The sequence below is a fragment of the Oreochromis aureus genome, linkage group 3 (assembly GCF_013358895.1).
Source record: "Oreochromis aureus strain Israel breed Guangdong linkage group 3, ZZ_aureus, whole genome shotgun sequence".
NCBI lineage: Eukaryota > Metazoa > Chordata > Actinopteri > Cichliformes > Cichlidae > Oreochromis > Oreochromis aureus.
In genome coordinates, this window is record NC_052944.1 from 49,511,473 (window position 1) to 49,569,017 (window position 57,545).

At 40.7% G+C, this 57,545-nt stretch overlaps 5 protein-coding genes across 9 annotated transcripts; 1 reads left to right on the top strand and 4 right to left on the bottom strand.

Moving 5' to 3' along the window:
- Positions 1-16,805: 16,805 nt before the first annotated feature.
- LOC120433888 (butyrophilin-like protein 2) lies at positions 16,806-20,875 on the bottom strand. Its single transcript, XM_039600865.1, has 5 exons — positions 20,776-20,875; positions 19,552-19,890; positions 17,695-17,976; positions 17,190-17,528; positions 16,806-17,095 (listed from the first exon to the last, which is right to left on the bottom strand). Exons 1-5 carry the CDS (start codon positions 20,834-20,836, stop codon positions 16,806-16,808), a joined length of 1,311 nt encoding a protein of 436 aa, XP_039456799.1. The 5' UTR covers positions 20,837-20,875.
- A 2,183-nt stretch (positions 20,876-23,058) lies between these two features.
- Positions 23,059-35,400, top strand: LOC116319409 (butyrophilin-like protein 2). 2 transcript variants are annotated; one of them, XM_039610477.1, is made up of 13 exons: positions 23,059-23,102; positions 23,702-23,873; positions 23,995-24,094; positions 24,423-24,761; positions 25,002-25,283; positions 25,457-25,795; positions 25,890-26,171; positions 26,290-26,403; positions 26,810-28,601; positions 31,216-31,308; positions 33,050-33,331; positions 33,450-33,563; positions 34,069-35,400. In XM_039610477.1, the coding sequence occupies exons 3-9, from the start codon at positions 24,004-24,006 to the stop codon at positions 27,037-27,039; spliced, it is 1,677 nt and encodes a 558-aa protein (XP_039466411.1). In that variant the 5' UTR covers positions 23,059-23,102; positions 23,702-23,873; positions 23,995-24,003; the 3' UTR covers positions 27,040-28,601; positions 31,216-31,308; positions 33,050-33,331; positions 33,450-33,563; positions 34,069-35,400. The 2 variants fall into 2 exon arrangements, with proteins under 2 accessions (XP_039466411.1, XP_039466412.1); XM_039610478.1 differs by having other exon boundaries at positions 31,221-31,308.
- A 3,655-nt stretch (positions 35,401-39,055) lies between these two features.
- Positions 39,056-42,526, bottom strand: LOC116319411 (myelin-oligodendrocyte glycoprotein-like). The gene is made up of 5 exons (XM_039610518.1): positions 42,383-42,526; positions 40,703-41,080; positions 40,524-40,616; positions 40,332-40,421; positions 39,056-40,249 (listed from the first exon to the last, which is right to left on the bottom strand). Coding segments are annotated over exons 1-5 (663 nt in total). The 5' UTR covers positions 42,483-42,526; the 3' UTR covers positions 39,056-40,247.
- A 1,718-nt stretch (positions 42,527-44,244) lies between these two features.
- On the bottom strand, positions 44,245-52,302 carry LOC120439474 (myelin-oligodendrocyte glycoprotein-like). 2 transcript variants are annotated; one of them, XM_039610514.1, is made up of 5 exons: positions 52,087-52,302; positions 47,339-47,716; positions 47,121-47,204; positions 46,919-47,025; positions 44,245-46,840 (listed from the first exon to the last, which is right to left on the bottom strand). In XM_039610514.1, the coding sequence occupies exons 1-5, from the start codon at positions 52,175-52,177 to the stop codon at positions 46,802-46,804; spliced, it is 699 nt and encodes a 232-aa protein (XP_039466448.1). In that variant the 5' UTR covers positions 52,178-52,302; the 3' UTR covers positions 44,245-46,801. The 2 variants fall into 2 exon arrangements, with proteins under 2 accessions (XP_039466448.1, XP_039466447.1); XM_039610513.1 differs by having other exon boundaries at positions 46,919-47,028.
- A 2,269-nt stretch (positions 52,303-54,571) lies between these two features.
- Positions 54,572-57,281, bottom strand: LOC116333560 (myelin-oligodendrocyte glycoprotein-like). Of its 3 annotated transcripts, none has more exons than XM_031756810.2 (5): positions 57,169-57,281; positions 55,301-55,678; positions 55,116-55,208; positions 54,903-55,000; positions 54,572-54,681 (listed from the first exon to the last, which is right to left on the bottom strand). In XM_031756810.2, the coding sequence occupies exons 1-5, from the start codon at positions 57,248-57,250 to the stop codon at positions 54,634-54,636; spliced, it is 699 nt and encodes a 232-aa protein (XP_031612670.2). In that variant the 5' UTR covers positions 57,251-57,281; the 3' UTR covers positions 54,572-54,633. The 3 variants fall into 3 exon arrangements, with proteins under 3 accessions (XP_031612670.2, XP_039466449.1, XP_039466450.1); XM_039610515.1 differs by having other exon boundaries at positions 54,903-55,003; XM_039610516.1 differs by having other exon boundaries at positions 54,576-54,828; positions 54,903-55,003.
- Between the last annotated feature and the right edge of the window lie 264 nt (positions 57,282-57,545).

Sequence of the window (57,545 nt, forward strand, 5' to 3'; positions counted from 1 at the left end):
AACAGTAACAAGTGCTGCTGTCACCATTTGATTTTAAACTTTTGTTTTCAATTCAGTTTAGATTCTGGTAATTTACAGGGTGGGTTTACTCATTTATGCTATTGTTTGAAAATGTTGCGATTTCTTTTCCCATAGTATTTTTACTTTTAACTTTAACAGCCTTGATTCAACCATGAAGCTTTTTAAAATTAAAAAGAAGCAAAAGAGGAAGAAGAGCTTGTTCATGTGATTCTTGGAGAGTTTGGCGGAGGAGCTGGGAGGAGTGTGAGAAGATTACTCTGCAGTTGTGTTAAGAAGGTGATGAAGCAGTTTTCCATCATGAGGCAGTGTTTTCACTTTGCACTGTGCTTCCCAGCAGAGGGTTGATCATATCCTGGTTGTTCTCTTCTTCATCCCTCGCTGCTTCACTCCTTACATTTATTTCCACATCTATGTTCCTCTGCTGCATTGGTGCTGTGTGTAAAATCAGAGTTAAGGAATGAGACTTTGCTATTAAATAAAAAGTAATGTCAGTAACCTGTAGATGGATACTGTATGGGTGTAACACACAAACCAATATCTACCAAACATTTCTAAATAACAAAATTATAAATATTAGAATTTCAGTCATCAAAACAAAAGTACAGCCTTTCTCATCAACACAACAGAACATGTTGTTTGTAAGATAATTCCAGTAAATGTTTCAAAGTTCACCAACAGAACAAACATAGTGGAGAAAACTCACATAGTTTTGTGAAAGGGCCTAAACACAAAATGTTCAAGGCTGTGAACATTTTTATTTTAGTTTTTACATCAAAATCTATGAGGACTGTTTCATTTTTAGGTCAGGTTACCATTATAAGAACTGCAGTTTTTGATATTTCTGCACTTGCTGTATTTGCAGTACTGGAGGTGCCCGTGCATTTAGCAAACACAATAGAAATGATAACGGGTTTTGAATCAGATATACCTAAAGTGACTTACTTGCTTCCTTTTCTTATTTCTAAGAAGAAATGAAAACAAGAACAAATAGGATTGCAAAAACATTTCCAGTTATGGTTCCAGTGATGCTACCTGAAAGAAAAAAATAGATGATTAAGGCTAAACAACAAGATTTTAGTACAAGGAAAATCAATAATTCAATCAGTAGTTCAATCTTTTCCCATTCTCAGAACACAAAATAATGTTGTTTGGTCAAAGCCACCTGCTTTATTTGCACAGGAAGTTTCTATTGGATTCTGTGCTGTAACAAATGGGGTTAATACAGTACAGAAAGGCATCTGTCACTCTCAATTCAAAACATGGATTGTTGCAAAGGACCACTTGAGATCAAATTTAAATAAATTGTTTTAACACTGAGTTAAATTTGCTAAAACTAGATTTTAATAGAGTGATAAATAAAGAATAAAAAAAATAGCCTAATGGCTTATACCAGCACCACCCTCTCATTGGCCCCCATAGGCCTGAACCACTGTTAGGTTTAATGTATGTGTTGTAGGTTGCCATTTAAAAAGCTAGAATGCTTCTGTTTGCTCTCTATGTAACCCATGCATATGAGTACGTGCATGACCTCGATAAGGGGAACAAGCAGCCTTGAGAAGAACAGATTCTATTCAATGAAGGAAGCCACCCGGCTGGGACAAGATACCGAGAACATCCTGGGAAAGCTGCACTCACATCGTATAACCATGCATTGTATAACCATGCTTGCACAATTACACTTTGTAACCAGATATAGTGATTTCTCATAGGTAATACAGCAACAAGCTTTATGAATATTCATGTGTGTAACCAATAAAAACAACCTGCAGGGGGAAAGCAAGTTGAAGTGGGTTAAAGACAACTGCTTCCCTCTCGCGAGTGAAAACTTGAGCTCTGTGTGACCTCGTTCCTGAGGAAGTTTCTGTTTATGCAGCAGTATCAGGGGTAGAACTCTGACTACCACACTGATGCTGCTGAAATGAAGCAGAGCAAAGTTACAGAGGTTTTATTGGAGACAGGGGTAAGTATTTTGCAATTTGGTATAATTTTGGTGGTTGCTGAAATAGTTTTGTTAGCTTTAATCTGAGATTCTGGCAAAATACATTTATATTTAAAATCAATTCAGGATTTAATGACTTGATATTGCTTTATTCAAGCTAAAATGGATTTTAATCAGAAAATCAATTTTTTGAACCCACCTGTACAGCTAACTGGCAAAATGATTAATAAAAGTAATATGATACTATTGATACTTTCATTCATAACATTTACAGATATAGTTAAAGTATAGTTAAGCTGTCGTTATCAGGAGGTGCAGTTTAGGAAAGTGGACCCAAATAAAGATTGGTTGAATGATTCGCTGCTCTCTCTCTCACTTACAGAAGTATCACCACTCCTGATCTCAAACATTTGGACCCCAGGCAGACATTTGCATAATTTGAATATGTTTTCACAAAACCATCAAACTTAACAGCTGGTTCACCTCCAATAAGAATTCCCCCTCTTAATACAAATACAACGCTGACAGTCTAAACCATTCTGTGGTCAAAAAAGAAATATGATGGGACATACAGCTCCTAATAATAATTTTAAGGAACAACTGATTCTCCGTGAATCGCTACCTTATCGTGGTGGAGGGGTTTGTGTGTCACAGGGATCCCAGGGGCTATGTTGTCTGGGGGCTTTTGCCCCCTGGTAGGGTCTCCCATGGCAAATTGGTCCTGGGTGAGGGACCAGACAAAGAGCGATTCAGAAGACCCGTATGAAAAGAACATCGAGGGAACAGTTTACCCTGCCCGGGATAGGGTTACGGGGCCCCGCCCTGGAGCCAGGCCCGGGAGGGTGCCCGAGGGCGGCGTCTGGTGGCCGGGCCTTAGTCCATGGGGCCCGGCGGGCACAGCCCCCGAAGAGGAGACATGGGCCCATCCTCCCGCAGGCCCTCCACCCGCAGGAGGCGCCATAGGGGTCGGGTGCAATGTGTGTCGGGCGGCGGCCAGGAGCGGAGGCCCTGGCGGACCGATCCGGCTGCCAAGACTGGCAATAGGGACATGGAATGTCACCTCTCTGGTGGGGAAGGAGCCTGAGTTAGTGCGTGAGGTTGAGAAGTACCGGCTAGATATAGTCGGGCTCACCTCACGCATGGCTTGGGCTCTGGAACTAGTCTCCTGGAGAGGGGCTGGACTCTGTCTCAGTCTGGAGTTGCCCCTGGTGAGAGGCGGCGGGCTGGGGTGGGTATTCTAATATCCCCCGGCTTGCTGCCGGTACGCTGGGGTTTTTCCCGGTGGATGAGAGGGTTTGTTCCCTGCGCCTCAGGGTCAGGGAACGGGTCCTGACTGTCATCTGCGCTTATGCGCCGAGTGGCAGTTCAGAGTACCCAGCCTTCTTAGAGTCCCTGGGGGTGCTGGAAGGTGCCCCACCTGGAGACTCTGTTGTCCTACTGGGAGACTTCAATGCTCACGTGGGTAACGACAGCGAGACCTGGAGGGGCGTGATTGGGAGGAACGGCCTCCCTGATCTGAACCCAGTGGTGTTTTGTTATTGGACTTCTGTGCAAATCACAGTTTGGCCATAACGAACACCTTGTTCAAACATAAGAGTGTCCATAAGTGCACGTGGCACCAGGATGCTCTAGGCCGCAGGTCGATGATCGATTTTGTAATCGTATCACCAGACCTGCGACCATATGTTCTGGACACTCGGGTAAAGAGAGGGGCTGAGCTGTCAACTGATCACCACCTGGTGGTGAGTTGGATCAGGTGGCGGGAGGACGCTGGACAGACCCGGTGCACCTAAACGCGTAGTGAGGGTGTGCTGGGAACGTCTAGCAGAGGCCCCAGTCCGCGAGATCTTCAACGCACACCTCCGGCAGAGCTTCAACAACATTCCGAGGGAGACTGGGGACATTGAGTCCGAATGGACCATGTTCAGCGTCTCCATTGCCAAGCTGCTGCATTGAGCTGCGGCCGCAAGGTGGTTGGTGCCTGCCGTGGTGGTAATCCCCGAACCAAATGGTGGACACCAGAGGTGAAGGGAGCCACCAGGCTGAAGAAGGAGTCCTATCGGGCTTGGTTAGCCTGTGGGACTCCAGAGGCAGCTGACAGGTATCGACAGGCCAAGCGGAATGCGGCTCAGGCAGTGGCTGAAGCAAAAACTCGGTGTGGGAGGAGTTCGGAGAGGCCATGGAAAAAGACTTTCGGACTGCCTCGAAGAGATTCTGGCAAACCGTCAGGCGTCTCAGGAGGGGAAAGCGGTGCTCTACCTGCACTGTGTATAGTGCTGGCGGTGCGCTGCTGACGTCGACTGAGAAAATTGTCAGACGGTGGAAGGAATACTGAGGACCTCCTTAATCCCACTGACACGTCTTCCGAGGAGGAAGCAGAGTCTGGGGATGAGGGAATGACCCGCCAGTTTCTGGGGTCGAGGTCACTGAGGCAGTTAAACAACTCCTCGGTGGCAGAGCCCCTGGTGTTGATGAGGTCCGCCCCGAGTTCCTGAAGGCTCTGGACGTTGTAGGGCTGTCCTGGTTGACACGCCTCTGCAATGTTGCGTGGAGATCAGGGGCAGTACCCCTGGACTGGCAGACCGGGGTGGTGGTCCCCATCTTTAAGAAGGGAGACCGGAGGGTGTGTTCCAACTATAGGGGATCACACTCCTCAGCCTCCCGGGAAAGTCTATGCCAGGGTGCTGGAAAGGAGAGTTCGTCCGTTAGTCGAACCTCGGATACAGGAGGAACAATGCGGTTTTCGTCCTGGTCGCGGAACACTGGACCAGCTCTTTATCCTCTCGAGGATACTTGAGGGTGCATGGGAGTTTGCCCAACCAGTCTACATGTGTTTTGTGGACTTGGAGAAGGCATTCGACCGTGTCCCTCGGGTGTCCTGTGGGAGGTGTTGCGGGAGTATGGGGTGTCTGGCCCACTGTTACGGGCCATTCGATCCCTATACAACCCGTTGCAAGAGTTTGGTTCGCATTGCCGGCAATAAGTCGGACTTGTTTCCGGTGGGTGATGGGCTCCGCCAGGGCTGCCCTTTGTCACCGATTCTGTTCATAATTTTTATGGACAGGATTTCTAGGCGCAGCCAAGTGGCGGAGGGCTTTCACTTGGTGGCCTCAGAATCTCATCTCTGCTTTTTGCGGATGATGTGGTTCTGATGGCTTCATCGGTGGGGGCCTCCAGCTCGCACTGGAACGGTTCGCAGCCAGTGTGAAGCAGCGGGAATGAGGATCAGCACCTCCAAATCTGAGGCCATGGTTCTCAGCCGGAAAAGGGTGGAGTGCCCACTCCGGGTCGGGGATGAGTTCCTGCCCCAAGTGGAGGAGTTCAAGTATCTTGGGGTCTTGTTCGCGAGTGATGGGAGAAGGGAGCCGGAGATCGACAGACGGATTGGTGCTGCGGCTGCAGTGATGCGGACGCTGCACCGGTCCGTCGTGGTGAAGAGGGAGCTGAGTGTAAAAGCGAAGCTCTCAATTTACCGGTCGATCTACGTCCCGACCTCACCTATGGCCACGAGCTGTGGGTAGTGACCGAAAGAACGAGATCGCGGGTACAAGCGGCAGAAATGAGCTTCCTCCGAAGGGTGGCTGGCCTCTCCCTTAGAGATAGGGTGAGAAGTTCGGCCATCCGGGAGGGGCTCAGAGTAGAGCCGCTGCTCCTCCACATCGAAAAGGAGCCAGTTGAGGTGGTTCGGGCATCTGACAAGGATGCCCCTGGGCGCCTCCTGGGTGAGGTGTTCGGGCATGTCCCACCGGGAGGAGGCCCAGGGGCAGACCCAGGACGCGCTGGAGAGATTATATCTCTCGGCTGGCCTGGGAACGCCTTGGTGTTCCCCGGATGAGCTGGAGGAGGTGGCTGGGGAGAGGGAGGTCTGGGCTTCTCTGCTTAGGCTGCTGCCCCCGCGACCCGACTTCGGATAAAGCGGATGAGGATGGATGGATGGATGGATGGAACTGAGAATTTACTTACTGTTGTTTCCAGACTTACTTGAGTCTGTAGGTATATGAATCTCTTGGACATTTTGCCCTCCTGAAAAATTTGAAGAAAGTTTATATTAGGGAATAAAAAAGGACCATTAAAAGATAATATGAAGACCACAGCATGATGTTGCCACCTCCATGCTTCACTGTAGGGATGGTATTGGCCGGGTGATGAGCAGTGTGTGGTTGCCTCCAGACGTGATGCTTGGCATTCAAGCCAAAGAGTTTATTTATTTATTTATTTTCATCAGAACAGAGAATTTTGTTTCTCACAGTCTGAGAGACCTTCAGGCGCTTTTTGACACACTGCAGACGGGCTGTTGTGTGACTTTTATTAAGGAGTGACTTCTGTTTGGCCACTTTACCATAGTGGCCTGATTTGTGGAGTGCTACAGAAATGGTTGTCCTTCTTGAAGGTTCTCCTCTCTCCAGAGAGCAACACTGGAGCTTTGTCAGAGCAATCATCAATTTCTTGGTCACCTCCCTGACTGAGGCCCTTCTACCCTGACTGCTCTAGGAAGAGTCCTGGTGGTTACAAGCTCTTTGGGACCATCAGTGCTCTAGAAATCTTTTTGCCCCCTTCCCACATCTGTGCCTCAATATGATCCTATCTCAGAGGTCTACAGATAATTCCTTGGATTTAATGGCTTGGTTTGTGCTCTGACATGCACCGTCAACTATGGGATCTTATAGAGACAGGTGTGTGTCTTTCCAAATCACATCCAATCTACTGCATTTAACACAGGTGGACTCCAATCAAATTGTAGAAAAATCTGACAAATGATCCGTGGAAAGAGGATGCACCTGAGCTTATTTTTTCCTGATGCGCTATACTGTCTTATTCTACTAGCAGTGACTAAGACGCTGGCAAAAATCTAAACAGGAGAGGCCTTTTTGGAGTTGGTTTTGTTGTTTCCTCTCTGGTGCATTTTTTGTCACTTTAATTTACACCAAAGCAGGTGAAACGGATTCACCATGATTTATTGCTTCCTAACCAGACTGATATCCCTGACATTTAACTGACTTAGTGTTACACCGTGAGGATCCAGTGTTGCCTTATTTTTTTAGAGTAGTATAGACTTTACTAGCACTTTATTCAGAGTGTGGACTTCAAAGCTTTTTTTTATAGTAATTTCTAAGCCCATTCCCTATTCAAGTGTGTTTAATTAGATTGTTAAAGTCAGGAAGTAACATCCTGTTTCAAAGTAGTGTTAGAGCCTAAAAATCATAGGGAAAGGCTTAATATTTCAAATAGGAATTTAAAATGAGTCAGATTACGCAAACCTCTATTGCTACAACTTTTTAGCAGCTACTAACAAACAAAATCCTCTTGTAACTGTTAGCCCTTAAAATTGCATGGTCTGTTAATTTAAAAAGATGTAACACAGGGACAGTATGTCAAGAAAGGTGTCCTGAAGATATTTACCTGCTGCTTCGTCACAACTTTTTCCATCTGGTCTCATGACTAGAAAACCAAAACAGAGAGAAAGATGTGAAGTCACAAGTATTTTTTCCTTCATTATTCCTCTGAGATATCTATCTATCTATCTATCTATCTATCTATCTATCTATCGCAACAATAGTGCTTACCCAGTTCAACACATGCGCATTTGTCATTGGGGTCACATAATTTATACAGTCCTGTGTCTGACTGCTGCACTTTCACAACCTTAAATGAACCACTAATTTCACTGAAATGTAGGTTGCTTCTCTCAGACTCATCAGGGAAGCTGTGGTATCCATTTCGACAGAAGTAAATGTCGTTGTCATTTTTCTTCATCCTCCAGTGATCATTCTGTTTGCATGTAAGAGTTTGCTGAAACTGAAGCTCAGTGTCGCTGTCAGAAGAAGCACATATTTCCCCAAGTTTAACAGAACACTGTGGTCTTTGTGAGTCATCTGCAAAATTACAAAAGTCATGTTAGACTTAGAACGATCAATCTTACAAAAATTTACAACATAACTAATCATGTTTAAACCTCACTGTGCCATATGTTTTCAGTCCCATACTCTGAGCGATGGGATGCTTTCCCTCTCCCTCCCTCATCTCTCAGGATGGTTCTTTTTCATGATGCTAACTTAGCTTCATCACCTCCTATCTCCTCCAGAATCATCAGTTTTACATTAGTTTTTAAATGCAGCCCCAGAGCGAGAAAAAGGTTTGTGTAAAGAGCACTTGAGTGGTCACTAATGCTGGAAAAGCATCATGTGACAGTACACAACATGAGTTTTTAGAATCCTATGCCCATGACACATGGAGTTGGAATGGAGACATTGTATACAATTTAAATAAATGAATGTGTCATTATTGTCATTACAATTACAGATAAAGCGTCCAACAGATTATGATGTGAAGGCTCTTTTTGAGATCATCATCTGTAAATCTTTGTGTAGGAAAATCCCACCCAGATAGCAAGGAAACATTGAAACAATGTTGAGTCAATATCAGGCGACGTCATTGAAGCAACGTTGAAGTGTGACGTTGACCCAACGTCACTCTTGCACCCATTTTTAACGTTGAAACAACGTCAGGTTTTGATGTTGAATCAATGTTGAAACCTGACATTGATTCGACGTTATATTTTCGAATACTGTTGACATTGAAACAATGTCAGATTCTGATATTGAAACACTGTTGAGCTATGGTGTTAATTTTCCACCTCTTTCGTACAGTTGCTTTTTATTGAAAAAAACAAAAAAACAAAAAAGGTCAATAGACATGTATCATTTGCAAAATACTTTATTAAAAGACAAAGTTTCCTATTTACATTTCTATGTTTCACGTCACTTTTATTATTTACTCCGGGATGGGGATGGATGATGTGCGTCCTGCGCGCCACCCGCACGATCTGGAGCATATCTGAGCCATTTCTGGACTGCTTAAGCAAAGACCAACTCAGACATAGAGTTCGCCCCTACCCTGCTGCGCCAGGCCATCTAGGACAAAAATAGACACACACAAAAAACAAAGACAAAGAAAAAAAAGGGAATTAGAGCACATGAATAAGCTCTTGTTAATTGTCTTCAGCAGGGAGAAAGTATGTAAACTCCTAGGCTGATAAACATGAAAGTCACCAGGCGGAAATCAGCAAACTGCTGCATTTGATTCCCAAAGAGCTATAAGCTGAAAATGTGATATGTCTTAGCATGGTGTGCCGTGTATCCTTTAAAAAAAAAAAAAAAGAAAACATGGGGTCCTCGGGCTGTACAAAGTGTACAACCCGAGGACAAAACAAGCCGAAGACCAAAGACTCCATCTCCAGATTAACCGGACATGAAAGTCTTGTTATTAAGAAAGACAAAGTAATATAGCAAAAAAAAAAAAAAAACATAGGAAATGTGAAACGCACCCAGCACATCAATTGATCCCTTTATTGTTCACTTTAGGCTCATAAAACTACAATAAACAGTAAAACTTACCAAATATGCATCTGCACAGCGCTGTCTCTTTAAATGCCCTTTTTTGCTTTGTCTGGTCCTTGGTTTTTTTTCCCTGCCCAGTTGAGTACAGAGGCCAGCTCCTTTGTAATGGCATAAACCATTACACGGCGGACTCGCACCTCCAGTGTGGTCCAGCAGCACCAATCAACGCAAAGCGTCTCACCTATAGACACATTTTAAGAGATGGAATTAGCGTGTCTCATGTCTTAAATGTGTATGCAAGTGCTTGTGTGTTTACTTCATGTAATTGATGATAGAAACATGTCATTTAGTTTTCCCTAAAGCCTGATTTTCAAGTCATACAAAGAATAAACCAAAGTATTGGCAGTACAATGTATTTCTATTCCCTTTTGTTGGATATTCATTTGTTAGTTCTTGTTATACCATGTAAACTGTGAAATTCCAAGATTTTCAAACTTGCCTTGTAATAGTGGCCTCACAGAGTCTCTGGAATCTACAGAAGAAAAAAAAAAAAATCACAACAAGATGACATTCAGGAGTATAAATTGGGTTTTTTTTTTTTTTAGATAAGAGTACAATGACATTGTGATGCAGCTTTAAAACTTTTTTAAAAGCATACCATCTATAGGGAAGACATCAGACTGCATGCTGGCGAGATCGCAAAGCTGTGTCGGTTTGTGCCGGAGTGGCGAAAGGTGCCGGAAGCTGGGTGGGGCATTATGATGGTTGCTATCAGTGGGCTGGGGGGCAGACTGGAGTGATGAAGGCTGTTTAGAAAAAGATAATTTTTTAAGTATTTAAGAATACAGACAACTTGTCAAAAAAAGTTTCCTTGTGTCAGACACAGATATGTACACAGACACTAGACACTAGACAGTATTATATTACCTGGTATTTTCACTCGAGGGGCCTGGGGAAACCGTTTTTTTGTAGGTTGCTCATCCTCTGAGTCCGTATATGTGTACAGGGGATTTGGTCTAAAGAAAAGAAATTAAAAACGGTCTTAAGTAATTGTAAATATGCTTTTGGCATATTGTTTCCTAAAGTTAGTTTGATTTCTAACAACACACACAGGAAACAGAGACGTGCAAGAAGGTACAGTATACAATGAATTTTTGAAGTGCACAAGTGTACACGGCTTTGCATTTTTAAAAAGTTTACAAACTTCCACTTTTTGGACTATATTATGTGGTGATATTGCAGTATGCAAGCACCACAGATATGTATAAAAGACAAGATCATAAATTCTTAACAATCAAAGATATGTTTGTAAATAAAAGGGTTTTACTTGTGCTTTCTTTTAAGACTGGTCTGGGTTTCTTCTTCGGACTGAAGGTCAGACGTATCACAGCGTTCACGTGGATATCTCTGAGACTGCGTTCTGCTTCGTGAAATGTGCCTGGAAATACAAACACAATGTACGGCCAGACATAAATTACGTGTGGACAAAAGGTGCAAACGCATAGAAAAATCAGCGTTTTCAAAAATACGCTGGTACGTGTGGACGTAGCCTTATTCATTATACAAGGCACAAACGGAAAGTCATGTACGCGTGCAACGTAAAGTTAGGTCAGCGTGCAACGTACAGTCACGTGGGCATTCAAACTGAGTCTAAAGTTTTCGTGTGCGAATTGAAACGAGTGCTCTCCAATCATCAAAAGTAACAAAGTCATTGAACACGTTTATACAGTTAACTTTACGTTTATCAATCATATATCACAGATTTAGAATTTTTGTAGTACTAAGCAACTACAGAGCGAAAGTCTGGGTCAAGCCCCGAGGCCACGGCAAGAACAAAGGAAAACTCAAGCGTTAAAGCTAGCTTTGTAAGGAATATAACGAAGAAATTATGAAACGAAAATGTTTTCTTTGTTGATATACTTTGTTCGCAGTGCAGTTTATTTGTTGCCGGATTGTAAGAAGTAGACACAATTTCGGGCTCGTAAATAACAGTAAAAAACTTGTTAATGTACAACATTAACGAGTTTTTTTTACTGTTATTCAAATGCAAACATGGAAATAACGAGTAGGAAAAAAAAATCATTCATTCTTACCTTATACTAATCGTGGTGCAGGCCAGTGCAGTGCATGAACTGATGCCGTCTCCGGTAAATTCCGCTGAGAGTAAATCAAATGTCCCGCTCTACTGTAGAAGACAATGAATACCTGGGGGGATGTACCAATGTGAGAGGGGTGCTGCGGAATAGTCCAAGTGATCGCTGCTTTAATTTCCCGGTCAACTATACATAAATTGCACGTAGACATGATTTTTTTTAAAGCTGGTGAACTAGACCAAGTCATTGATAACAAATGAACAATAAATCTACTTTCTCTGGTACTTTATACCCGATCAGTTGCAGTGCAATTTAATGCTCAACTACAAATCGATGGTTTTTGATGGTGACCGGAGCCGAATGATCGTCAACTATAAATAGACGTTTTCTCGACGTTGTTGTTGTCACCTGGTCGACTACAAATAGATCAAATATCAATGACAAAAAAACAACGGTGAATCAACATCGTTACAACGTCTCTATAGTAAGACCGTCGGTTTACCACAGTATTTCAATGTTGTTACAACATTGGCATTTCAACCCCGACCATATACGACGGTTCGGATGAAAAATCAACATAGATTCAATGTCGTCTTGCTATCTGGGCAACCATACCGCAGTCAAAGTTTCAAAGTTTAAATCACTTTCTTCCCTATTCCGGTTCTCAGACTGAAGCTCAGCAGGCCATCCTGACCATGTCTACGTGCCAAAATACACTAAGTTGGTGCAATATGAACAGTTGATCAGATATTTGTTATAATGAGCACACATGTTCAGTGTGTGTGTATAGCAAAGTAACCCGTGGTGAGTATGTAAAGCAGGCGTCGGTCCTTCAGATACCGCCTTAATGGTTTTCTTGTAGCGTGTTGCTTATATTAAAAAGTAAAAAATGTGACAAAAAAAAAAGTAGATCTAGAAAGCGGTCGATCGTGACCGATTATAGGCCAGCTAAAAAAATTCTGAAATATTATTAGTTGTTTAAAGTTTAAGGATGGGGAAATAGTGCCAACAACATAAAACAACGTCAAAAACCGCGATTGCCCCTTCATCAGTTTTCTAATAACTATGGTTAGAGGACACACACACAGAGAGAGAGAGAGAGCAATTTAATTATTTTATTTAATTATTATTTTATTAAAGACGACTCACCGTCACAGACATAGACTTCGAGTAGTAGAAACACAAGCTGAAACCAAAGTTTCCCTTTAGTTTCCATCCGTGGTGAATGGGATAGCCGTTATTAATCTTCAAAATCTTGAAGATTAACGGATTTTCTGCAGTCCGGGGTTCAGTGCCTACATGCCAGTGGGCATGCCGGTTGGTTTCACGTCCACAAGCCGTGATACCAACCCGCTTTCACCCGGTTTACAGGAAATGCCGACGTTTCCCGTAAAACACACAGCAAACATAAATCTTGTTTCTAGGAAGTAGATTGCAAGGACCAAATAGGTGTCACAAGAAAAACCTGAAAGACTAATTATGACAACACCCTGCTAATTAAGAAACGGGGACCGAATCACATCTACCCTATGTGTAAATATGTGTCATATCATATATGTCATGCAAAACTTATATTAAAGATACATGTGTGTTGTATCAACAGAGGCTGATCACGCTGTCAGTTTCTCCCTACACAACAGAAGTGACGTATTAATAATGCTGTTACACACAGCTGAGCTGGATCAACAAGTCACTCTTTCAGAACGAAATATCAGAGCACTTTCAACGGGTTTTACAATTATGATTAATAAGAACAATAATTCATTGGTGTCTGTGCTGTTCAATGCAATATATTTTATTGTATCTTAACAGCACAAATTCAAATATCTGGTTTATCTTTAAGTCTTAAAGTCTCACATTCTCTGAGACACATTCTCTCACACAATCTCACATTTACAAATACAGAAGATCGTTTGGTGTGTTGCGTGTTCAGTGACTGCAGAGTTCACTCGGCTCTGCAGCTTCGGGATGAAACATCTGTTTCTGCTGTTGAATTCCTCTTACATGTTTAAGGATTTGTCTGTCAGCGGAAGATAAATTAGCGTCTTCTTCTGTCCAGTAGAAGGACAACACCACCTCTGGCGAAGAAATGTTTAAATGTTAAATGATTAAAGGATTGTGAAGACAAGTCATAAAAAATATCAACATTGGAACTCATTGCTGTGATTAAAAGTAAAAGGAGAGCATTTGCAGAATGGTAAGAGCTGTTAAAGATCATCGTGTGATTAATCACAATCTCTTTTTGCACTAAGTAACTGCAGCTCATCACACAGCAGCCAGCATTTCCTCAGAAATGTCCCAGTGACACTTCCAGGCTTTCCTGATAGTTCTGATGTTAACTGTAAGGATATGTGAAACCGATTTAAGGAGTAAATAAAAAAACGTCCAGCTGTGACAACAGGAACCAAAATGAAACGTCCACACTCTCAGAATGAGTCACAGACGCCTGTTGTGATTTTCAGACCTCATTTAGATAAAAACTTTGAATCTCTGCTGCAGCATTTCTCTTTAAATGACCTTTTTGTTATTTTTTAATTGCTTTCTGTTTCTGTTACCACTTGTACATGAACCAAAATCTCTGTTATTGTAGTGAGTGCTGCTTTTTAATCTTAACCTTTATTCTGTTGCAATAATAAAAATGCGTTAATAATAAAACAAATTCTGTAATTTGCTGAGCAGCGAGGCTTTCTTTAATAAAGCAGCTGCAGTGTGAACAGCTGTGTTCAGCAATAATTTAAATCTTAAATCTCTGCTCACAAACACGATGATCATATTCTCACATCATCAAGTCAAACAAAGGTGGGTCATTACTCTGATTCTGTCACACAGCAAAGAGGAAGTGCTGACAGTGAGTAGTGAGTAAGTTATGTGGGATCCTCGGATGCAGCGGACCAATGATGCCTCCCTGCGTTTACCTGTGAGTACAAAAGGCTGAGGATTCTTCACTCGTGGGGGTCTCTTTGATTTGAGGCTGTGTAGGCTGTCCCTCCTGCCTCTGCCTTTGTACTTCTGCATTTGAGCCTCTGTTTTTGAGATGATTAATGTGTTTGTTTATTTTAACATATAAGAGTTGTTTTTTTGTTTTTTGTTTTTTGTTTAAATTGCCTCATTGCCTAGTGAGTCATTTCACTAACGGTTTTCAGTTGTGGTAATAAACCTTGTGTTTTTTTATCTGACCCTCCTGTCTCTGGGCTTATTTATGTTACCTCCCCTGTCGCCTATCAGAGCCAGGGCGTAGCATTCGATTACAACACAACCATCGTCACTGCTGGAGAGGAGACTGCTTACAGGGAAGAGGTGGCTCAGCTGGTGTCCTGGTGCCTGGAAAATAATCTCTCCTTATATGCTGAGAAGAATAAGGAGATGATTATTGACCTAAGGATGAGGAGAGATCAGCACGCCCCACTATACATCAGTGGGACTCAGGTGGAGAGGGTGAAGACCTTCAAATTCCTCAGCACCCACATCAGTGAGGATCTCACCTGGACCCATTACACAAGTCAGATCATCAAGAAGACTCAACAACGACTCTACTTTCTAAGGAAGCTGAGAAAATTTGGATTAACTTCCAAACTTCTCAGCAACTTGTACAGATGCACAGTTAGAGTATCCTGACAAACTCCATCATAGTGTGGTGGAACTGCAGCACTCAGGACAGGAAGGCTCTCCAGCGTCTTATTAAAACAGCACAACACATCTGTGGAGTGCCCCTCCCACCACTACAGGACATTTACAACACTCGGGTCAGGAAAAGGGCACACAACATCATCAAGGACCACACCCACCCACAGCACACACTGTTCACACTCCTGCCATCTGACAGATGCTACAGGAGTGTGAAAGCAACGAGAACCAGACTAAAAACAAGTTTCTATCCACAGGCCGTCAGGCTACTGAATCACCGACTAGTTGTTGAACTATAATACAATACAAAGATTTTAATATTGCATATTCTGAACATATTATATTATATTATTATTATAATATATTACCACTGTGACAGTGTTGCAACTACTTACTCTTACTCTGACACATAAGCTACACTTGTTTTACTTTATTTATTATTTTCTATGCTCAGAGTTACATTTATTCTTTATTGTAGTCAGTTGATTATTTAGTTGTATGAAGGGAACTCGTAAAGTAAGAATTTCATTGTCATGTGTAACCGTTTGTGTTTTGTGGTGTATATGACAATAAACTTGTTGAACCTTGAATCAACATCTTCATGGGAAAAACTCATCACCTTGCTCCTTCTTTTTTAACAAGGGGACTAATCAGATTTCTTGGATTTTTCCTCACATCTGTTATGAAGTAGCTCCTCACTGAGATAATGTGGCCAAACTGAACATTCTCACAGTTATGTGCCAACAGAACTTCTAAAGACAACAAAGACAATAAGTAGCGTTCAAGAAACATTCCTTCTTTAAAAGGATGGAAACTACATTAAAGCAATGTTGTTGTTTTTTCAATTACAGAAACAAGATGTAAAAATTCTTTGCTCAGTCGTCGATCTTGCTGTTGTTTTGTGTCCTAAATGAATCTAAACTAATGGTCACATTTGTCCAAAACTCAGACTTTAATATAGAGAAAACTACCATTGACTGTCACATAGAGACAAGTTTTCATCAGCATTCAAAGGTTTAATATGAAGCTTATTACACAAAGATGTTTTAGTGCTTAAGTATAATTGAGTTGTTAAGGCTACAAAGCTCTTTGTGTTATCGACACATGGATGTAGAAAAACATGTGAATGTTATATAGAAGTAAGTTTTACTTTCAGAGTCGTGTCAGTTATGTGAGTTTATTTTTGATAAAGGTGCAGGTACATGTATCCACTGTAATTCCAACCAGGTTAGAGGTGCTTTGCTTTAAGTACAGTTGGGTATTGCTCTAAGATCCACTGTAGATTTATAGTAGCTTTGAATCACTTATGCAAGAGTGAATTTGTACTTTTAATATGCTTGCACTGGGAGACCACGTGAAGTACATGTAAAATGGTGGAATATTGATGTGTGAACACATTAATTTTTCTGCTTATGACTTTGAAAGAATGACATATGTGAACTGTAAGGACACTGGGACTGAGCAAGAGCAATACACACATCAATATTGTTGAAAGTTGAATAAGAGATACAAGCTGGAACCACCTTGTGGCACCACTGGGGCCTGTAACACTTAGTGCATCTTCTACATGTAAAGAGATGAAAACAGATTTAAAACCTACCAGTTTTAGTTTTTAGTAATTGAAAGCAAACTATCCACACAGCCAGGAAACAAAAAAACCCCATAATGATGACAACGTGAAGAAGAGGAATGAATGAGTCCAGGATGACACCTTAACAGATAAAACATACATGGGATTAACATAATAGTATTTCTTACTTGTTCCAGAAAAGTGATAAATAAAATATGTTGTTAGTGATTTGTACCGTGCACGTGTGTCTCTCTGCTCTGGTTGGTGTTCCTCTGTTGGACTCTGCAGGTGATGTTGTTGCTGTGTCTCTTCTCCACAGTCACTCTGCTGCTGACAGTATAGAGGTCATCAGGACCTCTGAGGGTCTCTGTAGGTCCAGCAGAGAGGAGGTTTCCCTCACCGTCCAACCACAGCAGCTCAGGCTCTGGATACCAGCCTGCAGACTCACACTGTAACACCACCCTGCTGCTGACAATTGGCATCACCTTTATGACGGGTGTAGATGCTGACCCTGATAAGGGGAAGGAAGGCATTGTAAACTCTTTCCACTGATCATACAGCTTCTTTATATTTTAAATCAGGTTTGTTTAAATGTTTTGACTCACCAACAGTGAGAACAATGGAAGCTTCCTCACGTATCCAGGGAATGGAGCATCTGTACGTTCCTTCATCAGAGAGTTTCACTTTGAATATTTTAAGGGAGACGTTCCCTTTGATCAGTTCATCCTCAAAGACTCGAGTACGAAAGTGATAAGATGGATGTTGGTTCTCAAACACCAGCTGTCCATCAAAATGAAGGTGGACAACATTTGGGTCCAGACCAGGTTTGATCCAGTTCACAGTCTCAGAGTTAGTATCAACAGCAAGTTTAAGCTGACATGGAAGAACAACATCATCACCCATCATGGCTACAACCTGAGATGGACACACCAGATGAGATTTTCCTGCAAAGAAACATAAGAAACAGTAGAAGTGGATGATATTGTTGCATGAATATTCTTTGTTCCAAAACAACAAAAACAAAAGTTGCTTTTGTTGTTTTGCTTCAAACTGCATATGATGAGGGTGAAATAATGAAATAGTTTGTTTCTGAATGTGAGTCATTATTACCTGGAACATGTTTGTGTGTCTCTCTGCTCTGGTTGGTGTTCCTCTGTTGGACTCTGCAGGTGATGTTGTTGCTGTGTCTCTTCTCCACAGTCACTCTGCTGCTGACAGTATAGAGGTCATCAGGACCTCTGAGGGTCTCTGTAGGTCCAGCAGAGAGGAGGTTTCCCTCACCGTCCAACCACAGCAGCTCAGGCTCTGGATACCAGCCTGCAGACTCACACTGTAACACCACCCTGCTGCTGATAATTGACATCACCTTTATGACAGGTGTAGATGCTGACCCTGATGAACAAGACAAGAGGAGGAAAAACGAAAAACAGAACAAAAAGTGACCATAAAAACATTGTTCATTATAAATAAATGTTTCAATAGACCTTTGAAGCAGTATGAAATAAAGTATTTGGAAAGATGTTGTTAACGTAATTTCTGCAATAGAAGAATTATGTTTTGTTTTTACACATGGAAGTCTCTACTTGTTTCAGTAACTGATAAAAAAAATCTATATTTGTATGATAAATGTGTTACCAAGGTTACTTTATTTTGCTTTCAAACCGTTCCTCTGCTACTGCACACAGTCTTCTTCAGTCTTTTTCTCCTTGAAGCACCAAAATTGGAATTCATTTGGAAAACAGAAAAGCCAGGCTCTTTTACACTTGTCAGAGTTCAAAACTATTCTTTCATAAATGATATGCATGCTTGTTTTTTGAACACATAATATTCGTCACTCAACACACATGGCTTCAAAGTACATCTTCCTGCATATTTATACTCTGACACAGTGAAAAAAACAAATAAACTGATAATTGTTAAGCATATGATTAAAATTCAGCAGCAAGTGAAAAAATATTTATATCAGGCTTTGCCACGATATCGTTTTTCACACCAGCAGATGCTAAATTTTTATCATCCAAACTTTTATCATGTGCTTTGGAGACCTGGGGGATGAACTCAGAAAGATTTCTCAAAGTGCTTACACAATTTTCATCAAATTTCACATTAAAATATATATTTGGAAACTTAAATCTGTGTCAGACATGTACACAAAGACAAACAAACATGGGTTCGGTAATGTGAGAAAATTATGCATCCATGGCTTGGCAGGTGTATCCATCTTTAAGTCTGCCAAGCCAGTCTGAATTCCACCTGATGCAACTAGTGCTGGTGCATTATGAACATCTTTAAGGACCAACATGATGTTTGTAATGGACTAAATATCCAGAGGTTGCATCTCAGTGAGGGGCAAGAATAAAATCAGCCCAGAGTGGAGAGTTTGTGTCTCTGGCCCTTGTTCACCAGTGAGGGGAGAGGAGAATGGGAGCTCGATAGATGGATTGGGGCCACAGCTGCAGTAATGTGGACGCTGTGTTAGTCTGTCATGGTGAAGAGAGGTGTGCATCTGTGGTCTCGAGCTTTTGTAGTGACTGAAAGAATAAGATGGAAATGAGGTTTATCCAAAAGGCGGCTGCCCTCTTCCATAGAGACAGGATGAGTTCATCCATTACAGAGGGGCTCAGAGTAGAGCTGCTACTACTCCACATTGAAAGGAGCCAGTTGAGGCGGTTCTTTGGGTGAAGTGCTCCGGGCAGGTCCTACCAGGAGGAGGCCCCAGGATTGACATGTTGGAGAGATTAAGTCTCTCGCCTAGCCAGGGAACGCTCTGGTGTTCCCACCAATAAGCTGGAGGTGGTGGCCGGGAAGAGGGATATCTGTGCTTCTTTGCTTAGGCTGCTGCTGGACGGATTGGATGTTTCATCAAAAGACTCTTGAAATGCACTATTTTTGTTTAGTATGTATCCAGAAAACCACAATTATAAAAATAAAAAGAAAGAAAAAAAAATAAGAGAAAACTACACTTACCTACAATAAGGTGAACATATGACCTTTGACCCAGCTGTGGAATGAAGCACCTGTATGGTCCTTCATCAGACAGTTGTACTTTGAAGAGAGTGAGTGAGACGTCTCCATGCTTTAGTTTATCAAAGGACAGTGAGGTTCTTCCCACGTACGACGGCTGTTTCAACTCCAGATTTTCTTCAAGTTTTCCCCTCAAATATATAAATCCTGGTGTCAGGTCAGTTCTCGCCCACTCCAGCTGCAGGTTTGAAGTGTCCACGGGAGATTTCATGAAACAGGGTAAAACAACATCATCACCCAGCAGAGCCACTATTTGCTTTGTTGGAGCTTCCTGAGAATAACCTGCAAAGAAACATATGTTTTTAATGATTGCATTGGGAACCATCTGAATGGCTGTGCCCACGATTAAAACTGTTTAGTTTGTGTCCAAAATAATCACTAAATTTATCACTCTGAATTGTCGTCTGTATCCTTCTACAACTTTTTGGAGCACCATTTTACTAACTTTGAAAAGTAAGAATAAATAATAAATAATAAGTAATAATATTACATGTGTCTTTACATTGCTGCATTCATCTTTCTTGGAACCTGATTTGTTTCCCAGTTCTCGCTGTCAAAACTTTCTTTTTTTTGCCTATCCTGTCTGGCACTGTTGCAATCAGAAGTGGATCATTACAGCTTTTGTTCAATCTTTATTAATTATTTATTTATTTATTTCAGTTATTAGGATCGAAATGAACAGGACGGAAAAAAGAAAAAGACGAAGAAAAGAGAAGTTGGGAAGAAGATCAACAGAACCCGGAAACTGTATCTACAAACAGCGCATAGCTAAAAGGACAGTTTGTTCTACAAAAGCAAAGAAGCACATGTTTTGAGCATGATAAAGACTACAGATACTTATTTTATAGTTTGAAAGGAGCCACATGTGTTACTCTTCCCATGGTTTTGCTTTCTGTAGCTGGTCTTTAAAATGGATGCTCGTTTATTGTATTTTTATTCTAATATGCAGGTTTGATGCTTCCATGGTTTGGTGGATGACGCGATGCTCTGACATTTCAGAGTTTGCTGAATTGGTTGAAACCGAGTTTTCACTTTAAGAATAAACAATTTCATGCAAGAAAGTTACACGACTGCGATGCGGTACCTACTCCTACCCAACCTCCACCAACTGTGGTTAAACCGCAACAGAAACAAATAAGAATCTGTAAAAAGAACAAATTTATTTACCTTTAACAAAATCCATGCAGAGGACAAAAATCCACAGTGAGAAAGTGCTTAAGGTGTCCATGTTAAACGCGTTATAAATCCATAATAGAAGAGAACAATGTTGTGTGGTTTGCAGAAGAGATGAGTCAGCAGACTTTTATGGTCCATGTAAAGTTTGTGCGCGTGACCTCCTGCTTCCGATGTTATCGATCCATTTAATGGACGTGGTTCTGACAGGCTCTGCTGCATGTGCTAGTAGGCTAGAAGTGCATATCTTTTATTCTGATTCCCGATAAAAAACAACACACTTAGAACTTGACCTGCGGCAAAACGCAGAAGCGTTATTTCCTCGTTTTATTTTTATTGGCTCCTTTCAGGCCATCTGGTCCGAGGACATTAAATGTGTGTCTAAGCTTCACTCTTGTTGACTATATATAAAATTACAGTGGTAATTTATATTTTTATGGTTGTTTTAGAATGTTCCACCGTGCCATTTTAAAAGGTATATTTTTGATTCACAATTAAAAATTAGTAATTCATTCATGTAATCCAGGGGTCCCCAACTCCAGGCCTCGAGGGCCGGTGTCCCTGCAGGTTTTAGATCTCACCTTGGGTCAACAGACCTGAATCAAATGATTAGTTTATTACCAGGCCTCTAGAGAAATGCAAGACATGTTGAGGAGGTCATTTAGCCATTTAAATCAGCTGTGTTGGATCAAGGCCACATCTAAAACCTGCAGGACACCGGCCCTCGAGGCCTGGAGTTGGGGACCCCTGATGTAATCCCACAAATTAATTCCACTTGTGTTTGTAGTTAATGCTTGCTTCAACACCTTCTATGTTTTGAAATGAACAAAATCTTTAAAAAGAAATATTCAGACTACTTTTTTTAGTATGAAACTTCTTCTGCTTGCCTTCAAAAGTCTAATCAATATATACAAATTTTACACACACACACAGACATATACATACACATACTCTATTATACACACATGCACTATTTTTTCACTCACCCTAGTGACCCACAGAAAGACGAAGACACGTGTGCACACATTGGCCCTCCCTCTCCTGTAGTGTCAGAAAGCAAATGCCACCCAGAACCATCAGCAAATCAGGACGAAGCCAAAGTGCACCACAAACCTGTGGAGCCCTGTCCCAGGCAGGGTGTGTGAAACAGGGGTGTAGGAAGATGTCCCCCCTCCCTGCCTCCCCACTCAATGTCGAAGCTGTTATGTTGGGTTTGTGTGTTGTGGACTGAGTTTACTGGGTGAGTATGAATGTGTGAAAGCTAGAATGTTGTTAACACGTAGGAATCACCCTCAAGACCCTTAATGTCTAACTTGCAGATGAAATTGAGGGGCAGGTAGCAGTAATGGGGTGAATGGTTCCACTGCAGCAGACTCACCCACCAGCCTCTGACTAATGCACCTCCCCCCCAAGGCCCTTTTGTGTGGTGATATGTTGTGAACCATAATGACTAGAGTGTAAATAAAAAAAGAGGAAGTATGTGAGACATGTTGACATCCTCCTCTCTCCACCATTTCGCCTAAACTTTAAATACAAATCCTCTACCAAAAACCTCTCAACCACACAAACACATTAAAAACTGGTTAAATCACACAGTATCACTCTGACTCTGTTACTTCTGACCTTTAATAGCCTGTTTTCATGCCACTGTTACAGGGCGTAAACTCACTTGTCAATAGTGCACAGATCTTATCTGCAGTCTGGAATTCTGCTCTTATCAGAACAGCGAGAGAGTTCATAAAACTTCTGAAATTTGCATTAAAAGATTCCAAACTATACAATATGTAGTTTTGAATTTGTTTAAAATATGTGTGTGTGTGTGTGTGTGTGTGTGTGTGTGTGTGTGTGTGTGTGTGTGTGTGTGTACCATGGTCAAATATCTTTGTGTTCCAAAAGTTGGAATTTTACTGTACTGTACTTATAGAGACAAAATCCCCGTCCCCATGAGTCTGAAGGGATTTTTGAGACTCAAAATGTGGTTTTAATGTCAGGGTTAGAGTTAGGTTATGGTTATGGTAAGCAGCTAGGGAAGGCATTATGTCAATTAGATGTCCCCACAAAGATATGAAAACACGACTGTGTGTGGGGGGGTGTGTGTGTGGCTATGCGTGTGTATAATAAAATGATATAAAAAAGAGAACAAGTCTCTGAGGTCATAACTTTGTAATGATTCATGGTTCAGGAACCTTTGTACAAATTTATGAGTCAATCCAAGATTGAGCAGCAAAACTTATGATTGTTCAAAGTCCAACAATAATACTTAGAAGAAGCAGGAGACACAGAGGCTGCTATTCCAGTGCTTTGAAAAACATTTGTTCGAGGTAGGATTTCTTATTTTCTGTATCGTCACATCCCTGCCAGAAAACCACAATATAATCAGCTGTTCCTTCTTGTTTTATCAGAGAATCAGTTTCAGTGTGACAGAAAGTTCGAGCATTTCGCTCAAGATCACATTCATGAATTTTCTCTGTTGTCTAATGCCACTTAGCTTAAGTGAGTAAACACCCACCACTCGAGTCTGTATGAAGACTACGGATGAAGTCAGTGAGTGTTGGGAGAGAGACTCCAGTTTTTTCCAGGTTTAGAATTTACCGCATTAGATTTGTCTGTGCGATTTTGTGTGTGTCCACTTTGTTAGACATTGTTAAAGAGTTTATTGACTCTCCTTCTGACAGGTTACTAGAAAACTGCAGTGAGAGACAAACATTGAGTGACAAACATTTGTGTAAATAAGCCAATCCTCAAATCCAAGCAGCCACGAAAACCCAGAAGTACACTTAGAGGCGTAGGAGATGTCACAGTACTCTCTGATATTTTAAAGGGCTTTGAAAAAGCTACGTTACAAGACACATTGTTGTCTTGGTTTCTGTGACAGAGAAAATAGTAACAGAAAGCTTGCTTTGCTTTTCCATTTTCACAGTAATGAGTGATGCTCTTCAGCAGCTCAGTCCGATCTTCACACACCCTCAGCCTTCTCTGCTGCTGTGGGAACAGGAAGCAGGTGAAGAAGAGCACCAGAGAGGAAATCTGTAAAGAAAGTCTTTGAAAGAAAAAGAAATTCTTTCCAGTGTCTCTGAAAGTGTTTCTTTGAGGTATTTTTTTTTCTAATTTGAGCATTCAGATTCAGGACTGTAATGTTTAATGTTTCAAAGGGTTGTACTGTTGCTTCCTGTAAGACAGAGATGAAGAACATTTGTTTTTGTTAATTTTCAGAGGTGAAGCATGGCTCTTTGTCTGATTTGTGGACGTTTTACACTTCGACTCTCAACCTTCATTAATGCTGTCCTCTCTCTAACTCTTCTCGTCTGCAGAGGTAAGTGTAGAGGCATAAAACATGCTGGAAAATACATGTTTATCTTCAGGTTATGAAAGGGCTGAGCCCTGGTCATGTACACAGAGAGCCTCTTTACACAATAAAAGACACAGAAAAATGACCAAATAACTGTCATAACTGTACCAGTGTCATTTATTTGTATTGTTGTTGCTCTTTGTGTTATTTTCTCTCTGAGATTAAATAAAGAACAGAATCTTTTAGACTTTGAGGTCTGTGCAGAGATCCATCCATGTCTGAGGTGTTGCTTAAATCAGCCTTTTCTCTGAATCCCACAGCTGTCAAAAACAATCTGATGTGTTTCTTTCAGGTTATTCTCAGGAAGCTCCAACAAAGCAAATAGTGGCTCTGCTTGGCGATGATGTTGTTTTACCCTGTTCTCTGGAACGTCCTGTGGATGTTTCAGACTTGCAGCTGGAGTGGGCGAGAACAGACCTGATACCAGGATTTATCTACGTGTGGGAGAAAAATAAAGAAAATGTGGGGATGAAACAGCCGTCGTACGTGGGAAGAACCTCACTGTCCTCTGATAAACTGAAGCATGGAGACGTCTCACTCACTCTCTCTAAAGTACAGCTGTCTGATGAAGGACTGTACAGATGTTTCATTCCACAACTGGGTCAAAGGTCATATGTTCATCTCATTGTTGGTAAGATTATTTTATTTAATTTTATCATGACTAATTCCTACTGTCAAAGTTTATTAGCACACAAAAAAATCTTTTACATTTTTTTCTGGAATATGTGACATTATTTGTCTTTTCCAGTGTAAATAAATAATGCAAAGTAATGATATTAATAATCTCACACACAGTGAGTAGAAATTCAGATGTTCTCTTGTAACATGTATGCAGCAGATCACTGTGATTTCCCCTGTCTCTCTTCATTAGGGTCAGCATCTACACCCATCATAAAGGTGATGTCAAATGACAGCAGCAGGGTGGTGTTACAGTGTGAGTCTGCAGGCTGGTATCCAGAGCCTGAGCTGCTGTGGTTGGACGGTGAGGGAAACCTCCTCTCTGCTGGACCTACAGAGACCCTCAGAGGTCCTGATGACCTCTATACTGTCAGCAGCAGAGTGACTGTGGAGAAGAGACACAGCAACAACATCACCTGCAGAGTCCAACAGAGGAACACCAACCAGAGCAGAGAGACACACATACATGTTCCAGGTAATAATGACTCACATTCAGAAACAAACTATTTCATTATTTCACCCTCATCATATGCAGTTTGAACCAAAACAAAAACAGCAACTTTTGTTGTTGTTGTTGTTGTTTTGGAACAAAGAATATTCATGCAACAATATCATCTACATTTCCTGTTTTCTTATTTTTCCTTGCAGGAAAATCTCATCTGGTGTGTCCATCTCAGGTTGTAGCCATGATGGGTGATGATGTTGTTCTTCCATGTCAGCTTAAACTTGCTGTTGATACTAACGCTGAGACTGTGAACTGGACCAAACCTGGTCTGGACCCAAATGTTGTCCACCTTCATAAAGATGGACGGCTGGTGTTTGAGAACCAACATCCATCTTATCACTTTCGTACTCGAGTCTTTGAGGATGAACTGATCAAAGGGAACGTCTCCCTTAAAATATTCAAAGTGAAACTCTCTGATGAAGGAACGTACAGATGCTCCATTCCCTGGATACGTGAAGAAGCTTCCATTGTTCTCACTGTTGGTGAGTCAAAACATTTAAACTAACCTGATTTAAAATATAAAGAAGCTGTATGATCAGTGGAAAGAGTTTACAATGCCTTCCTTCCCCTTATCAGGGTCAGCATCTACACCCGTCATAAAGGTGATGTCAGTTGTCAGCAGCAGGGTGGTGTTACAGTGTGAGTCTGCAGGCTGGTATCCAGAGCCTGAGCTGCTGTGGTTGGACGGTGAGGGAAACCTCCTCTCTGCTGGACCTACAGAGACCCTCAGAGGTCCTGATGACCTCTATACTGTCAGCAGCAGAGTGACTGTGGAGAAGAGACACAGCAACAACATCACCTGCAGAGTCCAACAGAGGAACACCAACCAGAGCAGAGAGACACACAAACATGTTCCAGGTAATAATGACTCACATTCAGAAACAAACTATTTCATTATTTCGCCCTCATCATGTGCAGTTTGAACCAAATCAGAACAAGTTTTACAAAAATAAATTCTTTTTCTTTATCTTTTAAGGCTCTGCTGTCAGGAAGGAACCATCGGCCACTTTCATCATCGTGATCGTTTGCCTGCTGTGGATTTGTACAGTCGTCACTGTCATCCGGAATTTCATACCATCAAAAAAACCTGGTGCGTCACATGTTTGTTTCCCCTCTCTTTAATAATCAGACAATGTTTTTTGGCACTGCTGATTTATGATACTCAGCAGAAATAAATAAAGCAGAGTGTCACCTTTGTTCTACTCTATAGAAGTCTTTGATATAATGTTAATCTGTATTCAAACAAACAAACACATTCAATTCAATTTTATTTATACAGCATTAAATCACATCAACAGTCGCCTCAATACCCTTGTATATTGTAAAGTAGACCATGCAACAATACATACAGAGAAAAACACAACAGTCGTATGACCCCTATGAGGAAGTGCTTTGGCAACAGTGGGGAGGAAAAACTCCCTTTTAATAGGAAGAAACCTCCAGTAGAACCATGCAGCAAGCATATGTCTATATTATTTTGTCATTTCTGTGTGTAGACCCCAAAGAGACTGAAACTGAGAAGAAAACAACAAAACAAAAACGCACCAGAGCTCCTGCTGACAACACCGAGACCATAGCAATTAAAGCAGAGCCGCCATCAGAACAGCTGGAAGACAACACATCTGCTGCTGAGGAGATCAAAGAAGGCGAGAAGGAAAAGAAACAGAAGAAACAGAAGAAACAGAAGTACAGAATAAGTGGTTCAAACAAAAAAGCTAAAACCTGAAACAGAGACTTACTTGTTGAAAACAGAGACTTTAGATCTCATGTTGTGTCCAATGTTTCGAGGCGCTGACGCCATAACGTCATGACGTGAGACACAGAGGACATCAAACATGTTTGACACTCTGTTTCTGTGCTCATTGTCACTTCATCATCACATCATGAAAAACATCAGACTTGTGATGTGTTCAGGAGTTTTCGTCTATGAGGTGATTGCAGTGACTTCAAAGAAAAAACTAAAAACCCTACAGCTTGTTTCACAGCACTTCCAGACTCACACACTGTATCGTGTAGTAAGGGCTTTACCCACTAGAGGGAGCCACAGATGTAACTGTTGGGATAAAGCAGAGTGTACGTCAGCCTGTGGATCACTTTTAAAGAGGAAGTTCAGAAATGTAAAATGAGTCATGTGACCTTCTTTATGTGTTTGCTTCTTCTTTGAGTCTCTCAGCTACCTCCACGTTAGATGGATGTTAGGAAGTTAATGATTGCTAAGACCCAACAGACAGACATGCTTTCAGCTTTTTTAATGTGTTATTTTCCTCGTGTGTCATTGCCTTCTGCTTACATCCATGTTTATAGGCCATCCAGTTTCATGTTGTGCTTTGTGCTTCACAACTGATGAAGTTCAGAATCACATTTATTTAAGTTTGTGCACAACCGAGTGTCACAGCTTATAACCGGGGTGTGAGGGGTCGGCAGCGAGCTTCCACTTGTGAAAAACGTTTCTCGCTGTAGAAAAATGGACTTCAGATTGTTTGGAAGTGACCTTATAACTTTTCTCTGAGTGAAGAGGAACAGCCTGGACTAGATTAGATGTAGTGTCTTTGAAAAGTGTACAACACAATGAAATGAAGTTTAGCATCTAATCCAAAGTGTAAACTACGTGTGTAGATATATCTGTATATACAATATACACACACACCAATTACAAGATGTACAGTATTTGCATGAATGTATAATATTATAATATGTGGTGTGTGTATATGATGTGTATTTGTACAGGGCTTTTGTTTTGCAGTTTTACTTTTAGTTTAGCACAATGTTCAACTGGAAATGAATGTGACTACAGCGAGGGCGATCAGAGTGTGACGCACGCTGGGTCACTCTCACAGGTAACAGACTCACAGTGTAAGACAGAGACGGCGATCACTGGATTTAATGGATTTAATGGATTTATTATCAGCTTAGAATGAAATCTGCCGTCTTTCTAACTCTGTGACACATAACACACTGAGCAGTAAGTGTGTCATCTGTGAGATTTGTGACCTGCAGCAGTCTCTGTTAGTAACGCTTCACAGTTTGTGTACTCTGAAGCCAGATTGTGCAGTTAAGACAAGTAAAAACTTGTTTCATTCACAATCTGATGCCAGCTTACCGGAGCATCCAGTTTGACCACAGCAGAGCCCAAAGACAATGACGCGTTGCCTTTCTGCTGGTTTTTATCTCTGCTGAGCTCCAGCAGACTCTCATAACGACTATATAACGACTGATTTACTGTAAAACTCAGGACAACAGGAGTTACAGTCTGCAACACTGTGTTGTTACACTGAGTCTTTATCTGCGGTAAGCCTTTTTTTAATATATAATAACGTATCTGTGTGTCTAAGCGTGTGTGTCTGTTTCACTGATAGGCTGTAGAGTTCCTGGTGAGTGCGATGTTGCACGTCCAGCCTTAGCAGACCGATGAACAGGTGAACACAGCGGACACGTTTCAGCATTAGCAGCGTCATAAACAAACATGTTCTAAAAATGATATTTAAAGATGAATTATGGGCTTAACAACAAATTTTCTCTTATAAAGGCAGACTTTCTGTCCACCTTTGATTTTTACTCAAAGTAATTTGTCAAAAAGATACAAAACACAAAACTGTGTTTCTTTTTTCAGATCTTTTTCTTTTTCGTGAATAACACACAAACCTACCCTAAAAACCACCCTGTTGCTTTACAGAGCGTCCTGGGGTGGAGTCAGATTCCCACGCTTACGTTGTTATTTTGGTTCTTCTTGGTTCAAATCCAGCAACTCAACTGTCTCCACTGACTGAAAGTGGATCATGTTTGCTTACTTTACCTAAAATCATGCAAGGAAGTCATGTTATGCTGAGTACACACCTGCCTGTGTCAGGTTGTGACATCATCAGTTAACATGAGCCGCGATCCAAGGTCATGATGCCTTAATTCAATTAAAAGCAACTCTAAATATGCACATCTTACATTTACATTTTTTTAAAGTTACACTTTATCTTTTCTTATTGTAAACACGTCCCTGTGGTCTTACTTCATGTTGTGTCAGTGTGATATTCACACTATTATTCACTGTTTCCATATGTAGGCTTACTGATACAAGATTCAAACCGGTGTCCCTCTGCGCTCATGTGCAATAAATACATAAATAAAACGGGAGGAGAAACATTGTGGTCGAAACATTTAACACCAAATCAGATCAGAGAAGATAAAACAGACTCACTGATGGCACGGTCAAGACAGCACGGTGCATTTAAGTACAATCAGCCAACACAGCTGCAAGTTAAAGATGAAGTTACAAAGACTCTTTTAAGTCTGTTTGTTTTTTATTATCATTATTAATGTGAGATTAGAATGGAAGGAGTATCTAATCAGCGCTGCCTGTTTGATAGTCCACAGTTCACAGTTTTCAAGATGGGTCATCTCAAACTTTGCAACAATAAACTAGGCCTCCAGGGACATGAGTAGCTAGGCTGGCTAAACATTTAAACCTTGACCTTTATTGTTTTTGCACCCAAAGTCAAAGTTAACCTTGGAAAATTATTTCAAGAAACCATATTGAGTAATATATCATATGATATATTACTCAACTTTTTATTTTTTCAATTTGACGCCCTTCAACGTCCCAGTGACACCATAACAGGCTGATGTCTGCCTTTCAGGGGTTTTTTGCACTCTTTTGGTGGAGGTCTGTGATGAAAACAGAAGTATGAGGACAAGTGGTGAAAGACAGTTGTTAATGTGTTTTATGTCAAAGGATAAAAGCATGAAAGATGTGTGTCTAATTTAATTTGATTCATTTATTAATTAATTTAAGCAGTCGCCTCAATGCACTTTATATTGTGAGGTAAAGACTCTACAATAATACAGAGAAACCCCGGCGATCCACTGTGAGCAAGCACTTGGTGACAGGAAGAAGAAAACCTGTGGTAGAAGCAGGCTCAGGGAGGGACGACCAAAGATATTTTATTCTAGTCATATTTTATGACTAAAGGAAGACATAAAATATGTTTTCTTCAGTCCATGTTGAACTTCGTTTTAAACTTATATTCATATGAACTTAAGTCCGTATTGATCCTGAATCTAAAATAAAACAGGGTTTGTACATCATGTGATGAGTAACCTCTGATTTCAGGGACTGTTGGGTTTCAGGCCCAGTGTTGATGTCTAAGCGAGGGTCTGGCTTCCATTGCTAGAAATATGTCACAGTTCTGATTATAATGTTTACAGACAGAGTTTCTGCACACAGCCGAGGTTTTTCATTTCTGTGGCTGATGTGTTTTTGTGGGCTTTTCAAGTGAAGATCTCCAGCCTCCACTCTGCAGCAGTTTGCAGTTGAGTGTTCAGAGAGAGGGATGAAAATTAACATCTAAGTGGACGAGTTCAAGTATTTCAACGTTCTGTTTATAGCAGTGCAGTGAGAGTGGATCGGGAGATTGGCAGACTGGTGCAGCGTCTGCAGAGATGCGGCCTCTGTACCGCTCTGTTGTGTTAAACAGAAGACTAAGCTGTTGGTTTACTGGTCGGTCAACATTCCTAACCTCACCCAGGAGTGACATTACAGAAACAAACTTTTTTAAAAATGTGTTCGAGCACCTACTAAGAGAAACCTCAGACACTTGTTGTTGTGTTTACTTCAATCATTTTATTTGAACTGTGACAAAACAATTTCCCAAATCTCTGATGAATAATTTTGATCTTATCTTTTAATTAATCCACTAATGATGATCTTTTTAATGACCTTTATTTTGTGTTTTTTTTTATAAAGACTGAAGATCACTCATTAAAAAATAGAAAACACATTTAGAATGGACCTAAAAGGGAAGCGTTTTTTTCTAGAAATAACTATATTACTGACACAGTTTCATGATATCACACTGTTAGCATGCTTCACTGAGAGCTGAAGAGAGTCAAAAGCCTTTTTTTTGCCTTTCAGTGAAGAAGTGAGGGATGTCTCTTCAGGAGATCTTCTGGAGACCCTCAGCTGTCACTGCTGTTTTGGTGCTTCTAACACTTCTCTTCTGCAGAGGTAAATGTATACAGCAGATACCTGTAACTTAGCAGAGCTACAGTTTGGGCAAACCTCTGATGTTCCTGTACACTATCTCAGACACTTGGTTGTGCTTGCATTGTACTCATTCCCAGCTTGTACCTTACCTCATGTTGCTATGTGTAAGATAGCCTGTAGCTCTGGTCCTGTTGGCTGTGGTTGACTCCTACCTCTATGGATCTGATGCTTAGGGCCTCTTCTTGTGCTGCCATGATCAGAGCCTCTGTACAGTCCTGTAAGGCGGTCTTTTCCAACCACTGGTAGGATTTCTTGATACCAGCCATTTCTTCAATCTATCGATGGTACATCCCATGCAGGTGTTTGGTCGTCCATGACAGTTTCTTTCCTGTTCTTCCTCATTGTCTGTCTTCAGCTGGCTGATGTTGAGTGTTGAAGCAGCTGATCTCAGGGGGGCATTTTCCTGATGTATTCATGGATGCTTCATGTTTCTTCCTGGATTGTGGTTCTTCCACATGAATTCTCACCCTCTATTTCTCTGTTGCTCATAGAGCATCAGGATGCTGGACTTTGGGTGGAATCCTGCACACATAATAGTCTGTATTTGTCTTTAAATCAGTCACATCTATCTTCTAATGTGACGGGTTTGTTACTCCAGCTGAGTATCTTATGACTGCCATAAAACAGTATGTATAAAACTGCACTATTAGCCTCGTACAGTGCTATGCACCGAGGCGGCATCCATGTGTGAGGCTCTGAGTCGTAGTCTTTCTTGCAATCAATCCAGGCAGTGCTCAGCTTGGTCTGCCTTGTCTTGAGGTCCAGCTGTACTACACTGTCAACCAGGAGCTGGGCCTGCTGGTTTGTTCATGTATTGACTCGTGTCTACTCAGCTTGGTTGCTACGATGCCTGAGAGGAGCTTCTGTGTTGTAGAGAGGCAGCTTATCGGCCTGTTGTTGATGGTGTGATACGAGGGTGCCGGGATCCTTGATGATCAGCATTGGTTTTCATTGTGTTAGTCATTCTGGATGAGTACCTGCTGTTAGTAACCTGCTTATTTGTGCTGCCATCACAGCATGCCACAGCTTCCTCAGTCAGTAGGCATGGATCATGTCAGGTCCTGATGCTGTCCAGCTCTTCATTCTGGAGACTCGTTGTTAGTTGTCTGCATTTCTGATGTTGACTGACTCTCTGTGGTCTACTCTTAGGTCCACCACCCACTTGCTGTTAGTGTTGTGTGATGTGTCTTTCTCCCAGATGTTTTGCAGGCCTTGTTCTAGTCTTCTCTTGAAGCTGAGAGTATACCTTGGATTTATATTTGGAGAGCAGGCCATTTATTCTCCAGGCCTCTGCTTCTCTGGCATTTCTCTTCAGCTTCAAACGAGTGAACAGGCCTGTGAGCAGTAGTTTGGCAGTTTCTAGAACCTCAGTCATGGACATCTTGCTCTTCATCATATTCATCCAGGACCCGTCTTATAAAGCTCTACGGAGTGGAGAAGTTTTAATGTGTGACATAAAAACTGGCTTTTTTTGCATATGAATCCTAAAAGACCAATTCTGCTGGAGGTGTAAAACAAGGTAACGCCGGTAATATTTTTATTTTTTAAAATGTATTTTAGTAATTATAGAAGCATCTAGAGACATCAAACTTTTTTTTTACTGTGAAGAAAGAGGTGAAAATAAAGAAAAAGCTTTGGTCTATCCAATTGCTTACTGGTACCCTGCAATGGCTCAGTGGTTTCTCCCATCTCCCTTCATCAGGGTCAGCATCTACACCCGTCATAAAGGTGATGTCAAATGACAGCAGCAGGGTGGTGTTACAGTGTGAGTCTGCAGGCTGGTATCCAGAGCCTGAGCTGCTGTGGTTGGACGGTGAGGGAAAGCTCCTCTCTGCTGGACCTACAGAGACCCTCAGAGGTCCTGATGACCTCTATACTGTCAGCAGCAGAGTGACTGTGGAGAAGAGACACAGCAACAACATCACCTGCAGAGTCCAACAGAGGAACACCAACCAGAGCAGAGAGACACACATACATGTTCCAGGTAATAATGACTCACATTCAGAAACAAACTATTTCATTATTTCACCCTCATCATGTGCAGTTTGAACCAAATCAGAACTAGTTTTACAGGAATAACTTCTATTTCTTTATCTTTTAAGGCTCTGCTGTCACAAAACAACCATCGGCCACTTTCATCATCGTGATCGTTTGCCTGCTGTACGTTGGTGCAGTTATCGCTATCGTTTGGAATTTCATACTATCAAAAAAACCTGGTGCGTCACATGTTTGTTTCCCTTCTCTATATTTTCTGGAGTATGAAAGGCTGAATTTCTGAGACTAAATTCATCACAGTGTCAGCTTTGTTGTTAATCTATAGAAGTCTGAATACATTCGTTCACGGACAGTAATGCTGCTCTGGGTTTTGGAAATTAACAAGTGACTATTTCAGCATGATCTTACCTGAATGAATATTTTATTCTCACACTTATGCTGAATTTACAGTTTATGATTGCTCAATATTTTTACACTGTGGTGCAGGGATAAATGTAACATTACAGGATCTTAATCAGCAGGAGGGACCAGAGGGAGTGTCAGCAGAGTTAACAGGAATATAAATCTACAAATGCATGACAATTGCTCTGACTAATGCTTACTATTAATTTAAAAGTCCCACACAGTTACAGGTATTTTATGGTCACATTAAAATTACAATAGGAAAGCTGTATCCAAACACACAAACACATGTATATGTATAACACTTTTCCTTTCTGTGTTTAGACACCAAGGTGAATGAAACTGAGCTGAAAACACTGAAACAAAAACGCAGCAGAGCTCCTGCTGACGACACAGAGACCAAAGAAATAAAAGAAGAGCCGCCATCAGAACAGCTGGAAGACGGCACATCTGCTGTTGACATGAGTGAGGTGATCAAAGAGGGCGAGGAAAACCAGGAAACAGAGACTCAGAGTACGGCACAGCCATCCTTCACCAGCAGTGAAAACTAAAGAACAAGAAGCTCTCTGAGAGCACAGTCTGTCTGTGCAGTGCTTACTTTTAAGTAAGAATAGTTTTGTATTTTTATATAACATTACACTGGAGTAGGATAATAAGTATTTGTAAATAAATGGACATTAATGACTTGAAGCTATTATGTAATATTACACTGCAGTATATTTATAACTAACATTTATTTATGACTAACTCATTCCTTCTCCTGACAATACTTAAAAGATTTAACACATTTTGGGGTCAATGTGAAAGAAAGACAGACGTGAAATGTAAAAGTGAGGTCAGAGGTCAAATGTGACATCAGATTTTAAATGTACTTTCTACATGTTCAGAATACACAGAATCATAAGTTTTAAGGCTTTTCTTTTGTTTGTTTTCCATCAGTAAACCATCAAACATGACCCCACTCTGAATCCCTGAAAAGTTTTATCAGAATTCATTCAAACCTTTCCAGCTCTGGTGTTTACAGATGCACTGACCCACAGAGACGATCAGAGGATGGTAGAAAAGTCCAAACTCATGATGTTTTTAACTGCGTTTCACTTTCAGAAGATACTGTTTTTGTTTTGGATTATCGGCTGACAATTCATTTCACTTTTCTTTATGCAGCACCAAATCACATCAGCAGTTAACTTCCAGTTAGGTTAACACATTACATTGTGTGTTCCCACTAGAGGGAGCTACGTAGCAATCTGTTGCTATGACACCAGGATAAAGCAAGCGGTGTTTACAGCACAGCAACGAGCCAGGAGATAAAAAGATGTTCAGAAATATAAAATGTGGAACTTCCTGTTGATGTGACCTTCCTCTTGTGCATTTGGTTTTGTGGTTCTTCTTTGGGCGTCGAATGTATCTCTGTCAAAGCTAATGGATGGTTACAGGGTCATGATTGTTGATTTGTTGATGCCATCACAATCAGATGTTTCCAAAGACACCAGTGTGTGTTTTTAAATGAGTCAGTGTGGGTCCTGTTTAAAGCCACATTTATGGGCCATCCAGGCACTATGTGTTTGTTTTTGTGTTGTGCAGGAGTCTGTTGTTTCCGTTGATTTTGTAAATGATTTCTGTTTTTGTAAATAAAGTTTCTAAGTTACTCCCTTATGCTGCCTCCACAGTCGAGCTGTGACAGTATTTATGTCTGACTAAATACACTCACTGAACAGAGAGTACATACGCTGTCCATTCTGAGGGTTTACATAACAGGACATACAAAAAATGAAAAATAAAAAAGCTCTTAAAATTATTTATGTAAAACTTCAAATGAACAAAAGCACATAATATGCCTTGTTGTTGTTTATTTAATAGAAAGTGAGTCAAACTACAGAAGCAGTCCTGAGAAAAACTGAACACAGCCTCTGATTCAGTAGCTTATAGAGCCACGCATAGCAGGATTAACTTGATGTAATCGTTTTTTAATGATTTTATGGGTCATCTTTACACGCTGACATGCAGGTATTTGTTCATGCACGGCTCTCTGAAGGTTTGGACTGACCGGCTCATTGCTGCACTTTGGCTCTTTTCACTTTCAGCCATTCTGGTGTAGATTTGCTGCTGTGCTTGGGATCGTTTTCCAGTTTCAGCCAAGCTTTATTATACTGTTTTGGTGTACAGAGAAGTTGACAGTCAACTCAATGACTGATGAAGCATGATATGAGCTTTGCAAACGTTTTCCTGGTCAGTTTATTAGGGTCAGTCTCTCATTTAAAGTCAACAGAAAGTTTTATATTTATAGCAACCCATGTGAAAACCTCACAGACTGTGTCCCACACTAAACACAGTCTTTCCCACTCATCCGTCATACTGTTGACTGTATTTTCTGAATAGTTACTACCAAATCGGGTTGTATGGGAAAAGCACCACTCTTATGGGTAATGATAGTTTATCGTAGATATGGACTGAAGTTATTAGTAACCATACAAGGGTTTTCCACAGAGGCCTGTGGGAAGAGACATTTGCTCCAAGCAAGGGAGCAAAATCGACTCAACATGGAAGCAGTTGTTACAGTACTGTTCAAAAGTCCCAAATCATCCTTCTTTTCTTTATATTTTGTAGGAAAATAAGAAATTTGGGCCACTTTTATTATCTTTAAGTATTTTCAGGAATTGTTCTCCAGGCTTCTCTAAGGATATTTTTCTTGGGGGAGGCCAATCCATGACTAATAGTCAATTGTCAGCACCAGTCAGATGCTTTCCAGGTGGTCTTACATTGTGGATCAAAATCTGATGGTACTTTTCTGTCTCCAACACCACCGGCTGAAATGCAGTTTCAAACCATGGCAGAGCCTCCACCGTGTTTCACAGATAGCTGCAGACTTTCCTCCATGCATACTGACAATGATTTAAACCAAACATTTCAAGTTTGGTGTCTTCACTCCATAAGATGTATTGAACCTGTATTTCTGTCCAGTTCTTGTGTAATTTGCCATTCTTCAGCTTTTTCTGCCTGTTTCCCTACCTAATGGCTTCTTGACAGTCACCGTTCCACTGAGACCATATCTGATGAGGACTTCAGGAAACAGTACCTGGACCAACAGACAGCTGCATCTCAGGTCCTATTTCAGGTCTTCTACTGTTCATCTGCTGTAGATATTTTTTAGGCCTGCCACTACTTCTTTCGTCCTCCACTTGGCCAGTTTCTTCCAACTCGGCTGGCTGTGGAGTGTTTCCTTTTTAAGCATAAACTGCACAACCCACCTAGACATGCCAATTTTTTGGCTAATAGTCCCTTTGGGACCCAGCCTGTTTGTACAAAAATATTATTTTATGTCTGTCAAACTGACTAATCGAGGTTTTGTAATAAAAGAAAACATTAGCTTAGAACAGAAACAACAGACATGTTGTCTCTTGACTCCGGGGAGGACGTGGGAGGAGTGGAGGCTGCTGGTCCTTTCAGACTTTCTGACTGGGCTCTGTGATGCTACTTTTTTTTTCTTTTTTCCTTATTTTCTCTTTCCCTTCCCTTGGCCTTGATCTCCCCCTTGCTTTGTGCGGACCTGTGTGGTGCAGTCCTGGGGTCCTCCCTTTGAGTCCACTCCCCTGTCCCTTTGCCTGGCTCTCTGGTGCTCAAGTGGACACCTTGGGGAACTGATTGTCGTGTGCCGACGGGGGTGTGCTGCGGCACACAAGTCATGCTGGCTGGTGTTCCTCTTGGGCATCGGGTCTGTTTGTCCCTCAGCTTGTGCAGTTGCTATGGGCCCCTCTCTTTGGGTGCCCGTGGAGTATCGGTGTTTGAGCTCTGCTGATTCAGGTGATATTGATGGGAGTGGAGATGTCCTCACAGCACAGTTTATCACACTGACTGGTGTTGTCTATGCTGGATAAATGTTTGGTTCCTTGGTCTCATCATGCTACATTTTGCTGGCCTTTTAGGGTTGTGGGCATTATGAATGTCACGTATGAAGCTGTAATAAGGCAGCTGGAGGGCATGATACGGCAGTCTGAGGTCATCTGAAAGATACACAACAGAACAGAAATACAAAGAACACAAACGTGCACAACTTTAATTTGGAACAACAGCAGAAAGAGTCAGCTCTGAGATTAAACAGGAACATTCTTTGAAATAAATAAAACAGCACAAAAGTGGCAATAATTAAATAACAATATAATACTTTTACAGTAAAAGTCAGATAGAAAATATTTTTTGAGCTGACAAGCAAAATAAAAATTGATAAAATAAATTCTAAAAGTAAAGTTATTAAAAGTTAAAACAAGAAAAAATCAATGAAATCCACAAATGTAAGAAATACAGTGATAAGGGTTTTTTTTCTGGTTGCTGTGAAAATTACGTTGGTATTAGTTCAAGTCATGGCTTCAGTGTTTGACTTTGTGGCAAGAAAAGGTTTTTGTTCAGCAGCTGTTTCTGCTCTCTTAATCAGATAGAATAAAATGCCTTAAAATATTCGACAGTAAGAATGACAAAAAGAAGACTGCACCTCTGTGATGACACTAACTCTTGAGTTACCAAATGTTTTTCCTGCTCACCAAATTGACTTACTGAACATTCAGTCCCCTCCGGGGGTTTGTGTTGTTGACATTGAGAACAGAGATGACAAAGAAGTTTTACAACAGGCAGCAGAGATAAACAGCACAAACGACAAACAGGATAAATATGGAGCTGCACCACCTACATGTTGGCGGGATCCAGAACTTCAAATGAATATCTGCGGTTTCAAGTTTCAGTTCATGGCTGCTCACACCCTAAAGGGTGGATCTGAGGGTAACCATGAATAAAAGGAATAGTGAGACCAAGTTTTAATTAGGTTCATGATCACTGAGCTATTTTTAATTAAAATTTTAATTCAAATTTATAATCTTTTAATAGAGTCTCCATAAATTGTGTTTTTTGTTACTTCAGAGGTCTTTGTTGTCCTTCCAGTCTTCAGTGTCTCCAACATGTTTTTCAACTCAGTTTCTACTTCAGTCCTTCCACATGATGTGTGACTGAACTGTTCCCACTGGAAATGTCTTTCCAAGGCTGTTGGTTGGAAATATCCAGTAAACTGTGACCAATAAACCAGCATGTTCATTTCAGTTCAACACAGTGAAAATCACGGAGGACTTTCCCACTTAACCTCCTAAGACCCGAACTCTTCCACAGCATGCATTTTTAATTTCTCTTTGATATTTGGGCTGATTGGGACCCAATGAATGTAAAAAAAAAGAATTACCAGAAATTTCTTTACCTGATTTTTGTTTCTAAGAAAAATGAGAGCCACATACGAGCATATTCATTTAAAATTTCAATAGAACAGTAGCAGTATAATGTCGTTGTAAGTGAATATCAGGCCCTTGTAAAGCAAAATTGAGTATTTTGTTCAAAATAACCCAAAATGTGATGCCAGGTCCTAGGAGATTAAATTTGTCCATTGGAGGTCATTCAGAAGCCTCACTGAAGGATTCAAGGTGACCTTGACCAGCAAGATGTACAATTTAAATAAATGAGAACATTAAACCTGACAGTAATAAATAATGCTCTTTATCCGGCTAAGTGTTGATCTGCAGACTGAACTTCAGTTCTCTAATGAAGTCCAAGCAGTCCTCCAGTGTTTGACAGAGAGCTACAAGTGAAAAAAGAAAGTACAAAGAGGGTGAAAGAGATGAACCAAAGAACAAACCTGAAACGACATGATTCAAACTAGCCTCTAGTCTCTCATCCAGATCACCACACCCTGAACCCACTGCTCCACCCCTCCCCTGCAGCTGAGCCACAAACCACATCACTACTACAAAGAGGTGAAGCTTGGACATCTCTGCTGGCACATCCTCCTTTGAGCCTTTGAACTCAAAAGTTAAAAGTTGCAAGAAATATTCAACTAGTGTACAACTATAGAGGAGGAACACATCCATAGAAATTTAAACTGTTTTTGTAGCTGGCTATGAAGACGTGCATTTCTGCTGGGTTTTAACATGACAGTCTGTGAGGGCTGACTTGAGTAGATGAACTGCAGTTTTGGGCATTTTCACCCCTGGGGACTGCTGCTTGGCATTACCCCAGTGTAAATGTTGGTTTTTAAACACTTATTAGGGTTAGATCAAAATAATGTTGCTGACAAGGAATGGAAAAGAATTTAACCACTGGTTTTAGACTGGCTACTTCACTGGATCTGAATCCAATTTAAAGAATAACCTACATGTGGCTTGTTTCATATATTTACTGTTAGATTTCCAGATTTCCCACGCTGTGTTTTTTCTCATACAACACTTGAGTCTTCACCTGAGGTCGAAGTTTAAATCAGACTTCGTTTATAGAAGTGACCTTATGATGGGTCTCAGTGCTGCTGGGCCAAGTGTCTTCCTGTGGCTGCTGGTTTGAACCTCCACCCTGACCATAAGGATCCAGCAGAGCCAGAAAAGATAAATCTCCAACGCTCTCAGGTCCATTAACACCAACCCTCCTTTGAGCACCTGGAATTGTTATGGTTGGTTTGGGTCACTTCATCACCTTGATGCTTCTGTTGAAAGAAGTTGAATAATAAGTCAGTCTGATGGCACAAGAGGCAACAACATGTTTGTGTTTGTTTGGTTCTGATGTACATTTTGTTTGACGGTGAGAGAAATACGCAGTGACAGCCACAACCGACACGAAGGCAGTAACTACGACAACCAGAAAGACCCTGGACCGACCTGCTGATATATAAAAAAGAAAAAAAAAATGAACAAGGTCACCACACAAAAAATCTCACCCTAACAAAAACAATGCAGAGAAAATGTGGATTGTTATCTCACTATTTCTTGGAGACACGTCACGAGGATCTGGAGTTTGGAAGTTTCTAGGATACACCGGACTCTCTGTCGTAGAGGTCTTAGCATATTTTGGATCTATAATATAGTAGAGTCATGATCTGTTCACCTGAAAGTTTGGAAATGAGTTGAAAACAAAAGAGCACCAAAAGAAATCTTCTCACCGACTACAAGTTCAACGATTGCAGACTTGACTCTGCTCCTCAGCTTGGGGATGAAGCATCTGTATCTGCCGTTGTCTTCCTCCGACACGTTCAGGATCTTCAGTGAAATGTTCCCGTGTTTCATGGCGTCCATGAACAGCTCCGTCCTCCTGAAGTACGAGGCCATCTTCATGTCGGGGACCTCCTGCCTGTCCCTGTACAGGTGAACGTACTCCACTCGGCTCAGCCGGTCTGACGGGTCGGGCTTCAGGTCCGGTTTGGACCACTCCACCGTCAGACCCTGGACATCGAACCTGGGCTTCAGGTGACACGGCAGGATGACATCATCACCCGAAGCGGCGATGATTGGAAGATTTGAACCAATCACCAGAACCTCACCTGGAAATATGGAAAATTAAACGTCTTGAACTCCACAGACCCCTGCAGAGTTACACACTGACGACATAAAGGCTAACAACAGTTGGCTCTGCCACTTTATAGTGTAAAGTGAAAACTCTATAGTGATCCGGAGAAATCAAAAGACCCTCTGAGAAAAAGCACTTGGTAATAAAAAAACAACTTTATTTTAACAGGAAGATGCCTCTGACAGAACCAGGCTCAGGGAGGGGCAGCCACCTGCTGCGAGAGCATAAAGATTTCTACTGAATTATGTTGAACTGTGACAGGGTCACCTTTTTGTTTTTACTGCTGAACAGCTCATGTTAGCATCCTGACATTAGCAAGTCTCACCACTGGACTGCCTTCTTTAATGTGTGATTTTAACCTCAGCAAATAACCTGTTATTATAGGAGTCCGTGCAGTAAATACAGACACTCTGTGGGGTTACTCATTCAACTCTTTTAAATAACAGCTGCCACGTGTGACTGCAGACACAGTGTCAGCTGTTAAATGACTGTGTAGAAAAGTAGTTTGTGGTTCCAGCCTCGTCAACTTTTATTTTAAACTGAAGACAGCAGCTGCCTCTGGGAGAAATATAAACTTCACGCTTAAACTGTTGAGTCATGGAGCCTAAGTGATGTGACACTGAAATATGGGGGCGGCTGAATCGTTAACCTCAAAATTAAAAACAGAAGAAGAAAATAAGTCACACATATCTGTGAGACGAGCCAGAAAACTTAACGAGTATTTCTGAACAGCTACAGATTCATCTTAGTCAATAGTTTCTGAAGCTTTTAGCTCTACTTGAATGTGTGAGGGGGGTTTTCTTGGTTTCTTCAGATTCAATACTTGGAGTCCTTTATAGTACATAAATGTACATTTTCTAAAGGTAAACCTCATTTTCTTTCTTTCAAAAAAGAAAATTAGTTATTTTTGTGCTTTTATGACTTAAAAAACTTTTAAATGTTGCTATTAAGTTGGAAAGAATAAGGTATCTGTCACAGATAGCTGTAAATTCCTTAGATATCAGGACACGAAGACACGACACATTTTGAGATAATCATTGGTTTTTAATCTTTGATTGTTTGAGGTTTATTGACATTAAGCCTCCATAAAAGTACTAAACTTGACAGAAAAAGATTGCTCATCATGAATGCAGAACCTACCTGTCATCACCTTCAGTGATGCACAGTAAGAAGTAGTGGCTCTACTGAATCTGGCAATCTGGCCCAAACAGCTACTATGTCAAAAGACATTTTTCTTAAAGTTATTTGTTGTGTAAAGTTTAACTAAGATATTTACCTTGAACAGGAGTCCTGACGATGAAAGCCGAGCACAGGATTAAAGTCCAGAGTGAAAAGGGGAAAAAAGAGTCCTCAAAGTGCGATTTGTAGACACACATGATGAGAACGAGCTCAGTCGGTGCCTGAGAGAAGCAAATCGTCTTCCTCTGTAAAGCTGCAGTCAGGTCTGCCTCCTACTTGCTGAATAAACGATGCAGCCCCTCCTTACCGCCCATCTGGTGAACATCCAGGCTGTGAATGGGGAGGTTTCATTTAATCACAGTGTTCACGCCTTAAATCTTTTAGCTGTCACAGTCTGACTCGTCCTCATTTTTTAACTGGAGTGGCTGTTAATTAGTCTCATGTTTCTAAAAACAAGAGAATATCACTTTTTCTTTGCTGTTGAATAAAGCTGACCGAGTGCAAAAAGCAGCCATGCCCCTCCCCGGTGTTCTGGGTTTATTTTACTTTTAGATCAAAAGTATTTGAACTAAACAGGGAAGGACACAGATGGACTGCTAAACTCTGAAGACGCGTTCAAAGAGGCCGTGGGTTTCTTTCAGGAGAGTGTTTAGACTAAGAGCATCAAGTAGATTTCATATGTGAACATCTCTGCACTCATTGAGGGAAGCAGCGATCGGTTTCTTCAGATCTCTGTGTGTTTAGTTGGGTTTGATTTTTATTTGGGATTAAAAGAACCTTCAGTTTCTTACTGATTGAATAATTAGAAACCTTCAGATATATCAGTATAAAGGAATGTTCAGGGCCAGCTGTAGACACGATAACTGGCGCCTGATATCCGTCATGGCCACCTCGTAGCTCAGGGCGTACAAAACAAGCTTCTCCCCACCAGATTTAACTGGGTAGATAGAAGCACATCCTCATATAAAACTCTGTGAAGTGCCAGGGGGCTTACTCTCTTTTGGGAAGCCTCCCACAGCTCCAGGCTAGTTCTAAGCTAAATTTGAGCTTGAATTTATGAAATTAAATTCTTACTGTTCCATTTGAACTAATATACGAGAGTCACATTATGACTGAGGGAGATGAGTGTAAAACACTGAGTTCATTATTTTCTCAGTTCAGTTCAGTTCAATGTTATTTAAATAGCACCAAATCACAACAACAGTCACCTGAAGGTGCTAAACAGTATCAGCTAAAGATCTTAAAATAATGAGTCAGGTGGAATAAAAACCCACGTGAAACAAGAAACTATTCTTCCCAGACTGTCTCGCCCAAGCCTTAATCCTCCCTCTCACATTTTCTCATCCATTATTCTCTAATGTTGCCTAAAGTTAAGTAAAATTATAATGCATGGGAAAAACAGGAATGGTGTCACTTTTGTGAGCAATCATATTTTACTGTAAGTCTTATTAGTAATATGAGTGTTTTCCCCATAGAGGCTGTGAGGGAGGCAGGGAGGGTCCTGACTCACAGACTGTCTTTAAACTGCATGCAAAGCGAGGAAAACTAGTGCGCCACAGATCCAGAAACTGTACAGGACATGTAAATACCAAAAAACAAGGCTTCAGATTCCTGGAGAACAAACTGATGGTTCTGCTTCAAATGGTGTAAAAAAGCATGTGTGAGACCAATGATTTTAAAATAGATATTCACTGAGAGTAGGGAATTCAATATGAGAGGATTTACACACACACACACACACACACACACACTGCTCAGCTGCCCACAGACTAAGAAAACAGCTCACACACTGTGGACAGCTGGACTAAACATTTGCTTCATTTGACCCACAGTCACTGTATTCATATAAAAATAAACTTTATTCTCAGATGGATTTAAATAAACTTTATATAAAATCTTCAAAACCGTGAACGTTTCCAGTATCTATCTGTACACAACAGAACAGATGCACAAAGAACACAAAGACACACAACTTTAATTCAGTGCAGCAGCAGTGGCTCTTTCAGTCTGTGAAACACATAAAACAACAGTGGTAATGAAGTATGACCAGTTTGATGAGGCGTGCAACACTTTTAATTAGAACTGGAACATTTGTACAAAGTTTCTACACAAAAGCAAAAGACAATGAATGTCAAGCCTTAACGACAAATGAGCTGAAATAAATGTAAGGTACAGTTAATAAAGTGCTAAAGCAGGAAACGAAAAACACAAATTAAAATAAGCAAAAATAATAAAAGACAGATAAAGGACTTTTTTTGGTAAATATTCACCTACCCAGCAAACATTTTGATGTTGAATAACTTATTTTTTGGTTGTTTGTTTTTTGGACCTGGTTAGAAAAAAAAATGTTCCAAAATTAAATTTGAACTAAGTTGTAGACATTACAGACATCATTTTGATCTACTCTTTAACATCGCCTAGATCAGGGGAGTCAAACATAAGGCCCAGGGTCCAGAATCGGCCCAGCAAAGACTCCATTCTGAGCTGTTCCAGTCTGTTCCTTAAGATCAAAGATGGCTGTATGTGGCCCTCGATCTAAAAATCACATCCATGGCCTGGATGTTGTTGCTTTCTATGATAAGAAATTTTGTGTGCTAAAATTGTGTTCCACTCTTTCTTAATCAATTATAACAAAACAAAATATACAAAAAAAAGAATTGGTCCAATGAAGCCTAAACCATGAACTGAACACACAAACTTCTGAGCCCGTTTCTGATGCTACTCGGTTGACTGACTGATCGGCCGACCACTAGGAGGTAATACTTGTGACAGGCTGACATGTTTAAAAAAACAAAACAAATACAGATGTATTTCATTTGTTGACAGGAACAATCGTACTACAATCAGTTTTGACCTGAGAGAGACTCTCAGGATGTTTGCTGGGTATGTTTGAGCTTATAATGCAGAGAGCAGGTACATGGGGCTACATTATGACTCTTAATACAAAATAACCGCTATAAACTATAAAAGCAGCAATAAACAACAACCAGCACAAACAACATCTTGGTGCCCTGCCTGCAGGTGTTTGGTGTTCAGGGAGTGGTTATAAGATTAGTCAGTGAAGGATCTGTCTGAGGTCAATAGTTAAAGAGGAATGAAATAACAACTAGGCACTTTTCTGTCAGTCATTGTTAATAGAGCAGCTAAATCTTTGAGTCTAAAGTTGACTGTCTAACATATACAGTGCTGCTTGTGTTTGTACCGGTGAGAGTTGCCCCACACGGTTCACAAAGTGTCTGCTTTTCCTTGGCATCAACGTGTCCACATGTCTGCTCTTCTCTTCTCCAGCGTTGATATTTTGTTGCATTTTCATGAGAAACAAGGAGGATGGGAGCTAGCCGTGTCGTTTACCAGAGGTAGATCAAATGTACATGATGAAAATTATTGGTTAACGAAATTATCACTGATGACTGCAACAAAAATTTAAATCCGAATCGGTTTGTAGCTTGCAGTTTGTAACTTAAAATGAAAAAAATATAGACACTTCTAGTTTTTCTTACATAAACTGGAGCTCTGTATCAGCTTAATAAATACATTCACTCTGTCGTAGAGATCTGACCACCAGCTAATTTCAAGCTAAATTTGATAAATTAGTTTAAAAATATAAAGTCTCGTGTGAAAATCAGTTACATGATGTTCACAGTGCTGTCATCCAGGACAGCCTTTGTAAGTAAATACTTTCTCTACATCAGTGTCATGATAACCGACTTGTTTGTATTCAGACTTGCATTAAACTGATTTGGTAAACATTTGACTGAAAGTGCAGCATTTCCTTCCAACAGTGTAGGAGGACAGTGAGAATTTAATCTGATAATAGCTCAGTTTGTGGCATTAAAGATGGTAACAGAGCTCTTTGAATGTTCAACATTCCCACACTGAAGAAACAAAAAGTTCTGAATGTGGTTTCCAAACTTTATGGTTACATCAAATCCTGTTGATGTTTTTACAATCTTCTGCATCTCCAAGATCCACACTGACAGAAAAATCTTTTTCCAACACACTGAGCTGGAAATGTCCGATAAAACTTTCTAAATAAAGCAGCAAATCAATTTCAGGGAGGACTTCCTCTTTTAACTTGTCCATCACTAGTAGCTTTTAGGAAGAATTACTTTGTCCTTAACCAGTAAGGTGTAAAATTTTAATAAGTTAGAATTTTAAGGCTTCAAGTTAATACAAATCCATAAAAATAAATATGATCTTCATCCTTCAACATGTTGAGCAGAGGAGGTTTTCTTCAGTCTTGCATTAAAGGGTATCCGGGACTAGGAAGTCCTTAAATCCTTAAATGTTCTTTTTCTTTGAAAATGAGCTCGATAAATAAACTGAACATGGCTTGAGTCTTCAGCTTTAAAAAAATAAAATAAAAAAATAGAATCCACTGCCTTTATGATGACCTCAGTGCTGCTGGGCCCGAGTGTCTCCCTGTGGCTGCAGGTTTAAATTTCCAACCTGACTGTGAAGATCTCAAATGGTCTCAGCTCCATTAACACCAACGTTCGCAAAGCACCTGGAATAGTTATACTTGGCTTTGGGTCGCTTTGCCTTCTGAAAGCTTCTGTTGAAAGAAATTGAATACTGAGTCAGTCTAACAGGAAGCAACAACATGTTTGTGTTTTATTTGTTTCTTACTTACATTTAATTTCTGATGAAGGCAGCGAGAGAAACATGCAGAAAAAGCGGCGACAACCAGAACCGACATGAAGGTGATGACAACGGCGACCACAGAGACCCTGGATCGACCTGCTGATGTAGACAAGAAATAAACAAGGTTACCACAAATGGACAAAAAATTTCACCCAAACACAAGTGACACAGAGAAAATTTTGACTTCTCACCGTTTGCTGGAGTCGTGTCCTGAGGATCTGGCGTTTGGAAGTGCAACGGCATCTCTGTCGTGGAGGTTTTAGCAAAATTTGGATCTAAAAAGACCATAAACACTACAGTTATAATAAGTTGATATAATGAGACTGAAAGTTTGGAAATGAGTTAAAATAATGCACAAAGCATGTTTCCAAGTCTGAAAGTTCAGTTTGGATTGAACAAATCTTCTCACCGACTACAAGTTCAACAATCGCAGCTTTCACTCGGCTCCTCAGCTTGGGGATGAAGCATCTGTATCTGCCGTTGTCTTCCTCCGACACGTTCAGGATCTTCAGTGAAATGTTCCCGTGTTTCATGGCGTCCATGAACAGCTCCGTCCTCCTGAAGTACGAGGCCATCTTCATGTCGGGGACCTCCTGCCTGTCCCTGTACAGGTGAACGTACTCCACTCGGCTCAGCCGGTCTGACGGGTCAGGCTTCAGGTCGGGTTTGGACCACTCCACCGTCAGACCCTGGACATCGAACATGGGCTCCAGGTGACACGGCAGGATGACATCATCACCCGGAGCAGCAATGATAGGAAGATTTGAACCAATCACCAGAACCTCACCTGGAAATATGGAAAATTAAACCTCCCGAACTCCCACAGACCCCTGTAGAGTTACACGGTGAAGACCTGAAAATAATTAACAGCCCCATGAGTCTTTGTTCTGTTACTGCAGAAGTGTTTCTGGGACCAACTTAAATGAAAAAACTACTCATCAGTATATTTGGTAAAAAGAACTGTTTAATCCTTCAGTTTAAATGAAGTAGTGACATATCTGTGAAGGTTTTCAGCCATCCAGATTATCGTAGTCTTAAGCCCTTGCGTTAAAGGCTGCCAGAATTATTTTTCCCATTTTATGTTCATGCAGATGCTTTAACTCTTATTTGAAACACCTGGAACATCCTAGTCACACTGTGGCACTTTGGCTCTTAATAAAACATGTTGGTAGCGTGGCTCAGCGACTCACAGGACCACCTCGAAGCTGAAATACCTGCGATGACTTCCTGTCAGTATTTAGACCTGGAGAAGCCTTTCGAAGAACCAAAACCAGTCCTACTGTCCTCAACTCAAGCGCTTATGTAAGGAACGTTTGGATTCGGGGTATAAACAAAGTCATGTCCTTTTTGTAATGTAACATTCAATTTGTTGTTTTTTAAATATGTGATTTTTTTTTTTTTTTTATATAAAGAGAGAATGCTAATTTCTTTTGGACTGAAATATCTCATCGTCTTGGTTGGATTACCATCCAATATTTATGTCCCACCCCCAAGGATGAACTGTTGCCTGTAACTTTGTAAGCAGATTAAATGTGTCAGGCTCAGCTTTATGTCTTTAATAAAGAGAAACGCTTTGCTGCCTTATAAACAGTAAATATTTTTATTTGTCAGATTTCATTAATGTATCACTTTCATTGGATTATACTTGGATTGAGCTTTATTTAAATGTTCATTATGTCTGTGTAAGTTGTCAGTCATCCATGTTCACACATTGGACATAGAAGACAGATGGTTTTGAGAGAGGAGTGAAAGAAGCCATCTATGTCCACTGTGAGCGACCATCTTTGAACAGAGGCGGTGGCTTATGACACCAACTGTCTGCCATCTATAATTCAGTTTTGAGATCCTTTCCAGACACCTTAACGCCCACTCACATCTTGTATCAGTCGATTTCAATGGGTCACATGATAGGGTGAGGCAAGGTCTCACAGCGGTTTCACCTGAAACATCTGGTGATAATGACCCACACTCTTTTTCACATCTTGGCTCATGTGATGAGGCACATGATAAATAGTGGGTCAACAACCCTCTTAAGGGAAAACTCCCACTATGGCTTAAAAAACCTGGGACTCTCCACAATTTGGTCCTAAGAAGAACCTTCTTGGATGAGAGGTGAGACAGCTTCATGAAACTTAAAGAAATCCAGTCTCTTTTCTTTCTAAGCGTAAGCTTTTTACTTTTTTTTTTTTTTTTTTTAACATTTCTTTGTTGTTTTCTGAGCTTATTTTTCATTTATTTATTCCCCTTTTGAGCTCTTTTGGTATAAAATATAAGGTAAAATTTACATTATGTATATTAGCAATTAGGTGTAAAGAATAAATGCTCAAAAGCTTAAAAGATTTGAAGACTTTTGACATTAGAATGAATTTTTATCCTTAGTAAAACTATTTTTTTTTATAACTATATGAAATCCCTCCATTTAATTCTATAGGGAGGGATAAACAACATAATCATTATACATTGCTTAGTTTTAAATCTGCTTTTTGCCTTTAGAGAAGGCTCTTCACAAGAATTCAAATTCTGATCAATAAAACTATATTTTCCTTTTTTAAGGTTACCTACTTACATTAAGCAAACTCTAATTACTTAATGTAAGTTCCCTTTTCACAGTGGAGTATAAAAACTGTACAGATATACACTTCTGTAATAGCAGGCACAAACATTCACGGGACTGTGTCTAGATTTATAATTATGTATGATGTAGATTCTGGTGTTTGTGTGGCAAAAACAATGCAACTATTAAGATGAAGTGAAGCTATTAAGTGCTGAGGTTTAACCACTGGGTCCTGAAACTGTGCAGTGTATGAAACACAGGACCAAACGTTGTCTCTTTACTCATAATATAAATACTGTCTTATTTTAAGTCTTATATTTTTAAGTGAGATTCATTATAAAATAGCTAAAGTAAGGGTGTATTGTGCATATTTAAAACATTCAAAATAAACAGTGTGGTTTAGCTCGCCCCTCCTTTCTTAATAGCATTTTTTGCAGGCACTGATCTTAACTTTTTTAATTCAGTGTAACAAATTTCAATGTGTGGACATTTTACCACGATGGCTGCTGAAGGTGACTCCTACACTTCTAGAAGACACTGTGTTCTATCAAGGGACATCAGATTAACTGGAAAAAGAAATCAACAACTTACTAAACTGACCAATCAAACTGGAAAAAGTTTGAACAGAGTTTATAATGCAATCATAGACAAAAACATGAATCATGAAAAGAAAAATCCATCCATCCATCCATCCATTCGCTTCCGCTTATCCTTTCCAGGGTCGCGGGGGGCGCTGGAGCCTATCCCAGCTGTCATAGGGCGAGAGGCGGGGTACACCCTGGACAGGTCGCCAGTCTGTCACAGGGCCAACACACAGGGACAGACAACCATTCACGCTCACATTCACTCGCACATTCACACCTAGTGACAATTTGGATTATCCAGTTAACCTATCCCCTCAAACTGCATGTCTTTGGACGGTGGGAGGAAGCCGGAGTACCCGGAGGGAAAAGAAAAATATGAAAGAAATTTAGAATATTATTATTGTTTTTAAAAAAATTAAGAATAATAGTTCAAACTCATTAAATTCGTTTTTTCAGGTAATATTTAATTTATACTATCATATCAGGTTGTGAGTGCTGTTATCATGTAGAGTTACCAATATTACTCACAACAGTGATTCATTAGTTGTAACTCTGATGTAGTCAAAGTAATAATAGACAAGACAATGTCATCAACCCATTGTTTAGAAACTTAGAGCAAGGACGTTTGAATGCTAAATTCCCATTGGGAATATTAAAATCATAATTGTCATAAAATTAAATAAGATTACAACATATACAACTTAATCTCAATCAAATATGAAAAAAAAAAAAAAACACACACACTACAAATCAAACGTTCCTTCTCTGCCAAGATGAACTACCTGATTATGTAAAACAAAGGAGGAATCCATAAGAGGCGACAGGTTAATCGTTTTAAAACAACTAACTATTAATGTGAATCTTCTGCAACCCAACCAAGCATTTAATCATCATACTGAATAATTGTTTTATTTATTTATTTATTTATTCATTCATTCATTATTTTTTAATTTATTCATTTTAATCCTGGCATTATTTACTCGTTGAACTTCATTCTCCACCTGATATCCACTGTGATGAGATTAAGCTGAGTTCAGGGCTATACAATAATAATAATAATAATAATAATGATAAGTATCTAAACTTTGCTTCATTCATTCGGTTTAAAGTGTAAACATTTCTTGGTATTTTTAAACTACAAAGCTTGAGTCAAATGTTGTTTAGGATTACAAGGTTTTTAAATATAAAAAATGTATTATTAATGTATATATGACTGAACGTGTAAAGCGCTTTGGGGTCCTTGGGGACTAGTAAAGCGCTATACAAATACAGGCCATTTACCATTTACCATATTCCAGTCCACTTAAACAATTTTAATTAATGATTTTTGTAAATTGATCGTTCGATTTCATTTAACGTTAAAAATAGAAATATATATTTATACAAACACACATACACACACACAGAGAGACTAGGTCACAGCACATTACAGCCGCCCTGATTGGACGAAAATCACGTGATTCAGATTTAAGCCTGAGCCAAAATGGCGGCTCATTCCAAACTCTGTAAATTTCACAGCAACGACTGAGCGAAACGAGTCTCTGAAAACATTTCATGCGACAAACAGGATGTTTACTTAGTGTATACGTCATTATTTCAGATCACCAGATGCTGGTTTCCCCTGAATCTCCACAGTTATCGCGTCACCGGAAGTGTTGCTAAGCACGTGTGTAAACAGAACAAACATGGTTACTGTTTACATTGTGATAAACTCAGGGTTCTGCTTCATGTCGCTTCAGTACCGGCCTTAAACCTTCACACACAGACATGACACTCACAGTTTTAGACTGTTCGGTGGATCCAAATAAAATTACGAAAATAAACCGCTCGTCAGAGGAGAAGTTACCCGAGAATCATCACATTTAATATATTATTAAATGCCAAAGTAATCCGCTGAAAGCTGTCATCGCTTATAATACCACACGGCAAAGGAAAATTGATAATAGTTAATTTGGCTGCTTTGATTCATAAAATGTTATTAAACTGCAGCTCAGAGTAACATTTAAAATATCCGCTTACCCTGAACCAGAGTCCACACGCTGAAAGCCGAGCACAGGATAGAAGTCCACAGTGACGAAGAGTCCTTAAAGAACGAGTTGTACACAGACATGGTGGATAAAGTACACAATCCGAATGAATGAATGAATGAATGAATGACTGCTCCTCTTGACTGTGTTTCTGCCTCCTGCTCCCGAATATTCTCTCTGACACATGTTCTCTCCACCGGTTGCTCAAATACTCTCGGTGTGTTTTGGAAACATGGGCGGGTCTAAACTCCACCCCTCTCTGTGTTGATTGGCTTAAAATGACATAATCAATACGCTTTTCCGGATTCACTGGTATGCTTGGTGTTTCCTTGGTAATATTTGTTTACAGTTCTAGATTTTTCTTTTTTTAAATTGTGGTCAGCGTTTTGTCATGTGATTTTTGTTTTCAGAAAAAAACATCTTTGCTATGACAGATTGAATTGTTGATAAATGTCACCTGACAACGGATGATTTACATGTATATGTATACATGTAAGTACATGTATATATAAGTATATATCAAAAGGAGGGATGTCACAACATTGAATCACCGGTTTACAAAGAGATTACAAATTTCTTGTAAAAAATGTTGCATTTCTTGTTTGTTTGTAACTAACAATATTGTTACTTACTAATACTATGTGGAGGTAGAAAACGCAAAGTGTTTCCACAGACAAAAGCAAAACAGTGAATTTAAACAAAATTAGAAATTGGGGAAATTTAACAAACAATTAAAACACATGTTTTGTAATAAATACCAATTAAAGGCTTGAAAAAACGTTTTATCATACCATCCCTTTTTTGAGGGTGTCAAACAATAAATTTAATGCAAATAATGGCGAAGTCAATATGCCAAAACAAACAAAGAAAACAAACAAACAAAGAAAAGAATCTGTTGTCTGTAAATTGCTAATGCTACCCAGTCATATACAAAGTGTTAAGGCCAATATGTGACCCGCCTCCCACTGTGACACAAACTTCAATACAAGAGCAGTGAATTTAGGCCAAATGTGTATTTCTATTACAAACTAACCACAGCATGTCCAGCTTAATTCAGCTTTTATATAAATAAATATGTTTACATAAATATGTAACTGCTTTATGCACCGTACAAACAGTATAAATAGTTCCTGTTATTACTGTGCCTAACCTGCAGTATGTTTCAACCCCACCAGGGGGAGCTGGTGGAGCAGAGCTGAAAATGAACACTGTGGTCTTTGCATGTGAACTTGCCTCATGTGCAGCAGGTGCTGCCGGCTCAATTCTCTGTGCAAGAGTCGCACTGCCCTACTTTCACTGATGAGATGAGCCTGCAGCAGGAGTTGATTTATCTTTGACCTGTAAACACTGTCCAAATGAACATCCCCACAGAAGCCTGTGTCCACATTGAGTGCCTCCCAAGCAGGTTGATTCAATGCAGAGAGGTCTATTAACACATAGTGAGTGAGAAAGGTGACTGGAAAGGAAAAACAATGCATCATGGGAATCCCTGGCAGCCTACGTCTATTGCAGCATAACTAAGGGAGGATTCAGGGTCACCTGGTCCAGCCCTAACTATATGCTTTAGCAAAAAGGAAAGTTTGAAGCCTAATCTTGAAAGTAGAGATAGTGTCTGTCTCCCAAATCCAAACTGGAAGCTGGTTGTGGATACTGCATTATTCTTTCTTTGTGATTTATTATGTTTAAGTTGTTTGTTGCTGGTTTTTAGTTGGTTTCTTGTCTGTTTGGGAGCTGACACAGTATCAATGGAGATGTGGTTTGGCGAGGTGGGGGGTGGGGGGTTAAACATCAGCAGCAGTACTGTTGGCAAAGTGTGTAGATGTTGGGATCAAACCTGTTGCTGCTGGGATATTGCTCAACGTCACATTCTTTGTGGGATACCAAAATATGGAGATGGAGAAGTCCATCCTACTGCTGCTTCATCTATCTCCACTCCAGTCTCATCTTCAGATGAGTCAGAGATGGACTCCAGTTGGTCTGGTTCTACCTCTGATTCCTTTTCCATGTCAGGCTCAGAGTACACAGAGGAGGATGAGGAGTCATCTTCACACCCAGAGTGCATGAGATATAGATCTAAGGGCTCGTGCTTATGGTTTCCATACATCATGCTTTTTGTTCCATCAAAGCCTGGTGATGTTTGTACAAATGTTTCAGCTCAGTTTCTTTTCTACCTACCAAAGTTTTCCCACTGATTAAAATGTTATCCAAGTGTGAGTGTGCAAGTTGGAACAAGACAAGGACACAAGACAAAGGGGGCACACACAAGTCCAAAACATAAATGAAGAGTTCACAGAGTTGGCCAGAAATGGGACAAGACCTAGGGCCAGTGACAGAGGCCTCTGCCCCGAGATGTGAGGGCTGGCCAGGAGGCTAGCACTGGAGACCCTCAAATGGCTTGACTGGACACCAGCACACCTCAGGCAATATGAACGATGGCGGGACAACTCTCAGCGTGGCTTAGGAGTGTGGTGGCAGGAAGAAGGCAAGTGACTGGTGGGTGCGGCGACAAACCAGAGCTTCAAGCAAAGGAGGGCGACTGTCAAGCCAAGAGGCTTGAGTATGAGGCTGAGGTGGTGAGGATGATGACCTGGGAGGGACAAAAGAGGATGGTGAGTTGAGAGTCTGCTGTGAAGATTAACTTTAATGCTTCATGAACTATTATCATCAACTTCTTTTAAGCAATACATCTAGACTGTCATAGCTGGTTTTGGGTCCCTTCATCCTCTCGATGTTTCTGTTAAAAGAAGTTAAATAATGAGTCAGTCTGAGGGCACAAGAAGCAACAACATGTTTGTGTTTGTTTCTTACTTTTTGTTTCTGAACAAGGCGAAGGGAAAAATATGCCGCAAAAGCAGCAACTGATATTAAGGCCATGAAAGCGATGCCCACAAAGACCCTGGACCGACCTACTGATGTAGAAATGAACAAGGTCAAAATAAACACAGAGTTTAGAAAAAACATAAACTTAAACTTAAAATAGAAACGATGCAGAGAACAGTTAGAGTTGGAGTGTTTTCTCACCATTTCTCTGAGTCACATCTTGAGGATCATGAGTTTGGAGGTTTCTAGGAAGCAGCAGCATCTCTATCGTCGAGGTTTCAGAAAAATTTGGATCTAAGAGACACATAGACACATAGTCTGTTTTTAAAATGAGACTGAAACCTTGAAAATGGTTAAAAAAAAAAACCCAAAACAAATCTTCTCACCGACTACAAGTTCAACAACAGCAGCTTTCACTCTGCTCCTCAGCTTGGGGATGAAGCATCTGTATCTGCCGTTGTCTTCCTCCGACACGTTCAGGATCTTCAGTGAAATGTTCCCGTGTTTCATGGCGTCCATGAACAGCTCCGTCCTCCTGAAGTACGAGGCCATCTTCATGTCGGGGACCTCCTGCCTGTCCCTGTACAGGTGAACGTACTCCACTCGGCTCAGCCGGTCCGACGGGTCGGGCTTCAGGTCGGGTTTGGACCACTCCACCGTCAGACCCTGGACATCGAACCTGGGCTCCAGGTGACACGGCAGGATGACATCATCACCCGGAGCGGCGATGATTGGAAGATTTGAACCAATCACCACAACCTCACCTGGAAACAGACAGAAAATTAAACCCCTTGAACTCCCACAGACCCTCATGACTAGAAATGTGTTTCTATAAAACATTTCTAGTCACACTGAACACTCAGAGTGAATTTAGCTACAAGTCAGATTTTTGAGGCGCACACACACATAAACCTGATAATCTGTTTAAAGGAAATGCAGACGAGCCTCAGTTTACTAATGTTCACAAATCAGAGACGTTCAGCTGATTATCAGATGAGACAAAGAAAGCAAAAGGCACTGAAAGCAATGACATGGAGTATTTTGTGCTAATTAATCAGATTCAGATTTCTGATGGAGTCATCATGACTTCTTTTCATTGCTTCGTGTCACAGTGACAGTCTTTGAATTACCCAAAGTTTAAGAAGGTCATGAGATGAGGCTGCAGCATGTTGATAACTGGATCAGCAGGATGTGGTTTTACACCAAACCAACAAACAGCAGAAGATGCTTTCTGTCAGTTCTTCACAATGACTGATAATGTGGAGGATGTGTTTCTGTAACTATATAACAAACCCTACATTCACATGCTGCTCAGCAATAATTGCCTGTGATATCTGCAGAGACATGAAGTCTAGAAACTAGACTCAGCTGCTTATTTCCAAGATGGATCCACATATTTGGTCTGACTCAGATTTTGACACCGGACGCCTTTCCTGCAGACACATCAGTTAAAAATGTATGTATGGATCAGATTAGAGAGCAGAAGTTCCTGTGAGTCACTCACACATGGCATTGTTAGCTGCTGAATCATGACCAGAGTATCTGATTAGTTTGGTTAGTCGAACGAGTTATTAAAGTCAAAGCTCCTCATTTGATTTATTATCAAATCAGCTTGTTCAGCTTGAACCAGACTGTAGAGCATGTTTAACTTACAGTCAGAGCTCTCTTACTTTAGTACACTAAAGCTGTGTTGTTCTACTTCATGCTAGGCTCAGTGACTCTGCCTCAGATAACCTGTAACAGAACAGTGATTTAAAAAAACAACAACAAAGAACTGAGTGTTAATAAAACCTTCAGTGCTCCACCCAAACCTTTAAACCCAACTCTAATCATCTAACTGTTTTTACTCCACCCTTCACATCCTCCTCACACACCCTCTAAATGAAGTTGTTTCCCCTCAATGATGATAGAAAACCAGCTCGGGATTTTTTTTAAAGTACAATACAGACTTCATCCTATATGTTAGTCAGAAACAAACACGCTCTATTATATTTTTTAAACATAATTTTGTTTTTGGTTAAATTCTGCTGCATTAACAGAAGCAGCAGTCTGACAAGTTCACACACAGTCAGCCTGCTCAGGCATGTCCGTTATAAAAAACCTCTACAAACGGGGGAAAGCCGCAAATCACGGGCGAACCTGCCTGAATCGTCTCGTTTAAACTTCTTTCCGTGTCAGTAAGGCACCGATAACTGTCATCCCTCACAGCGACACAGAGAAGAAAACACAGCTGTGAGCTGACAGTAACGTTTACCTCCAACCAGAGTCCACACGCTGAAAGCCGAGCACAGGATAAAAGTCCACAGCGAGGCAGAGAGTGGGCTGTACACAGACATGGCAGAGCACGGACTGAGTGAGTCAGGTCTGTTTCTGCCTCCTGCTCAGTGAAAGTGAGACTGGCTTTAAATTCCCGCCTCGCATCACTCGTCTGTGATTGGTTGAATGCAGCACACTATTTAACTTAGCTGACGTGCTCCGCTGCTAAAGGCTGACGTTGAACATATTTTTGTCATTCACCGTGTGTGCACGATTTAACAGGTGGTCAGGCTAAGTGGTGATATTTGTTTGCGCTCTTAATATATGAATGAATAAATAAATAAATCTTACAATTCATCTTGTCTATCAGTAAAC

Bases quoted from the DNA above. Each gene is read 5' to 3' on its own strand.
- LOC120433888 (XM_039600865.1), bottom strand. From the start codon at position 20,836: ATGGACACCTTAAGCACTTTCTCACTGTGGATTTTTGTCCTCTGCATG. The intron at 19,891-20,775 runs GTAAATAAATTT...GTTTCTTTGCAG, and splicing joins CTGCATGGATTTTGTTAAAG to GTTATTCTCAGGAAGCTCCA. The intron at 17,096-17,189 runs GTGAGTCAAAAC...TCCCCTTATCAG, and splicing joins TTCCATTGTTCTCACTGTTG to GGTCAGCATCTACACCCGTC.
- LOC116333560 (XM_039610515.1), bottom strand. From the start codon at position 57,250: ATGTCTGTGTACAGCCCACTCTCTGCCTCGCTGTGGACTTTTATCCTG. The intron at 55,209-55,300 runs GTGAGAAGATTT...TGTGTCTCTTAG, and splicing joins TGTTGTTGAACTTGTAGTCG to ATCCAAATTTTTCTGAAACC. The intron at 54,682-54,902 runs GTAAGAAACAAA...TGTCCCTCCCAG, and splicing joins GCCTTGTTCAGAAACAAAAA to GTCATCATCCTCACCACCTC.
- LOC116319409 (XM_039610477.1), top strand. From the start codon at position 24,004: ATGGCTCTTTGTCTGATTTGTGGACGTTTTACACTTCGACTCTCAACC. The intron at 25,284-25,456 runs GTAATAATGACT...TTTTCCTTGCAG, and splicing joins GACACACATACATGTTCCAG to GAAAATCTCATCTGGTGTGT. The intron at 26,172-26,289 runs GTAATAATGACT...TTATCTTTTAAG, and splicing joins GACACACAAACATGTTCCAG to GCTCTGCTGTCAGGAAGGAA.
- LOC120439474 (XM_039610513.1), bottom strand. From the start codon at position 52,177: ATGTCTGTGTACAACTCGTTCTTTAAGGACTCTTCGTCACTGTGGACT. The intron at 47,205-47,338 runs GTGAGAAGATTT...TGGTCTTTTTAG, and splicing joins GATTGTTGAACTTGTAGTCG to ATCCAAATTTTGCTAAAACC. The intron at 46,841-46,918 runs GTAAGTAAGAAA...TTCTTTCAACAG, and splicing joins GCCTTCATCAGAAATTAAAT to AAGCTTTCAGAAGGCAAAGC.
- LOC116319411 (XM_039610518.1), bottom strand. From the start codon at position 42,482: ATGTGTGTCTACAAATCGCACTTTGAGGACTCTTTTTTCCCCTTTTCA. The intron at 41,081-42,382 runs GTAAATATCTTA...CCATATTTCCAG, and splicing joins CGTCAGGACTCCTGTTCAAG to GTGAGGTTCTGGTGATTGGT. The intron at 40,422-40,523 runs GTGAGATAACAA...ATATATCAGCAG, and splicing joins TGACGTGTCTCCAAGAAATA to GTCGGTCCAGGGTCTTTCTG.